This window comes from Eucyclogobius newberryi, unplaced genomic scaffold (genome assembly GCF_026437365.1).
Source record: "Eucyclogobius newberryi isolate DKJ021-1_F unplaced genomic scaffold, fEucNew1.0.hap1 SCAF_2, whole genome shotgun sequence".
Classification (NCBI taxonomy): domain Eukaryota; kingdom Metazoa; phylum Chordata; class Actinopteri; order Gobiiformes; family Gobiidae; genus Eucyclogobius; species Eucyclogobius newberryi.
Genome location: NW_027315834.1, coordinates 41,005,481 through 41,057,682, shown reverse-complemented (window position 1 = coordinate 41,057,682; position 52,202 = coordinate 41,005,481). Strand labels below are relative to the sequence as shown.

Sequence of the window (52,202 nt, the reverse complement as noted above, 5' to 3'; positions counted from 1 at the left end):
ACAATTTTCATGTCAGGAACATAAGAACATGAGGTGTTTTCAAAGTCAAGTCCAATCCAGGTCAGGAGTTCAAAGTCAAGAAGCGTAACAAAGATGCAGTGTTCTGTTTTTTCCTCAATTGTTAGCAGTCAGTGTGCGCACACTCAGGCGTCATAGATGGTTATCAGAAGAGTTCTAGACCTTTCAGTGTCCAGCTGCATCATAGATTCACTTACATTGTCAAGAAATTACACATGAATCAATGCTATTACTTAACTGTCAGAGAACATAATTCAACTTAGAATATTAAACGACACAGAAACATCAGTCTTTTGTGTGGCTTGCAAGGGAGAGGAAGGCTTAGCCGAGTCAAGATGTTGTAAGCAACCTGAACGACTTTCCAAAATCACTCTCAGCGTTCCTCCCTCTTACAAGTCATTTTATTAAAATCACACATAAAAAGGCGGGTCACATTTCTCATTGGTCAGCTTCACATCAAGGCACTTGTCTTTTACGACCCTTTGGTATTATCTTTAGAGATAAAAACCTTGGTGAATGTTCTACCCATCTGGTCCCCAGGATGGGAGGAACATTCCTCACGGCTGCTTCTACAACATCTTCACACATGTTATTAGAAAAACATGCCTTTCCCTCCCCCCAGGCTAATGATGCAGATAACTTTTAACACACAAATATAATCATATATTTACATTTTATCACATACATACAAGGCCACCATCAAAAAGCAATTAGAAGAGAATACAATGTTGAAAGTAGATAGTTTAAAACCACCACAGTGGCAATAATTAAATGGATATAATTAACAAATCAATCAATCAATAAAAAAAATCCAGTGATTTCAGTATTTTCTACATGAGCGCAGCAAGGTTTGGAAACTCTTACTTCTGACGCAGACATGCAGCCTTCACACGTGTGTGTGTGCGTCTGATAACACAATCTCCTCAAATTCAAAAGCCTTTAACAGCTATGACACACATGGTGTCCCCCAGGGGAGGAGCCTGTAGCTGCAACTAAAACAGAAAAACACCCAGATGCCCTTTAAAATAAGGACATGTTTTGAGGGATGTACAAGCACTAGTAAAGCCCAGCTCTCATTAGGACAAGGACAAGGCCAAGAGGTTGCTCGCGATGGCCACAGTGGACATTGACGTCAGTGTGTCTCCTGAGGAGCACAGGACCAAAAGGATCTACCAGCAAAAGTAAGTCCCTAAGGCCTTAGACCAACAAGTTTATCATCTTTCATAAACAGTGTAAATGTTGTCAGGACGTTTGCTGTGTTTTTTCATCTCTCTTGTGCCAGTTTAATCGATCAATAGGACAAATCCTAAAAGTGCTTCTGTTTACAGTGTAGTAAAGTTTATGTCTTTTTGTCATAAAAAACCTAGAGGAATCATTTATATTATTACTCAACTGTACATAGTAACACCAATGACACTGACGTGCAGTAAACCAGCACAAGACAACAGCTTTTAAAAAGTAATAACAGCCTCTGTGAAAGTGGCGCTGGAGAGCGCTGGAGGCTAGAGGCGTGATAACATCTTAGCCTCCACCCAAGCACACTTCCAGACAACACAGAAGAGAAACTACTGCTAAAAGTCAACATTTCAAAATTCAAGTCTAAATCTTAAGACCATTACCTTCAAAAGTAAAAAAAAATCATAGTCCATATTCTTTTTCCTATTGCTGATGCATGACTATGGACTCAAAGTATTTCAGATGCTGCAGATTTATTCAACAGTGTGCACGAATAACTATTATTAGACCATATAAAACTATTTACGTTTTAGTCGGACAGACCTCTGGGACCTTTTACTTAGCACATGGGTTATTTACAACCATTTAACTGTTTTGGTCTTTTTCTCTCAGAGTGATTTAGCAAATAAAAATGTTCCAGTCGTTTTCGTCCCGGTCGTGGAACACTGGACCAGCTCTATACCCTCAATCGGGTGCTCGAGGGTTCATGGGAGTTTGCCCAACCAGTCCACATGTGCTTTGTGGATCTGGAGAAGGCCCTCAGGGTGTCCTTTGGGGGGTGCTCCGGGAGTACCGGGTCCGGGGCCCTTTGCTCAGGGCTGTCCGGTCCCTGTATGACCGGAGCAGGAGCTGTGTTCGCATTGCCGGCAGTAAGTCAGACCTGTTCCCAGTGCATGTTGGACTCCGCCAGGGCTGCCCTTTGTCACCGGTTCTGTTCATTGTGTTTATGGACAGAATTTCTAGGCTCAGTCAGGGGTCGGAGGGTGTCCGGTTTGGGGACCACAGGATCTCATCTCTGCTGTTTGCAGACGATGTTGTCCTGATGGCTCCATCAAACCCGGACCTGCAACATGCACTGAGACGATTTTCAGCCGAGTGTGAAGCGGCTGGGATGAGAATCAGCACCTTCAAATCCGAGGTTGTGGTTCTCGATCGGAAAAAGGCGGCTTGCCCTCTCCGGGTGGATCCTTGCCCCAAGTGGAGGAGTTCAAGTATCTCAGGGTTTTGTTCACGAGTGAGGGAAGGATGGAGTGTGAGATTGACAGTCAGATTTGTGCAGCGTCTGCAGTGATGCAGTCGCTGCATTGGACCGTTGTGGTGAAGAAGGAGCTGAGCCGAAAGGCAAAGCTCTCTATTTACCGGTCAATCTACGTTCCTGACCTCACCTATGGTCCTGACCTTTGGGTAATGACCAAAAGGACAAGATCGCAGATACAAGCGGTTGAAATGAGTTTCCTCCGCCGGGTGGCTGGGCGCTCCCTTAGAGATAGGGTGAGGAGCTCAGTCACACGGGGGAGCTCGGTGTAGAGCCGCTGCTCCTCCACATTGAGAGGAGCCAGCTGAGGTGGCTCGGGCATCTGTTCTGGATGCCTCCTGGGCGCCCCCCTCGGTCTCCCCGAGGTGTTTCAGGCATGTCCCACTGGGAAGAGGCCCTGTGGAAGACCCAGGACACGCTGGAGGGACTATGTCTCTCGGCTGGCCTGGGAACGCCTCGGGATCCCCCCGGAGGAGTTGGAAGAAGTGTCTGGGGAGAGGGAAGTTTGGGAGTCCCTGCTTAGACTGCTGCCCCCGCGACCCGGCCCCGGATAAGCAGAAGAAGATGGATGGATGGAAACTTTAAAAATGAATACTGATACTCTTACTGCAATCGGTCTCAGCTGGTCAGTCTTCACAAAGGCTTATGAAACTCAACAATTCTGCCACTCTCAAAAACTATTTTTGTGACTGCCTCACAGAAAGTACCACAAAGACGTTTAAAGGCTATAGTCACACCAGGTTTGGGAGGATTGTATATAAAAAATCAGCAAATTAACCTGTTTTATGCTTAAAGTGTATGGTAAACAATAACCTTGGAACAGTAGAGAATGCTACTAAAACACCAAGTGAAAACTGGATGAAAAAATATATAAAAAATAATATGTGTAATTTTCCCAAGTGTTAAACACTGTAAATGCATGTTGTGTGTGATTTGGCACAGGATCTTTGTGAACAGAAGTTTGACACTAGAAAACATCAAATGCTATGGTTTTGACATGGACTACACATTGGCAAGTAAGTACATTAAGTAAACCACTGTACGTGAATAACTTGTGCCACATGGATTATAATAGATGATTTTTGCCTCAGTTTACAAGTCACCTGACTTTGAAAACATGGGGTTTGAGATGATCAGAGACAGACTGGTGTCCATGGGTTACCCTCACGAGCTGCTGCGCTACACCTACGACCCCAGCTTCCCCACACGGTACTCTGCACTCGCACACAACACTAGAAATAAATAAGTAAATAAATAAACAAAAGTAACTGGAAGCGGTGGTTTGGCAAATGAAAACCACTCAGATGTGAGTGATATCAGAGCCTGGTCTAAATATATATAACAAATATTTTAGTTTACATTATTTGTTCATTCGTTAGATGTTATGACAGACACTTTGCATTTTTGATGAAGGCAAAAGTCAAATGTTTAGGTTTTATTGGACAAATACCACAAATATTACAACAAATATTTTTTTTTTTGTGTTTACTACTTTTTGTGATTCTCAAATACAATTAGGAGGTTGGATTTTTTTTTTATTTCCCCACCTTTTATAATGGAAAAGAAAACTAACTGAATCTTTCTGGAGAGATTCAGAAAAAAACCCCAAAAGAAGCATTTAGCAAGCTTATCACATGGTTTATTAGGAGCTCAGACCTCGGCAGAAGATGTTGTGACTATGGGCGTGCCATAATAGAATTGTATTAGATGTTTCCCCCTGGGCCTGGAGACTGGTGGTGGAAGACATGAGGAAGAGGGTAAAGAGGTTGATGAGGACGATGTAAGGGATGCAGAGGAGGAGGAGATGGGGAGTCGCAGCACAGAGGGTTTGGGACAGACTGTGGGCTGATTGGGAGCAGAGGAGGTGCAACGGGGAGGAGTAACCATGGATCTATTATGGGAGTGACTCGGGCGTGTTGACTGAGGCTGGGAGCAGGAGCCCTGGTGCAGCAGTGGATGGAGGTTGGGTGAAGTTAGGTCTTCGAGGCTGAATTTACGCTCTTAATTTCCACCCTAGAATCATCTCTGAAAATGTTTTATGGTTTATTTCATTTTTCCTCCAGTCGCCTCCATTGATCTGTACAACATCTAATTACTTAGGTCTCAAAAGTATTATGTTTGTTTTTTTCCATCAGAGGTTTGGTGATTGACAAGACTTATGGCAATCTCCTGAAAGTGGATTCAAATGGGAATATTTTGGTCTGCTCTCATGGCTTCTACTTTCTAAAAGGGTAAAGAGGATGCATTGTACTTTTATATTTGCACTGTTCTCATGTCTGTTGCTCTTGTTGTTGTCAAATGTTTTCTAGGTATAGCATTATAAAATATTATCCCAACAAGTTTATTCAGAGGCATGACACTGACCGCTTCTACAATCTCAACACTCTCTTCAATCTGTCGGGTAAAACTGATATTTCATCATTTTATTTTCTTTACAAATCTGTCAAAAGTCTGCTATTTGTTCTTTGTCTTACTGTTTTCCAGAGCAAAACTTTATATTTACAAAATATAATAGCCCACTAGTTCATTTTGATCGAATATATTGTCCTATTAAATATGCACATAAGCAAATCAATTTCAATATTGGCATCATTCTTTTTCCATTACATTAAGTTTAAACTGAAATTGTTAGACATTTGATCATTTGAACATTGAGAATTTATAAACGACCAAACATGAGCAGCAAATTAATGAGCTTTTAGTTTTATCTTAAACTTGTGGCTTTTTGATGGTAAAATACTCCTCATGTGCAGAGCAGTAAGTGTTATAACTTTATAAAAGGGTGTTGGTGGAGGTGGGCGTGTCTTAAAGGGGTGTTGGTGGAGGTGAACCTGTCTTAAAGGTGTGTTGGTGGAGGTGGGCGTGTCTTAAAGGTGTGTTGTGGAGGTGGGCGTGTCTTAAACGGGTGCTGGTGGAGGTGGGCGTGTCTTAAAGGTGTGTTGGTGGAGGTAGGCGTGTCTTAAAGGGGTGTTGGTGGAGGTGGGCGTGTCTTAAAGGGGTGCTGGTGGAGGTGGGCGTGTCTTAAAGGTGTGTTGGTGGAGGTAGGCGTGTCTTAAAGGGGTGCTGGTGGAGGTGGGCGTGTCTTAAAGGGGTGTTGGTGGAGGTGGGCGTGTCTTAAAGGGGTGCTGGTGGAGGTGGGCGTGTCTTAAAGGTGTGTTGGTGGAGGTAGGCGTGTCTTAAAGGGTGCTGGTGGAGGTAGGCGTGTCTTAAAGGGGTGCTGGTGGAGGTGGGCGTGTCTTAAAGGTGTGTTGGTGGAGGTAGGCGTGTCTTAAAGGGTGCTGGTGGAGGTGGGCGTGTCTTAAAGGGGTGCTGGTGGAGGTAGGCGTGTCTTAAAGGTGTGTTGGTGGAGGTGGGCGTGTCTTAAAGGGGTGCTGGTGGAGGTGGGCGTGTCTTAAAGGGGTGCTGGTGGAGGTAGGCGTGTCTTAAAGGTGTGTTGGTGGAGGTGGGCGTGTCTTAAAGGGGTGCTGGTGGAGGTGGGCGTGTCTTAAAGGGGTGCTGGTGGAGGTAGGCGTGTCTTAAAGGTGTGTTGGTGGAGGTAGGCGTGTCTTAAAGGTGTGCTGGTGGAGGTAGGCGTGTCTTAAAGGGGTGCTGGTGGAGGTGGGCGTGTCTTAAAGGTGTGTTGGTGGAGGTGGGTGTGTCTTAAAGGGTGCTGGTGGAGGTAGGCGTGTCTTAAAGGTGTGTTGGTGGAGGTAGGCGTGTCTTAAAGGTGTGCTGGTGGAGGTAGGCGTGTCTTAAAGGTGTGTTGGTGGAGGTGGGCGTGTCTTAAAGGGTGCTGGTGGAGGTAGGCGTGTCTTAAAGGTGTGTTGGTGGAGGTGGGCGTGTCTTAAAGGGTGCTGGTGGAGTTTTTTCCAAGTCTGTATTAAAATGCTACAAAAACCTGACTTTAACTTCTCTGATAGCTCTCAATTTTAAAACTTTTTTAAAACCATAACTATAATGTTAATACTTACTGAATAAAATTGTCATTGGAATCTTGAGTACATCCATAAATGAGCGCTGTCTTTACCTCTACAGAGACGTACATCTACTCCTGCCTCGTGGACTATTTCACAAGAAGCACCAGATATGTAAAGTCAGTGAGCCGCTTTTATCTTTGCCCATTTCCAACAACTTTTACTGTGTAAAGGTTTTTTGACTGGTGTGAACTTCAGCCAAACCACAGGTTTCAAACATGGCGACCTGATGATGACCTTCAGAAGCATGTTTCAGGATATACGAGATGCTATGGACTACATCCATGACAAAGTCATTTTGTTTTCTTTAATTTGGAAAAAACATTTTACGTAATAATAATGATATTATATATTATATTAAATAACTGAATTTCAGGGTGTCCTTAAGGAGCAAACTATGAAGAATTTGGAGAAGTACGTAGAAAAAAATGTGAGTAAATTGTTAAATTATTGTATATTATCGCTTGGAAATATTTTTTGAATTTTTTTATTTTTTTAAGCAAAATCTTCCATATTTGTTGACAAGAATTAAAGCAGTGGCCAAAGTGTTTTTGGCAACAAACAGTGACTACAGTTACACAGAAGTGAGTTTTCTTTACAGTAATGAAATCCATTCTAATTCCACGTCTAACATCCCGTGTTTGTGCAGGCTATTATGAAATACCTCTTAGAGACTACAATTGAGGTGAGACAATTACAATAACATGTGTTTGATGATGAGTCAGCTGTATAGTTTTATATTTATCTTAGCCTGGCAGTCCCAGAAAACCTTGGCGTTCCTACTTTGATCTTATTGTTGTGGACACGAGGAAGCCACAGTTCTTTGGAGAGGGGACAGTTCTGAGACAAGTGGACACGGTGTGAATACAGTTATTATGATCAGAAATATGTTCATATCTAGACAATATATAAGCAGAAATATGACGGTGCTTGTGTTCACACAGGACACAGGAAAACTGCGCATTGGGACCTACACAGGGGATCTTCATCACGGGACAGTGTACTCCGGAGGTAGTAACATGATAAGATGTTGACTAGGTTTAAAAGTAACTTTGTGTAATGTAAAAGTGAATCACACTGAGAACAGTTGGACTTGTGATTACTTAGATTCTTGTTCAGATTGCGTGTCTGTGTCTTCAGGTTCCTCAGACATTATCTGTGATCTGCTAAATGTCCAGGGGAGGGACATCCTTTATGTTGGAGACCATATCTTTGGTGATATCCTCAAATCCAAGAAGCGACAGGGCTGGAAGACCTTTCTGGTGGTACCTGAGCTCAGTAAAGAGCTAGAGGTGTGGGAAAAGAAGAGAGGTAAGAAGGGATTTAAACTAAAGGTCACAATATTCCCAACTGTAACATCTGTGTGTGTTAGGTCTGTTTGATGAGCTCAAGCGTCTGGACGTCTTCTTAGCAGAGCTTCACAAGTGAGATCATGAACACTCATGTTAATAACCCACCACATTCAATTGAGTATGTGGTATGATTGGAAGCCTTAAATTGTATAACACAGTATTTATAATACAGTATTTGCCACAGAAGAATGCAAAATATGATGACACAAAACGACTAATGTCATATTTTTTCATGGAAAGAAACGTGGACAGCACAGATCCAGAGATTCTTGCCATTCAGTACCGAATGAAGGTGTGTTTTTATCCTGAACACACAAATATGAAATATATTTATATTAAGGATTATGTCAAGGCCATTGTTAGATCACGTGACCATGTTTAACACTATGAAGCTGATTTTACTCTTGGTCTCAGGTGCTGACCTATAGAATGGACGTAGCCTACAGTCAGATGGGCAGCCTGCTGCGCAGTGGAGCCAGACAAACCCTCTTTGCCAGTCAGCTAATTAGATATGCTGATTTATACTCCACCACCTGTATCAACCTACTGTTCTACCCACGCAACTACCTATTCCTGGCCCCTCCAGTCCTGGTGAGTTTCCCCTGTAGCACAAACCAGTTCAACTAGAATACTTTGAATCACAGTTCATCTTCTCTATCAGATGGCCCATGAAACGACTTCGACAGAAAACGCCCCAGGCTTTTTCCAGCTTTTCTGAACACAACATCAACAAAACCGCCTATTTTTGTATCACATGAAGCTGAAAAATGCAATCAACTTTCCTTAATCCTTCTAAGGCTTATGCTAGTTCTTCACAGCAAATAGCTCCCTCTGCTGGACACAGGCCTTTAACAAACAGAAGTATGTTTGTTCGTTTTTAATATACAATTGCCCATTCGCATTTGCATTGAACAATATATTGGCAAAATGTGCTTGCTAAATTGATCTACGAGAATCGATAATGATATTCACATATTTATACAAGAACGTTTGTTAATTTGTGTGTTAAACTGTCCTCTGTTGTATTCTATTTTTATTTTATATATTTATTAATAATTTGACTCTTGTTTTTATTATGATATACAGTTGTATCCTATTTCATGGTTTTATTTAACTTGTGCAGCACTTTGGAAAAGGCTTTGTTTGTGAAACGTGCTCTAGAAATAAAGTGGACTGGATTCTAAACGTGTCCATACACTGCAGTCTGCTTCTTCCCCAGCAGGTGGCAGTGTGCCCCGTCAGCCCAGTGTTCTGTGCTCCAACGTGAAACGAATGCGCAAGTATTTATTATTGAGAATGGGTCGAATACATTTGTATAAAACATGCCCTGTGTTGAACCGTGTCTCCGTGTTGTCTGTAGCTGGAGTGTGGGACAGACAGACACCTGCTGCTATCTGCTGAGCTGCTCCATCAGACTAAACTTTACCAGGACACGGTGTTCAGGAATTTGCTGTTTCTAAATCTCCCCCGGCATTTTTTTTTTTTTTTTTTTTTCAATAAGAACATGAGTACAAGCACAGACCAGCAGGGCAGAATATCAACTGTTATTCTCACGGTCTGAGACAGATAGAGCCACGGTGTAAATGGTGATAGGCTGCATCATTCATAGTGACGTTTGGATGAAAGATGAAAGAGTAATTAAGCACATGTTGTGTGTGAATACATAGTGCTCTTTGAGGTTGTTGGATGAATACAGGTCAAGCCGGGAGGATGCACCCCTTGCACACACTGCCACCTCCTCCGGTTTCCAGGATGATTTCATTTCCTCAGGGCTATTTCAGCTCTTCACTCATCACTGTGTTCTTCACCTGGATAAACTGTTGCTTGAGGCTCAGCAGTATTAGTTTTGCAGAGTGGCTCAGGCTTACGGACTAAGTTTATCTCCCTGGACCATAGTCTCAGTGAAAAGCTGAGGCACTCACTTTGTTTTATCAGCTGCCTTGATAATTTCAGGCACACAGGAAGGTCTTCATTTCTCTGAACTCCGACCTTGTACTCAAACTGCACCTGCATCAATCTTTCAAAACAGGGTAATCCCTTTTTCCAAACTATTCTAAAATGTGGTCCTGTTGTTATCAAATCAAACGCTTTTTTGGTTTGGTTTCTTTTATTAATGTATACTTTTCAAACATACACGTTTTAAAGCTGTTCCTCTGATCAACACAACCAGATCTGTAGAAGCATCTGCAAATCAAGTGTACTTCATATTTAACAAGTCAACTTTGCACAGGCCCAGGCTTAACTTTTCAAGCTGGAAATCATAAATCATTCTATAAAAGTGGCTTTATTCATGGAACCATGTTGTCGTAGTCTATGTTATAATCACATTATTATTATTTTGATGGTGGAGGATGTTCATTTTCTAAGTCTGATCAGTTTGCAATCATTTGTCATTTTTCAATGTACAAGTCAAAGGCACAAGTGTACAAACAAGCTTTTTCTCTCATTTCTTTATTTATTGAAAATGAAAATAAGACATAATGGTTACAGTAGTTGAGGTCCGGGCTGTTGGTTTGCCTGAGGTGTGCTCCTGAGGCCACAGTGGAGCTGTAATGCACTGCAGATGTCACTATGCATCCCTCACATGAAACACTGGTGTGAGGCACCGCTGACATGTTGGCTCTGCACTACTCTCTGTGCTCAGATAACCGGCCCCCATTCCACACATTCCACCATTTCCCAGCAAGCATTGCAAGCAAGCCTAAACAAGTCACGTTCTTTACCCGGGCTGAATTTCACACAAGTCAAGTGACTGTGTTCCTTCCAAAACCTCTGTGAAGTCAACTTTTACACACTTTGAAAAACCTTTATTAGAGCCAGGCAGGAGTCAAACCACCTGGACAGCTGCAAGGAGTCCACTTTACTTCCTGTCCTGTTTTTTAATAATTTCTTAAGTGTAACTGCAGTCGGACTTTGGTTAAACATTTCACCAACAAGCTTAACTAGAGCCCATACAAAGAAATAGGGGGGTTAGTTGAGGGTTGACACCTAAAGATGGGAAAAGATGGGAAGAAAGCAGAGGCCTGCTCCTGCATTCCTTGCTAAGGTCCCTTCCCCCCTTGACCTGCTGCAGCCTTGAGGATGCTCGCCCCCCACAGCCCCCGCCCACTGGTCAGTTTGATGACAAAACACACACAGGTGAAGACACACACAAGAATGCACTGACAAAGTCCACAGAAGAGACTTACAGGGCCGTCAAGTTTGAGGACTTTGTGTGTCAATCATTAAGAAAGTTCTCTACTGACTTGACCATTGCACATGAAAGTGAAGTACTGCAGATTCTACTGATTTATATATAAATATATAGTAACTTAACTGTTGAATGCCTTTTATACACATTTAGTCTCACCACACTTTATTAGCTACTCGAGTCCTAAAACTAATCTTAATAAGTTATTACTTACATTTTTATTTCGAAGAAAAGCAAAGGGAAACAGCCCTGGACAATACATTTAAAATTGTAACTTGAGACACACAGGATGTGGTCTTGTTTTTACTTTTTCTATTCTTGGTGTGTGCCGGAGGCCTTGAGGCGATGTAGGTTGAAAAATGTCAGCAATGTGGTATGTTGCTCATAAAGGTGCATGCACTTTTAAATTAGAGTGAGCAAAGTGGACAGTGTCTTCTGTAAATAAAAGCTAAGCAAACAGTGCAGGGGGCTCTGCTGTGTGCCACCAGCTGCTGTCAGCCATCAGTCACAGGCTGGAGTTCATTACAAAACTTCTCATCTTTGATACAATTAGTACAGTATGAGCTCAGGCCAAATGCTATGACAATACTATTGCACTGCTAGAATGGATGGTACAGTAGTGCAACATTGTCAAAGCAGCTGACCTCAGCATGTGTCAGCACGTGGACGCAGGGACCGCCATTCCTTACTGGCAAAGTCAAATTACACAGAAATGAGCCACAATTTGTGTCTCAAAATGTGTAATTGGGCCTTACTAAATGCGTTGTATTACCAGTTGTTGTTAATAAAACCGTAATGTGACATTTCGATGGAAAAACTCTAACAGGTTTGATGAGATGGTGATGGGTTCAAGGCAGTCATTAAGTCTCTGTTTGATCAGCCAATGCCCTTTTAATATTGCACTGCTCACCCCAATGTTCAGTAGTGCAACAGAAAAAGGGCGCTGGACAACAACATCTCCACTGCCTCTGCAACCAATGGAAGTAGTCATCTTTTTCCACAAGAGTACTTTTCTAAGAAGTCCTTTAGCTGGAAGTCAGAGAACCTATTTTACAAAGACTTGACAAATGCCACTGTCCTGCCTACTGGAGTCAAATAAACTTCCTACATTAAACAGTGTTGGTTACTCTCACCCTGGGAGAATGGGAATTTCCCAGCATGTGGGCCCATACCATTCTCTACAGTGAATGACATGCATTCTAATTTGGGGGGAAATGGGAGGCTGGGCGTAGGGAGGGGGGTTGAGGGAGCCAAAGGCTGTCCACACCTAAAGCAGCCATACCACTAAAGAATAAACCACATCATTCTCCTTATACAACGATTTTCTTGCACCAAACTTTAGAAAAGTTACTTTAGTGCCGATGAGCCACGGTTAAATGTTGAAAAAAGACGTTTGAAGCAGTGTTCGCGTGCAAGTTTGCACAGTTACTGCGCTGTTACACAACCTACACAATCTATACCATTAGAGCGAGGGAAAAAACGCAGCAGGCTAAGGTTTCCGGAGCCCTCTTTACTTGTTTTTCTGAACCAATTATACGCACTAGACCCCGAAAATAGCACCAATGCGACACATAATGTACACAATGTACCTGTTCTTCACATTTATCTACCTTATATACGTTATTGACAGGCCTCTAGGCCTTTTACGTTCTGCTCTTCCAGCGCACTCTTCACTGACGACTTGTTAGATTGCACAACAGCGCATGAGACCAACATGTAACCTATTCACAGTGAGATTCACTAATGCACGGTGCAAACGAGAACATACACAAGATAAGAGGCAATGGTGCGTAAGGTGTCCACAAAGCACGCACCGCGTCCACGTGAGTTTTGTAGCGAGCTTCCAACCTCAACTCTCGTTTGTGGAAATAAGCTCTCGATCCTGGTGCAACTTCCAAGTTTGCGTGTGGCAGCGGAGCCTGAGCAGGCTACAAGTGGAGCGGGCAGACCTCTCTCTCCAGCACGCATAGTATGTGGCCATGGGAGGGACGATCCGTTACAAGCACAAGAGCAGAAGGAAAAAGTTGTCCATAAAACAAAGAAAAGCTGCGTTACACACAAACCGCACTGGGCGCAGCGCTGCTTCTCGGCTCCTCGGCGCCTCAGCTCCGAGAACGCGTTCCAATCGGAGCTGAAAGGCGCCGCAGCCTGAATAGCTCGGAGAAGGCTTGCAATGCTCCACACGGCCTCCAGATCCGGACTCCATCTTTGACTACTTGACATTCAGAGGCTGCCGGAGCGGATTCCTCGTTTGCATGCCTCCCGCTGATTGGCCTCTCCCTGCGCTAGTCTTTGCTGTTTGTCCATCCATTGGTTTGTGCGCGGCGTGTTGGACGTGCGCTGCGCCGCGCTGATTGGCTGGACGCGAGCGGCGCGTCACTGCGCGCAGCAAATACCTGTTTAACTGTGTCCCATTCACAAATTTCTCTGAACTCGGACCCTGTAACAAACTAATGATTAGACTGGACAGTGCCGAGTCACTGCTGGGGCAGATTGAAATGCAGCAGAAGGAACAATTGTAACAAAAGCGTGAACGATCTGGTTCTAATAGTCAAAGATAAAGTCAATACAATCGACCAGCTGTTCCGTTTAAGATCACCTTTCATTTAAGGCTAGGGCCACTAAGGGTGCTAAGGGTGCTTTCACAATAGCATATTCAATGTTTTTTGGGGGCAAAAAAAATAAAAAAAATAAAAAGAGTAACTGTCGCAAATCTGTTCAGATCTAAAAGTGTTTCGTTACAGAGGATAGAAGAGTGTCACAGCCTGGTTCCAAGGGTTTAGGTCAGGAAAAACTGGATTATTAGTCACTTAATTTCAGTAAATAGGCCTATACTTAGAAGGATTTTGTGTGTTTTTAAGTTCTTGCTAAGATTCTTGTTTTTCAGCCTGTTTAATTCCAAGTTAATACATCTGAGTTTTAAAAAGACATTTAGGAGTTGTACTTAAAGAACATACTACAGGTTTTCATGTTTTTCAAATTATTGCTTTGTTTGGTGGATTAAAACCTGTGATAAATATGCATCATAGTTTTACAGTAGTTCAATGTAGATTTATGGGGAAAAAATAAATAAATAAAGAAAAACGTTTGAAAATACTGTCACATTGAGTTCTAAAATTAATCCAAAGTGCAGGGAGTACATATTAGTCTTTATTTGTAAATAATAATTATTGTGTAAATTAGAGCTGTGTATACAGTACGGGTAACAGTGACAGTACTACATCAGAATCCACAGAAATGAATTACTCAACAATATAAAAAACTATTTAAAAAGGTTGTAATGATGACAGTGGTTGCTTAAACTCCAGTAGAAGTGTTTTTATATTATCTATTTGCTTGCATCGAAAAAAGTATGAGCTGCCAGTATTTTTTAAAGTGAGAGGAGAAGGAGAACCAATTAGAACTGTTAAATATTTGCAATATATAATATATGCATTTAAAACATGATTGTACAGCAACAACCTAAAAATGAAATAATCACAAAAATGTGCATAAACCTTTTGTATAATCTTAAATATAATTATGACTATATTTGAGTAAATAGTATAGCCTGTCAAATTAACTTTAAAAGTACTGGACAAGTTTTTACATCTTGAAAACTTGAAAACCAACTTTTATGACTAAATTCCTATTGTCATGTGCCAAATGATGATCTGATCAAATGCATGAAGTCCTTCACAGTTTCTCTATCTTCTTAACCTCCTGGTTTATACTGGGTGAGGTCCTGAAGGTCTGAGAGGTGCTGCACCCTCGGGTGATGGCCCTTGGTCCAGAGCACGCCTCGGAGCTTTGATTGACACCGAGGAGAATGTAGTGGCCTGTGAAATCTGGCATTCCTGGTCAGAGGAGCTGAAGTAATGGCATTATCCAGTGGGACAGGGCCCACCACTCCCCACTCTGAAGGATCTGATTGTGCAGCCAGTCGCAAAGAAAGCTGTTTGATGTGGGGGCGGGGTCTGCACGTCCCGTTTGGGACACGACAGAGTTTCACACACAGTTCACCTCCGAGATCAGAGACATTTACTAATCTAATTATACAGTGTCATCATCCGTTCCAGACTGTATTGCACACCTTCTGTCCAGGAGTCCTGTCCCAGTCCAACGACAGTAGAAGCTGCACGTAATATGCCTTCACATCAAACGACACTCAAGCTTAAGAGATTTCACAGTTTAAATGTTTAACTATTGATAAATGAACATGTAAAATCATATTTATGTAACATCAAGAAAACTCTTGACTGGCAAACATATAAAGACATCAAGAAATGCAGGCCTACTGTATATATATATATATATAATATATATATAATATATATATATATATATATATATATATATATATATATATATATATATATATATATATATATATATATATATATATATATATATATATATATATATATATATATGGCGTTACGTTTTGTGTTCGTTTGTGTAAGTTACAGATTTGGTAATTAAAAACCCATAATTCGTTTAACTTCATCCATTCATTTAAAATTGTTTTGAACTATGAAAACGTTTTGTTCCATTTTTATTTTGGAGATGCTTGAATTAACAAATATACACTTTTCTATAATGGCATCTCAGTAATTAGTTCAAAATTTGGATGGGCGAGAAAGTAAATAATAAAAAGTTAGAATGTTTCTGGTAAACATCTGAGCCTGTGGATAGACCCTTTTGCAGTGTCAGTGGAGAACAGCCGAGGTGTTGGGCAGGAGTCAGACTCTTGATACTATTTGTGGTGTTTGTGTGAGTGAGGGGTCCCACATGGCCCAGGCTCAGAGCAGGGGCCCTCTGCTGCCGGTGCCTATGGGACGTCCCGGGGGCTCCTCCAAAAAGGCTTTTAAACATGGGCCGTATTGTTCCTTCACCTCTCTCTTTTTTTTCCTACAAACCTCCCATCCTCCGAAAACGTACCTCCTTTCTTCCTGTGGCCTTTAACCTCTCCCCCAACCCCCATCGCTCCTTCTGGCATCTATATGTGCACACGGCCCCCCTCGCCTCCACCCGTTTGAACAGTCACACACACAGGACGGCCCGCCACGCATACAACGGCCCACTATCAATGACAATATCAACTTATGCTTTGTCATTTTGCTCACTTTCTGTTCACGCGGACAACGATGCAGCCATGGTTTTAGCGAGGGACCCCACGGGGAGCAGGGAAAGAGCCCCAGTCCAATGTCTCCTGCCCCTCCCCCCGCGGCCCTCTCTTGAAACAGACTCTATGGATCGCATGCATGACATTCCAGCTGTGTGGGTGGCACGGCTCTCTTTTTTTTACAGCTCTGTCTCCAAAGGCACACACACAACTATCCTGCAGCACAGACGGCAGAGGAGCCTCACCTTTGCGTTCATCATCTCGTCCTGCAGCAGGTCCAGGTCAAACCTCTGATCCGGCCCAAGTCTGTGGCACAAGACAATCAGGTTAATGAGAAGACAGGGACGCCTCTTACCACTGTTGTGTCACTTCAAATACAGTCCTCACTTTGCAGAGAGTAATCCCTAAGTATCATTTCAATAAGTGATGTCCAGGTCTTAAGTTCCTATGAAACAAACATGCAACAGTTTATAAGAAATAGATGTTTTTTTAAAAAAATAGATGTATCGATATGTGATTACTGCGAGGAGTTGGCCACTGTCCAGGATGTACCCCGCCTAAGGCCCGAAGTCACTGGGAATGGCTCCAGTCACCCGCGACCCCGAAAGGGAACAAGCGGTAGAAAATGGATGGATGGATTTGTGATTATTTTCATACATTTCCAAAATAACCAATATACTTTTAAGGACAACTTATATGATTTCAACAACAAACATAGTGCTGCTATAAATCATTCCAAAAAGGAGTCATGAGTTTAGATTTCCTTTGATCTGTGCAATAGGCTACACTTCCTCACATAGTTCAGGTCAAATATTTGTTAAAAAAAAAAAAAAAAAAGAAAGAAAAAAAGTATTTCCTAACTACAAAGTTTCACCTTTATTTATTGCAACAGACCAATCAAGTTCAATCAACCAATCATTCAAGTTACACATCAGGGGTAAAGAAAACATCACTTTATTTATTTTTTTAATTAAAAAATAAAATAAAAAAATCATACAAAAGGTGAGCTTTAACTACAGGTGTAGTATGTGGAGTATTTTTAAACACCATGCTTCATATTTTTTATCATTTGATTTGTATTAATTTTGGAGACTAAAACAAGTTCCTTTATTGTGTCCATTGTGATCAGCTACAAGATTTGGTTTTCATTCTTTAATTATAAAAAAAATACATATTTAGCATTATTGTAAGCCCTACGGTAATTCTGGGAGTGCAAATTATGTCATTTCTTCAATCATTGACATGGCAGATCATCTTAATTATTCACGTTTTTCTCCCGTTTGACGGATTTTTCTATTCATATGTATCAGTGACATAGTAATAAACCAATTGATACATAAGGTGTGGGTAAATAAACCCCTGACCGTGACACGTGACCGTGTATACGTAAGAAAAAACACCTAGACTGTCTCTGAAGGCTGCCCGCTCCCTGCCTGTTTGCAAAGGTGAGATGGACCCCACGCCGCGCAGTCAAAAACACACCATATTTCGCGTATCAAACATGTTCAAATCACTTCGCGCTTCCCTCGTGCGTCTGGGTTTCATTACGCATCCAGCAGAAGTGTAGCCTCCTAACTCCACTTCCTCCACCTCTTCCACACGGCCACCGCTTCACATCCGCCATTAAATCAATTAGTCACGACCCCAGAGGATTAGTGAAGGAGGCAATTGAAGCCGCGCGCCCTCGTCCTCCTCCGCGAGACATCGATTTTTTTTTGAACAAACCGGGCACGAAACAACCAACAGTAGCAGCGCGTACGGTGACTTTCCTACGATCAAACAGACTCAGAGAGGATGGAAAAGGGGGGAAAAGCACACACAAAAAACCCCGCACGCCCATTACGTGAAGTTCAGAAGAATTCCTCACTTTACATACGGAATGCACAAAGGGTCAAAGGGCGCAGGGCCAGAGGGGATCCACCCGCGCCCAGGCAGGACAGGCCCCACTTAAACAAGCCCGGGACGCCTGGTTGGCTGCGGCACAGAGGAGCAGAGCAAGGGGGGGAAAGAGAACCGCTATTAACACGAGAATGGGCCAATAAATACCAGCACTTTCCAAATGACCCGCGCCACCGGACGGCTCCGCGCGCGCGCTCTTTGCGCCGCGGCGCCGGGGCCAGTGCTGCTGGAGGAAGGGCGCAGGTAAAAGAGAACAGGGCCGTTACATAAATTTAACACATGCAAGGTCCCTAGGAAAAAAAAAAAAAAAAAAAATCTGAGGTCAATACATGATTAAAGGAAGAGAGGGAGACGATCAATCATGGCCCAGTCACTCACAGGCGCTTTTAATGTAAAGACTTGAGCCAGCCCCAAATGTAAGGGCGGGTTTGATGGACACGTCCAAGTAGTTCACATGTGGGGGAAAAAGACATAAAAAACTAAAAAATTGGTAGATTTTTGGAAGGGCGAATAAGAAATGGCAGAAAAGTTCATTGTTCATTTTGTAAATTAGCTGGAAATAATGTTGTTGTTTTTTAATCCATGGGTTTCAGACTGGTGAGTAATAAGGGCCGTTGCCTTAAGAAATATTACATCTTTTTAAAGGGATAAAAGTCCTCAAAATGTTGCATGAAGCAGGAAGCTGAAACTTATAGGGAGAAATGCACAGGAACTCTTTCAGAAATCACCACACATTGAGTTTGCTGTTGCAATATTTCAGACTTCGACTTATTCGCTACTTATAGGACAGTCTATCAGTGCTAACATTATAATCAGTGTACTACGAAATGGCTCCAAAGTTTTTAACTATAGCGAAAACCTTCCGTGTAATGCAGCATCAGTTATTCCAAAAGTCCATCCTCTGGTTTGGTCCTTGTGTTAATCAACTATACTAATGCTACTATTAAATATATCTGCCTTATGACATTCCCCTGTCATGTTAATGTGCTTTTGTGTGCGCCATTCATGCTTTATTTGGCAGGAAAGCTGTGAAACGGGGAGAGAGAGGACAGAGACATTCAGCAAACAATCAAGGCCGGGAATCAAACCCACGACACAGCGGTGCAAGGCCTCAAACCACTACTGTCGGCAAGCACTATGATGAGTTTTCTTTGGGACATTTTGTGGACCTAATGCGGTATTAAAAGATAACGCAGCAGACATTAGAGTGACGCGTTTGTAAAGGTGCTGGGACTGTGATGAGACACAGACAGAAGCAACAAAACTGCAACATTTATGGAAGAAACTTTGGACACATGAGCGATGGAAGTAAATTTGCCCTGTAAATGTGCTGCAGCCCAGTCGCCGAGCCACAGGACAAGCACAGCAACGAGGAAAAGACACACAACCAAATTGTGAGTAACATAATTCATACATTTCTCTAATTGTTTTCGCTGGCAGCTAGAAGAAAAAAAGGCAGATGTTTACAAAAATGGTGACGCTTTATCACAAATTATTTTAAAAGGAATTTTGTATTAATTATGTACCGTTTGAGTGTAACACCATTGTAATTGTCATAATTTATTGTTACGCATTTGTGTTTTGTAGCTGTCACGATACAAAATGTTAGTGTTGCGATTATTGTGAGAAAAACATATTGCGATTATTCACTTTCTGAAAGACAAAATAAAGTCAAACATGACAAAAACAGTCGGATAAAAACGTTCTTGACATTGAAGTCTATTTTAGGACTATAGATTGAACTAAAAAGACTTCATTTTGCTTCTAAAATTGTCACGATTATTATTTTTTGGTTCTGACTATTATCTTTCGACCTGAACAATCTTGACATCCCTAGTGTTGTGTTTTATGTTTAACTTTCATGTGTATTTGGCTCTATTTGAGGATGGATGCGAGCACGACTCCAGCACTGATCCACGTCCTCCTCCACACTCAGCCCTAACATGGCTCCTTGCCGTCTCGAGGGTCACCGGAGGCTGCCCTGTCACCTGCCTGTCTGTAATCTCACTACCAGCCCACACTGGACATCAACACAAACGCCCGCATTCCCGGTAACGACCAGCACAGCCAGCCCTCTCCATCTTCTTTTTTTTTAGGACCGTCTCGCCAAAACCGTCTTCCAAACGACGTGCTACAATCCCCATGTCCCTGGTGGAATCCGTGCACCTCTGGGCTTCAAAGCGGCGAGCGGCTCATCAGCGCCGGCGACCAATAGGTGGCGAGGGGCGGGCGCTGGTTGCCTTGACCCCTGCGACCTGTCACAACCCCCTTCCACCCACTGCATCACCAGCAGCAGCAGCAGCAGCAGAAGACCACCAAGTCAACGTCCAGCCCCCCCTCGTCCTCCTCTCGTTGCAGTCAGTATAAGTCAGGTTATCTGCTCATGTGGACTTCAAACAAAGCTTCAGAACACACACACAAATACTAAAACCTCACAAAGTATCAGGGCCGCTTTAGAACCTTTGCTTTTCGATCGATCGGCCCCTGGTGTTTTAGTCGAGCGAAATGATTGTTGGTCGATTAATCGTTTTATTGAGACACGGAGCGAGCTTGTTTATTCTGCATTTTCTTTTTTTTTACATGTTAATACACAGTTTTCAAGTATGTTTTTGTAAATAGTCGTTGATTGCAGTTGTTTGAGCTCAGATACTTCAGGTCCAGTGTTCGGAAGTAACCGAAAGGTACATAAAAGTTACTGCACTCAGGTACCGGTTACTCTCTCCTTTGGCGGTGTTCAGAGTGCAGTTACTTTTCCTCAAATCAAAATAATACATTGTGGTATTTGAACTTTGAACTGCACTGAATTAGTGGGAAAAATAGAAATCGCAGCTCTAAAAAAGTGAGAGAATGTGTGTTTTTTCCCTTATAAATAAACAACAAACAAGAAACAGAATACATTTTAATGCAGATATTCAGTGTTCTTAGTTTACGCTGTCTTTTCTTACACTGTTTCCAAGTAGTTTTTTGTAAATAGTTGCTCTTTGCGTGAGCCGTTAGAGAAGTGAGTGCAGTTTAAGGTCAGATATTTGGCAGATCATGGAGATACTTTAAAAGCTTTTGTCCCTTTTAGTCGACTAATCGTCCAGCACTGCAGGGAATGTCTTCAGTCGACTACAGCCCTCGGCACTATGTAAATAAACTGAGATGATTTGCAAATCTTGGGTCATACATTCAATTCAATATCAATAAAACAAACAGCTCCTTCTGCGTTTGGTGGCAGCATCTAGAAACTAAACACGTTTACAGGTTTTAACTTACCTAAATAAAACAAAGAAAAGTGTTTTGTGGCTAGGATTCAGCTTAATTTGACGTAATTTAATTGGAGATGATTAAATGGCAAAAACAATTGACAAAAATGGTTCAAACAACTGTATACCAGAATGGAAAACACACAATAAAAAAGATCTGGGCTCCAACCAAACCCTGAGGCTCCTCTGCTTGGTAAACACTGCTCTTCTACAGGTAATGCACACATTTAGTCACATGGCGGTTCACTCTGTGCATGGATCTGTTAGTGAGGAGCTGCAGGGAGACAAAAAGCCTTGACACTGTGGCCAGAATGCAGTGTTTCTCCACGGTTTCCTCTGCCGGGCTGCGGTCTCTCACTAAATTCTTGACTCAGCGCCTTTGCTCTGTCATTGAGGCGGCCATTTTCCCATGAAGCACTTCTCTCCTGCAGGAGCCAATTAGCTTCCACTTTGATGAGCGCACGCATCGGTCTCGTTCCTCCCTGCAAACTGCCCGATCAAACCATTTGTCATTTCTTATCCCCCCCCCTCCTTCTTATTATTGATGCGATTGTGAAATGGCGCATTCACATGATCGAAAATCCGGCGGTTGATTTCAATTTCAATCCAGCGTTTTGGATTTCAAAAAAAAACTGGATTGTTTCGCGTGACTCCTGAAAAGCCTGAATATGTCCTTATATTGTGTCTGGTTTTCAGCCGGGAAAGATAGAAAGACACATAGCAGAGGGTTCTCATTTTGAAAACCAGAAACCACACCAGGGGCCCCACATCAGATTTCCGTCGTGTTGCTGGAAACGTGTCATCGGTCGCCACCTGCTGGTAAGAGGTAAAAACACACCCAGATGCCATAAAACACAGATTGATTTGAAGTCTGTTTTTGTTACTTTTTTCAGTGACTAACTAACGCTGAAAGACATGAATAATTTACAGTTTATGGTCATGTGTTATAACCAGGAGGGAGGTGGACTGGCTGGTGTCCTGGTGCAGCGGTAACAACCTGGAGTTCAACGCCCAGAAGACAGTGGAGATGATCGTGGACTTCAGGAAAGTCACAGCCCCCCAGCTCCTCCTCACCATCTCAGACTCCCCCATCATCACCGTAGACTCCCTCCGCTTCCTCGGCACCACCATCACCCAGGACTTCAAGTGGGGGCCCACCATCAGCTCCCTCATCAAGAAGGCCCAGCAGAGGATGTACTTTCTGCAGCAGCTGAGGAAAGCCAAGCTGCCAACAGAGATGATGGTGCAGTTCTACACGGCCATTATTGAGTCCATCCTCACCTCCTCCATCACTGTGTGGTACACTGGAGCCACAGCCAGGGACAAACAGAGACTACAGCGCATTGTGTGCTCTGCTGAGAAGATGATCAGCTGCAGACTTCCATCTCTGCAGGACCTGTACGTCTCCAGGGCTCTGGGACGAACACAGCCGACCCTTCTGACGCTGGACATGGACTATTTGAGCCACTCCTATTTTTCCTTATTGTTCATTGTATGTTGCACCAAATCAAGTTCCTAGCCTGTGAATTTTGTTCACTGACCATGGCAATAAACTTTTTCAGATACTGATTTATTTTAATATTTTCTGCCCTGTGTACACAGCAGATGCTTCAATTGTCACCATTAGACACAAAGTACGCAGACCCAGAAGTACAGTTAAGAGTCATGTTTATTTACAGCAGAATCCTGAACAAGGATAAAGAGGACAGGGCACAGGGAGACGGTGTTTGAGATCAAGCTCTTCAGGATTCATGTTTCACTACACAGTTCTTAATTTATTTAGTCACCATTTGTCTGTACAGAATCCACTCAGCCATAATATCAATGCATCAAAAGAGTAAGGGCTTCTGCTGGATGGGGATAATAAAAAAACTAAAGCACTAATGAGGAAAAAGCTTTACAAACAATGGGGTGAAAACAAATTTTCTCTATAAAAAAACAAAACTCAATTTATTTGTATCACCATATCATATACAGTGTATAAACGTATTTATGCACATATACACTTCATACAGTATATATGTGTATACATACATATAAATCCAAGTCATTTCAGTCCAAGAAGGGGAGTGTTGGGTGTTGTGGGTCCATGATGTTTAGTTTGGGCTCGTCCCAACACTATGTTCAGTTCATCACACTGAGCCTTGAGATCAGCGCTGACCAGAGCAGCCCTTCTGACCTCAAGTCTTAGTGGTGATGTGACGCGCTGCTGTAGCCCTGTAGAGGCAGTCTGAGAAATCATACACTGTACACTTATCATGCACGGTCTGATTAAAAAAGTTAAAAAAAAAAGAGAAACAAATCATTGTCCATACATCATTGACTTCCTGCACCACTTTTCCAGTATGTATCAGCGATCGCTTTCCAAGCACCACAAAACAGACTTCTGATGGATGACAGTCAAATACATCCAACTGGTTTGCACAGGACAGAACAATGTCATGGTTTAGATGACCAAGTAACTGTCTCCACCTTTCTACAGACTTGGTGAATGTCATTTGATCAGGCACACAAAACACACACACAAACGCGGACACACGCGCACACACTCACTCAGGGAACACAATTTGTAACTTTGAACCTAACCACAGTAAACTGTATGTGAATCCAAAAACCCACAATAGTCAGGCCTTCATCAGCCGAGGTGAAACACTGACATTTTCAAAGTTCAGATAAGATACACTGAGCCGTCCATTGTTGAAAAATGGGTTTGATCTTATTGCACACAATTTGTAATAAGCCTTGAAGATTACAGGCTTTTAGTATTTATTATCGTTCGTGCAGTAAAACAGTACAAAACTTGTTTGATGAAATGTGACATACAAAACCTTAAAACGAACATTTATTTATTTCCAAAAAACACTGTTTATAAGTCCATCCATCCAGAAAAAGACTGGTATAAAACTGGCCATTAAAAGTGTAATTATTGGGTTAGGACATTTGGCATGTCACATGTTTAACTACATACTCAGGTGTATGGAAACCTGACTATTGTCACTTTTTCAAGAAAGGTCGCAATTTTAAATTAAAACCATTTAAAAGAACCATCTTCTCACCTGCACATCTCTCAAACTCAAGCACACTTCAACACAAGAGCAGGAAACTGTATCAACCAGTGTAGATTTTCTCCAAAAAAGGGCAGCGACTGATTTAGGAAATACAGATTGTTTTCAGTCAAAATGTAGCAGGATTGATCTGCTGGCTGGCATTAGTTTCCTGTCCAAATCGTCATGCACCCGATCACAAAAACTCAAAAAAAATAAAATAAAAAAAAATAAGGTATTGCAAATACATGTGTACAGATATATACAAATAGATGCAGCCCCTGCAACACTGGGGGCTGCTTAACAATTTATAATGCATCATTTCTGTATATGCCAAGAATAAAACTTTTCTAAATAAAATACATAGTTATTTGTGAGGGCTGGGAATGGGGCAGCAGATGAAAGGTGAGTGCTCAGCGCAGTGTTGTCTGATGAAACACGGGGCAGAGGACACACCTGAGGGGCCACTTCACCCCTGCACTGTCCTGTACAACAGCAACACGCTGCTGTGCGTCTCTATAAATTGTTCCATAATATTAATAATAAGGACAATGACAATGCAAAAAATATAGAAACCCCAGTCTGGTCTCACATCTAAGTCCACGAAAACGGGGCAGGACCGTAGAGGTTGTCTGAGTGGTTAACTGATGCAGAGAATATTTAAAAAATTGAGAACGAGGCCTATTAAATGAGATGAGATGTGATAGAAAGCTGCAAACAAGATAAATCCTGTACAACAAAATGCTTTTGACCAAGGTGGGAGCTACAAACAAAATGAGGACGAAGCCACAATGAGGCAAAGTCTGGGTCCGAGTTGTGGTCCACACTGGTGTTCTTCAGTGGGTTTCACAGAAGACTGGCAGAAAGCATGAGTGATGACGACATGGCCTCATTGCGGGCCCTTTCCCTCCAGACTGAAGAAGAGTCCGCACGCCGCAGTCGTCCCCGCACTCGTCTCTGCTCCCAGAGAGCATCATACCTCCAGAAAACGTGAGGTGGTGTTCTTTGTGTGGAAAGGCTCTGACCACATGCGCCGCAGGTCACCCTGTAAAAGTGGACGAAAACATCCCTTTGACACACAGCAAGGAAGATAAGCATGTGCAGAAATGAACATGATGCATGAACAATGGACCATTCACATTGGGAGAAGAGAGAAAAGTCACGGCCTCACAAGAAGACGGATAAGAAACGCAATAGTCACCGAGGTTCACCATATTTTACCTTTATCTAGTTATAGAACTAATCTCAATGTACAATAGAATTAATCATTTGACTAAATCGACTAAATGAAAAAATAATTGCCGACTAGTGGACAACTAAAATAATGTGAATGTCAGCTCTAGTTAAAACATTAACAGTATTGTCTACTTACTGAAGGCGCTTCATTTTCACCGTGGTGTACGGAATCAAAAAATGCAATAATGGAACTTTGGGAGACAGAACATGTTCATGTCATTCTCATTCATTTTGTGTATAATGTACTGCATTCGTTGCCCGAGCCCGCCCCAAACTCCATGTACCAAGACTCAAGAATCCAGACTAACATTCTTTTCCACCTGGACTGAACATTTTTAGTGTGCCACCTCCTTATGTGTGTGCGTTTGTGAGTCGGGTGCGTGACAGCAGGGATAGGAGGACAGGAGCATAAAAAAGGCAATATGGCGTCAATAACAGTGAGTTTTAGTCTAAAAAGTAAAAGACTAAACGCTCAGGCACAGCGTTTAGTGCAGAATCAGATGTGATGAAGCCTGAACTCTGCTCAGGGTCTGTGTGATTAGAGGTGCCGTGACGTGAAAGAAGCCAAATATACTGCTGGAATTATTTAAAATGAATAGTGCATTGTAGGTAAAAAATAATTAATAAGTAATACAAATTTAGGATTTTATAACATTGGGCCTCATTTGGCTTTTGTGTGCATTTTTGGCCCCTGCATTCAAAATGGAAGCGGGAGGGATTGCACCGGATTGGGACGGGACAGGAGTGAATATTCCCTCCCGTGTCAGTCTGTATACTGTCGATTTGACGGTTGTTGTTGTTTTTATTGTTTTCTACACTTGTTACAATGAATGTAACTTTTTTTCTAAATAAATAACATAAGATAGATGCCTAACTAAACGAGCATCTGTAAAATTATCCGTCTTGAAGATGGTTGATAAATCATTATGATGTTAACTGGATAAGAACTGTCTAAGTTTCTCTCATTGGCCCATCTTGTAGATTCACTTTACAGAGCAATTGAAGAACACTGTATTTTCTACTTTTCTTAATATGATCATCGTAAAGCAGAGGAAACACTGAGCCTTATGCTAACAAATTAGCTCTATAGCTTCACTTTTATCACTTTTATTGCTCACGTTACAAAACGTCAGCAATACATTTTTTTGAATTATGTGGGAAACGAGCGGAATAGCACAACGTTGTGCGCGTCTTTTTATTATGACAATATGACTCAAATATGTGAGAGGAGAAGAATGAAAGTGTGTGGCTAATATAGAAGAGGAGCAAATACCCTGAAGAAAAGAGCAAGGGAGAGTCAATGTGGGACAATAGACACTGGCTTCTGACACCAGAGATACGCCGGTAGAACACTGACGCATTAAAACACATGAAACCCTATCAGAATGTGCTAATTCTGCCCCTCTGTACTCAGAATATTCTCATCTGGGCTTATTCCCTGGCACTTACCTTCAGGTAGGCCATGGTGAGCAGAGGCAGCAGGGTGAAGGGCACCAGGTAGAGCAGAGCGGGCTGTGCAGCGCGGTGAATCCTAGAGGCCACAGTGGCTGTCAGCAGACCTACAATGACCACACAACCGTTCAATATTAGTTAAGTCTCAACAGTTACATGGGATTGATAATACATGGTTCTATAGTTTCTGTCACTACTTACCCACAAAGTAACCAATGAGAGTACAGTGGAAATAGGAGACTCGCTGCATCCTTCCTGACGTGTTGGTAGTCCCTGGCACCTCGCAGTTCGCTTGTTTCTTGTAGTTGTCATAACGCAGGACGAAACACAGGAGAAGTCCTGGCATCACAATGTCCCCAATCCCCAGCATTGAGAAGTGACTTCCTGTGGAACTGTGCGACACAATACATTCAGCCTGTTAGTGTCACTCATAAAACCAAATTATCTTATTTCTGTTGCATGTTTGTGAGTAGCTCTGGGGTATTTAGCCTCCACTTTATTAATTCATGAAAATTTGGGGAAACAGAAAAGACAGAAGAAATCAAAATGAGACAAAAGTGATCGACAGTGACTTTATAATTCTACATTGGCCCAATCCCAATTCTAGCACACTGACCTTCATTTTGAGAGAGAGCAGTGAGGAAGTGAGAGGCTGAGCCTAGTCCAAGGTTGGAGGAGTTTCAGAAAAACATGAACATGCAGCGGAGAAATAAACTCTAATCTGACCTCTCAACCAGCCATGTTTTTATGTCGAACACGGGATTTGAACACTGAAATTAAAATTAGAGGTTGAGCATTCTACTAACTGAGCTTGGATGAGAGACCGCTGGGGATACCAGGTGCCGTTGTTGTGTCTTTGGGCAAGACACTTGGCCTCCCTCTCCTCCAGTGTTCATGTACATGTGTGTGAATGAGAGTGTGAGAGCGAATGGCGTGTGGAGCGCAGAGAACTAGATCTGACATCATGAGGACTAGTGTGGATATTCTACCTCGGGAGTGAACACACCCAAAGTATTGTAAGGAGTATCAGCTCTGGTGCTTCATGGGCCTTACCTGGGAAAGACCAGTTTTCCAGGTAAAGATAGACGAGGGACATCCCGGCCCATCCCTGGCCCCAAATGAAGCTTCCGGGACAAGACATCTATGGGATTTTCAGCAGGCTGAGTGGCCACTTTAACCATCACGTTACTATTGAAGATGTAGGCAGAGAAGAACACCTGGAGCACAAACAAGAAGGGAAATCAGTCTCAGCAAAAATAAACATTTATTACAGTCACTAAATGAGTGAAAGTAATTTAATTAGGGCTGAAACAAGTTAATTGATGAATCACAACTAGAGATGCCACTATAGAAATGTCGTGTCACAAAATCACGATTTTTGATTCACATTGTCCAATAGATCACTTTTTCTCTAGTATGTGAGCAGCTTCATGAAATTAAAGTTTCCCAATGATAAAGTCAAATTAATGTGACAAACTCTACTTTTCAGGCACTGAACTTTTTGTTCCTCGTACGATTCACACGATTATAATTCTTTAGGCCTTACAATTTCATTGTGACCTGAATAATGACGATTATTGATTAACCAAATAATCTTGACATCCCTAATCACAACCAACTGATTATTGAGTCAATAGTCAACTCATATAGAAATCAAATGATAATTGTTATCTGGACCAGAGACAAAACATGCCATGTGCCGAGAGAACAGAAAAGCAAGATTTACATCAAAATGTAGAGGAAGGAAATGTCTCCATTTGGCATTTTTGATGAATAATATTTTTACTGTCAATTTCCTCCATCGAGCAGCATCACTTGAGCTTCATCCGAGTGGAATTTAGTAAAACTCTAATTTCCTAGCCTTTTGCAAGCCGAACAACTTATCCATTATTCAAAAGAATAATTGCAAGATTTATCAGTTAGCAAAATTATTGTTAATTGCAGTCATAAATTAAATGTATGGTTAACACATTGACTTAAGCAAATATCAGAACATTTCACAACTCCCTCCATTTTAGCACAAGACATAGGAGGTTTGTCAATTGTGTGTTTACTATATTCATTCTAAAACCTTTTGGACTCTTCTTGTGTATCACCATATCAACACCATGTGCATATCTAAATGCAAATGGTAATTAGAGAGTCTACACTACATGTCCCGTTGAGTGAGTGCGTCATACCCAGAACACGTCATAGATGAGCAGCCCCGACAGCAGCAGACAGGAAACCTTCAGACTGGGCAGTCGCACAAAGGCAATCATGGCAACACACAAACCCATGGCCAAAGCTGATGGGAACACAGACAGAGCATGGTTATTTGATCCAATTTAAAGTATAGCATCACCTATACTATTCCAAATAGAAAAGATTGTAACCTCATCTAAAGCAATTGTGTTTAGTTCAATCTCCCTCTTCCGAGCTCACAATGCCTCCCTTTCCTTCCTTTTCCGTCAGGCAAGTCCCTCTCATTACAGTAAGCTCCTTGTCTTTTTGAAGTTCAGAGATCCTCACCAAAAAAGATATATTTTATGAATCTTTCATGATAAAATTAATTCTCTGCATTTGACCCATTCTTCAACCCAGAGCTTCAGACAAAAAAATGTAGACGCACAGGCAAAAGAGTTAAGGGCACATGTGGTATATTAATAACAAATGTGTTTTAGTTAATAGACAATAATATGCTTCATTAATGTTTAAATGTAATGTAATGAAGCCAGTTAATGTGTGTTGAATGCAGACAGAGTTAGGCTTATTTAGGAGTGGAATGTTTGAAAAGAACTACCAGTAACCAAAAGGCATCTGTAAAAATCTGTCTTGAAGATGGTTAAAAAATCATTATGAATACATTTAATGTTAACTGGCTAAGGGTTGTTCAAGTTTCTCTCATGGCCACCTCTTATCATTCATATAAAGCTTGACTTTACATAGACGAGAAGAGAATACACTGTTACTTATAGGCTTTCATATTGAGGATCATTTAATCGCAGAAGAATGTTGAATAAAGCACTGCAGCACAGCACATGCGGTCAGTGCCTCATGCTAACACATTAGCTCCTTAGCTTCACTTTTAGCATTGAAACTACAGTCCCTGACCCTGTTCTCTGTGGGAACACAGTGTGCATTTACAAAGGTTACTGTGCTGTATCAAGCTCATCTTCGGGTATGTTACAAAACTTTAGCTATCAAAAAAAGTGACGTGGGAAAAAAGGGGGTCAAGAGCAATGCCTTGTTTGTGCAATTTTTTACAAGATCATAAAGTGATCTTGAAGCCGCAGACGAGCCCTGGACAGATACTAGAGATGTTCGAGGGTCACACACTGCACTGACCGCTTGTACAGGCAAACAGACACAGCCTGAGCTCAGCCCGTGTTTGCTGTTGCTGTGACAGAAGAGGGAGGCGGAGCAGAGACGTTTGTCTGAGAAGTTTATTCAAATAAATACATTTAATACAAACACTGAGCAGTTCTGACTGAGAAAATTATTAGAGTTGGTGTGTGAGTGCTTGAAAAAAGAAAAGGGGGGTAAGCCACTCATTTACGGAAAAGGCAGCAGTGCGGCATAAGATAAGATATTAAGATATTCCTTTATTGTGCCACATAGGGAAATTTCATTGTTGCAACGCAGGTAGGTACAGAGGTAGATACAGAGGAAAAGAACAGATCACTTATAGGAAGTTTGAAAAACACTTTCAGTAGAAGATCTCCTATAAACAAAAACTCCCATAGACAAAACCTCCCATTACCCAACAAGGGATGGAGGGGGAAAATAATAAAGATAAATATAAATAAATAAATACCATTGCATGTGATCACAACAGTAATTGCACATGAATATGTGTCACGACAGTAATTGCACATGACAATAATTGCACATGGTTAGGTCAGTATTGCGAGTGTTCAGGACTAACAGTGTTCGTTGTAGAGTCTGACAGCAGCAGGAAGAAAAGATCTGTGAAACCTTTCCTTCACACAGCGAGGGTGGATCAGTCTCTCACTGAAGCTGCTCTCCAGAGCGGACAGTGTCCTGCAGGGGGCGACACTCATGGTCCAGCATAGATGTGAATCTAGCCAGGACCCTCCTGTCCCCCACCTCCTGCACAGAGTCCAGAGGACAGCCCAGGACGGAGCTGGACTTCTTGATGACTTTGTCCAGCCTCTTCCTCTCCCTCTCTGTGATGCTGCTGCTCCAGCAGGCCACACCTACAGGAGGTGATGCCACCACAGAGTCATAGAAGGTCTTCAGGAGTGGCCCTGTCACTCCAAAAGACCCGAGTCTCCTCAGGGAGGTAGAGCCGACTTTGGCTCTTCTTGTACAGTGCGTCTGTGTTATGAGTCCAGTCCAGTTTCTGCGGAAGTCCACCACCATATCCTTGGTCTTTCCCGTGTTGATGAGGAGGTGGTTCCGCTGACACCAGTCCACAAAGTCCTGCGCCAGTCACCTGTACTCCGAATCATCGTCGTCCGTGATGAGTCCGATGATGGTAGAGTCGTCAGAGAACTTCTGCAGGACACAGCTGTCCGTGTCGTGTCTGAGGTTTGCAGTGTAAAGGGTGAAGAGAAAGGGCGCGAGGATGGTGCCCTGGGGCGCCCCCACACTGCAGGTCCGAGTGTCAGACACACAGTCCCAGGCTCTCACAAACTGGGGTCGGTCTGTGAGGTAGTCCAGGATCCACTCTGCCAGGTCATACTCCACACCAGCAGTCTCCAGCTTGTCCCTCAGGAGCAGCGGCTGGATGGTGTTGAAGGCGCTGGAGAGATCGAAGAACAGGATCCTCACAGAGCTGCCAGGCTTCTCCAGGTGAGAGAGAGAGCGGTGCACCATTGCATGTGTTTAGCGAGTTCCTTCAGTGTACAGTAAAAAAATGACGACAGAGAAAGACTGAGTTCGAGCTCAGAAGAGACGAGAGATGCGATGATATCTGTCGCGCTAATAAACAAACGCACGTGTAGCGAGGCCGTTGCTTGCTCACGCACGAGGTTTGATGGTAGGCGGCCTCTTGGAAAGAACAGGAGGGTGAGGGGGCAGTGTAAGCATTTAAATCAAATCGGAGAAAAATCCTCCAATATTCCTTTAAGTCTTATTAAAATGTAAAATACCACGGTATCTTGAGCCCTTTCGCAGTTTTAGTGATCATAGTCCAGCATTGCAATATTGCGGTTACTGCGACAGCCCTAATGATGAGATTATTTGATAAAAGTGGCAAAAACGCAGCAAAGTTCTGGACCTAGGCTTGTGGACATTTTTTTTCTAAACTGGACCTCGGTGAAAGTTAATTAGTGGCCCGAGACCTTTTAAGGGCAGTATTACATACCATCCATGAGAAGCCAGTGTCCAGTCAGCACCCAAATGAGCACCAACAACACAGAAAGGGAGAAGGACAGCAGCTCTGCGAGTGTGAAGCGCCCACAGCAGCCAAAGGAAATCCTGGAGGAAACACAGGTGATATTAAACCCTGACTTAGAGTGACACAAATATAACTACACAAGGAAAGTGGAACAAAATCAAGGCCAACTCTTTTTACTCAAAGCGGCTTTGTAACATATGTCGGAAAGCTCTGCGGCCACAATAGAAGACAATATTTTACTGTGGTTAGTGTTTAACTGAGAGATACATAAGATAAGATAAGATATTCCTTTATTGTCCCACATGGGGAAATTTCATTGGTGCAACGCAGGTAGATACAGAGGTAGATACAGAAGAACAGATCACTTATAGGAAGTCTGAAAAACACTTTCAGTAGAAGACCTCCTATAAATAAATAAAAACTCCCATAGACAAATAAATAAATAAATACCATTGCATGTGATCCCGACGGTAATTGCACATGAATATGTGTCACGACAGCACATAGATTGCACATGAATTTCACAGTAATTGCACATAAGACAGAATTGCACATCAGTATCAGGTTAGGTCAGTATTGCGACGGGATAACGTGACGATCTCCGGGTAAGACGACTGTTCTCCGCAGTTTCATGAGTTCCTCCTTTGTGGAAACGCGGTACGGCGCCGGCCGGGGGGCGGGGCCGGAGCCGGGGGGCGGGGCCGGAGCCGGGGGACTCAGAGCCAAGACACATCGCCACGACACGACGAAAACACTCAATCCAGCCGAATAAAGTCAAAACAAGTTAATTTAAAGCGATTCCAGTGCGTGTCCCGATCGTTCGTGAAGTTCCTCTTTCATATAAACGTGTATATAAACGTGTACCGACGACACGCCGTACTTTAGCGCGGCCGGAGGGCGCGGGGGGGGGGGCTGGTGGGCTCGCTCGGAGCTAGCTCACGTCACAACAACACAACGAACGCAACGAAAAACGCTCAAATCCAGCCGAAAAAAGTCAAAAACAGTTGAATTAAAAAACTATTCCAGCGCGTGTCCCTATCGTACAGTAAAATAGAAAAAATATACTAACTATATTTACAAAATATAGGAGATAAAGCACAATAAGTGTGAGAAAGAAGAGAGAGCGTTTACACCGGGCTGCCAGCTGTACCAGCGCCTTATGACGTAATAAGCCACATTAAATAGACTTACAGTGGTCTGATAATATGACCTGGTGCTTCAGTTCAATTACCTTTAAAAATCTGGCATTCTGCAAGTATTGGAATGTAATTGAAGTACGAGTGCTTCGCTGGTGGTGCTGTGGTTAAACGTTGCACATGTGTGGCTGCTGCTACTGTGGCATCATGGGTTTGAGTCCAGCCCTTGACATTTTAAACTATCTCTACCCCCTCTCTCCCCCTTTCACGCAACGACTGTCCTGTCAAATAAAGCCTTCAGGCTAAAACAAAAAAATATAAAAAGAAAATAAATAAAAATAAAGAGCCGATTTTCCTGGCACATGCTGTTCTAACATTAGAACAGCATGTGTATCATGTTCATTCATCGTTGCGTTCGTTGTGTTGTTGTGACGTGAGCTAGCTCCGAGTGAGCCCACCAGCCCCCCCCCCGCGCCCTCCGGCCGCGCTAAAGTACGGCGTGTCGTCGGTACACGTTTATATACACGTTTATATGAAAGAGGAACTTCACGAACGATCGGGACACGCACTGGAATCGCTTTAAATTAACTTGTTTTGACTTTATTCGGCTGGATTGAGTGTTTTCGTCGTGTCGTTGCGATGTGTTTTGGCTCTGAGTCCCCCGGCTCCGGCCCCGCCCCCCGGCCCCGCCTCCCGGCCGGCGCCGTACCGCGTTTCCACAAAGGAGGAACTCATGAAACTGTGGAGAACAGTCGTCTTACCCGGAGATCGTCACGTTATCCCGTCGCAATACTGACCTAACCTAATACTGATGTGCAATTCTGTCGTATGTGCAATTGCTGTTGGAATTCATGTGCAATTCATGTGCTGTCCTGACACATATTCATGTGCAATTACTGTCGGGATCACATGCAATGGTATTTATGTATTTATGTATTTATTTGTCTATGGGAGTTTTTATTTATTTATAGGAGATCTTCTACTGAAAGTGTTTTTCAGACTTCCTATAAGTGATCTGTTCTTCTGTATCTACCTCTGTATCTACCTGCGTTGCACCAATGAAATTTCCCCATGTGGGACAATAAAGGATTATCTTATCTTATCTTATCTTCAATAACCCAAACAAAAAAAGGTGTGTGTGCACAAGCTGAAACTTGTGATTAAAGTGTTTCTTCGTTCTTGGCCACAAAGCTAAAATAATCTTGACAGTTAACCTGGTTTGTACCCGAGTGCTTGTTACTACGGCAACTCCGAGCAAACTCTGGTAAGACATGTTAGTGGAATGGAAATTAGGATTTAATGAGCCTGGATTGCCCAAATAAACCAGGCTTTAACTTAATCTCTTAATCCACCATCTGAGATGATCACATCTTCAAAGTATAGAACGTGAACACAACCTATTGAATTCATTGTGTATGAAGGACTTTGCGTAAGCAGCAACTTTTTTCAGAGGTATTTGGGTTTGAGAACAACAACAACAGAGGGGGCAATGAAGTGCAATACATATAATATAATATTAAATGGAAATCCAACAGACACAAAGGTTTACTTGTCAGACTTACTTGTTTTGTGGAGAGCAGGGTCTCGTCACATACTGGCACATTGGCAACAGGAGGAATGCAAATGCAATTGTTGCAAGAACTGGGGACAAGCACAAAGAACACTAATAATACATTTCCGTTGCTTGTACCATTTAGGGGGATCAAGCTAATGGCTTTTACAAAGGAATATGAAATCACTTGTCCCAGTGTGGAGCCGGTTTACAGACATGTGCAGCTCATAACACTAAATTGGCTTCTGTAATGGCTGACATCAGTATTTACCTGCAGTGCAGATGGTGAACACCACCTGTACGGAGTCAAAGAAGAAGAACATAACTAGCAGAGACACAGACGCTCCGATCGGCAGGAACAGGGCCTGTGTTGAGTCTATGGTCTGAATACCTGTGAAGAGATACCAAGAGGCCCAAGGTTAATACCAAACTCCACAACAAGGTTCATTTAAGTGGGGACGTGGCAGCATTAGTGTTGCCAGATTATTACAATTTCACACCTTCTTGGCCCATTAAATAACAAATTAAACACACATTTCAATCAAAGTTTGATAGTATATAGTAATTACTTCCAGAAGTAACGAAGTTTATAATACCATAGCGGCACACAGCCTTGTACTGATGCAAATGTTCCAACCCATTGATTTTAATTTAAGAAGGATTTTATAGTTTGTAGACTGCACCAGCACAGACAAATGGCTATGGTTTACAGGTTTGCTACATTTGCTGTGCTTGACTGAAAACACAAATTTAATTGCCAAAACCTTTAGTTCAGAAAAGGTTTATATGAACAGAATTCAGACATAGGAACTTGCTGTGGTGATTCGGTGCAACATGAACAATGAACAATGATAAAAACAACCTATACAAGCCGTAAAGAAAAACTATTTAAATCTGCTATAGGATAAAAATAAAAATAGGCAACAAGATAAAAAGAAAAAAAAGAAAAGGCTCACTTATGTATGTACACACAAGTTCATAAAATCAGATTTTTTGAATAATGTTTGATTGAAAAAAATAGTCCAAGTTTCTCATAGTTTGGACGGACACTAGTGAAGATGGGACGGATCTGCCAGACACCACGCTGGAGTTTTTCACTACCTATACTTGTATGTATGGTGTATGGTTTGTTTCTCCATCTCGTTCATAATGGTAGCAGCTTTTAGAACGCACGTATTCTGTGTATAATAGCATAGTCAAAAACGAGTTAGAGAATCAATTCTACCCCAAATCATGATATGATATAGTTTTTATAAAGCAGGTCACACAATACATGTCAAAGCATTTTTACAGTGAGACTTATATTAGACTTACACTAAGTAAATGGGAGTGGTTTTTGTTTCATAATAATCCAAACACCCACATTTGACATTGTGAGATCCCTATTTGAGAGGCAGTGGAGTGCAGCCAAAATAAAAACAGTCTAATTGATGAGAAGTAGCTTTTCCGAGCATAAAACTCACTGTTATTTGTGTTGTTGCTGAACGATGCGGCTGTAGGATTCCCATCTTTATCCTTCTCCTGGTTCTCACAGTCCATGTTTAATGATCTGATTAAAGGAACAAGAGCAAGACACTTCAGTGATCGAGATCAGAAATACAATCATAAGATTGAGGAGTAAAGAGCCTTTTACAACATGGAAGTATAATGAGATCTGAAAGAAATCAAAGATGATGGTTGTATTGTTTCAGTGGCTTGTGTTCTGTGGCACATGAGGCTGACAGTTTTCCCTCATCGCTTGACCAGCGTCATCCACCATGTGACAACAGAAAAGCTGCGTGATCAGTTCTGACTCACACGATTGCTGCTAAATCTTACAGAGCTACCTTTTAGGATTTCTTAATTTGAAACAATTCCCAGTGCTCTCCCCAGGATTTTTTATGCCTCATACGGGGTTGCATTTTCCTCCAAGGATGGTTTAACGTGCCTTCGTTAATTCCACGCACTCTAAACATACGATTACATGGTGTATAGGCCTCATGTGCAATACCGTCATATTCATGTGCAATTACTGTCGTACTCACACGCAATATCATATTCATGTGCATATAAGATTGTGTGAGTGTTTACTTTACCATTATTATTAGTATTATTTTGTCTTATGCTAGCTATTTTTATTTTATTTATTCTTTATTCTTTATTTTTTCCCTCCATTCTCTATTAAGATATGAGAGGTTCTGTCTACAGGAGTTTTGTTTATAAGAGTTCTTCTATTAAGAGTGTTTTTAAAAAAAACTTCCTATAAGTTATCTGTCCTTTCCCCCTGTATCTACCTGTGTTGCAACATCGAAATTTCCCATGTGTGGACAATAAAGGCATAACTTATCTTAAAAGTGTGGGATTGACAAGCTGTATGTTTTTATATCACCAACAACGTGCCCTGGTCTGTTGTGGAATGGCTTTGGAGCTGGAGCGTCGCTGCTTCAGGTGCCGTAATGTGGAACATAAACCATACCGTTTCAACATTATCACCACTGTCACAAAAAGCTTGCGTGGCCGTGCTGTCTGTTACCCCATGGGGTTGTTTAGTACAACAGCGGCTTGGCGATTGTGTCAGTTTAGGATCAGACAGAGACGTGTGGTTAAACTTCAGGACACGCCGCCTCAGTCCTGTGGTATTAATAAATGATAAAACCAGCGCTGTCCCTTGGCACTGGTGATAGACAGGGTTAACCATAGAGTGAAAGCTCTTTGCTATTAAGATGTGTACAAGTCCATTTGCAATTTCTGAAAACTAAATTCATGAATATTGGTTAAATGGGGAAAAAAATGTATCATTAAAGAACTGAAAATGCTGCTGCAAAGATATATTTACATCAAGGGGAGGAAAAATATTCAGGGCCTAAATCTTTGAGTCTTCTTTTTTATATGTTTAATTATATCCTCCTAAATGATAACATCTTCTCTATATTCTGCATTATAAATTGGTACATTAGATTAGGACAATTAGTCCAGGTAAAGTCACAAGTGAATATAAAACACACCTGAAGCTGCCATAGACGATGAGAAGAATGGAGATGAGGAAGGTAGACACCTGGCTGGAGTCCACCAGGGAATACGCCCTGAAAACACAAAACACAAGCAAGTTCATTCATATCGGCCTTGCACTGATGAACTCTCCCTTTAATACAATGTTATTATTATTATTAATATAATTAAGTGTTAGCCAAAAATTAAGTTCTTGTCATGATTGTGAATGTATTTTAATATTTTAATTTATTTGTAGTATATGTCGGTGTAATCCCTCATTCGTCCAGGCGGGAAGGCTCCTCCCAATGGGCGGGTCTTACCACAGAACAGTATTAATATCGGAGTTCTCGACCTAAATTCTGTTATTGACAATGACTCTTGGATGAGAGTCGAAACGTCTATTTTTTCAAACTGAGTCCAGATGACTACAACTGAAGCTTTTTCTACTATTTGTAGTATAGTATAATTAAAACAAGAAAACAAGTTGTAGACATTCAAAAAACAAACCAAATTGAATTACCCAAGTAGCTCCTATTATGCGTATAAATATAACATTCTCATTATTCTCGCTGTGCTACTTTGGTCATTTGCGAGAATAACCGTTTACCTCACTCCAGGGTAATGTTTGTAACAAAATGAAGAGGCTACGACACAAATCTTTTTAATTAAACATCCTCAAACAAACCTTGATGTGAGTTTCTTTGGCAGAATGATGACACATTTCACTCGACATTTAGGATTATTTTGTATTGTGCGCCAGTGGTTTACAACCTTTTTAGTCTGGAGTCCCCATAAGCTTTGGCTCACACTCCCCCAAACTCGGGTTGATACAATACAATGGGGCTGCTCAATTATAGAAAATATAATAATCACGATTATTTTTGTCATAATTGTAATCACGATTATTCAAACGCGTATTCACTTTAAAAAGTGATTTTCTTCAGTCCCCATAGGCAATTAAAAAAATAATATCTCCACTTTCTGCTTATCGACAAATCAAAATGAGTATTTCTCATTAGATTGGCCCACTTGGATTAGGGTTATAAGTTATGTGCATACAATGTGGGCTTCTTTACTGAACTAACCCGTTACCTCTAGTTAAAGACATTCCATTTGTCTGTGACTGCAGCTATACGGACATTGAGGATTTTTATTTGTGTGCAGTGTTTTTATGTGAATGTGATATGTATGTATGTTTAGGTTTAAAGCAGGTTGAACAACAGTAGCATATCAGCTGTATGTTAGCATTGCTTCATGCTAGTAGCTCCAGGACAAACTTAAGAAAAAGCCCACAGCCTCTGTCCTCTGCGTGGATACAGCGTCGAGTTAGTTTAGGAGAGTTTTAGAGCAGTTTGCACCAAATCTGCCAGTCAAACGATCAACAAAAAGCACTCTGCAGAGGACTGTGTCCATTGACTATATTCAGATCTCACTTTTCCTGAAAACCGATTTCCCTTGTACATCGCCGTTATGTTTGTAAGTGATTATTATGTTTTAATCATTCAGTTATAGGGGCGTTGTTGACTGTACAGCCCAATAGAGAGAGGCAAATGTGAGGCTGTGCAGTGGCATCTCTTATTCCACTGACACTGAAGTGAATGAGTGTAAAAATTCCAGTAAACTTTCTAAAACTTTCCCCCAAGACCCTGATGTTTTTGCTCACAACCACAATCAAGACAATGCAAGATAGTGCCCTCAAATCTAGTGATTTGACTGTTTATTAGCTATAGTTTATACGCTCCACTGGTAGAATTGCTCCAGTCGCAGTATTGTGTCCTGCCTGCCGCGCGGCTACCGCAGCTGGATGCGACGTCATTGCGATTGCTCGTATTGACCTTATTCCCAGCCCACTTTTTCCTCTTTTTTCCCACTTTTGCACTTCCGGTCAAAAGGGAACTCTGTTGCCGTAAGTGGACAATGAGGGAAAAGTCTTGCCGCCACGCTAGGCAGCCCTACGTTAACTAATATAACCGGAAGAAGGATAACGTTATATGGCAGCACTAAGACGGGCTTCTGGAATAAGGTGAATAGAAGTTCCCATTATTTTAAAATATGAAACCATTGAAAGTTGTCACGTATCCTCCAGGTTCCCGTACCAAGGGAAGGCAATATTAACCAAAGTATAATTTTTTTGCATTATCTTGTGACTTGTGACTTTAAATGCCTATGTTGGGGTTCAATTATTGTACAAAACATGAATATATCATTTTGTAAATCTCTAAAAACAACAATTGCCATATTATGGATTTTATGCACATCTCTCACCGCTACCCGTTCCCCCGGTTGGGAAACACAGCTGTACGCTGCATTGGTTAAAAATCTCCTCAACTTTACTGGCAAAACGTTGCATGTTGTCACAAAAATGTCTTTGCCTTTCCTAATCACCAAACTTCCACCGGGCATTCAAACAAACATCATGTGTGGGTGGTTCCTCTGAAAAGGTGAACCAAAACTGAAAACCACAAAGGCTTTTGGACATTTACAGACAATTGTCCCTCTAAATAGACAATTGTTAGATGTGAATACAGAGGTGAAAGTCATTGTTTAGTAGCCTGAAATTATTATCCTCGAGTTGTAGTTCACAGTGTGAGACCGCTAGTGTTCAAATGAGACATTCATTTCTTCCATCTACGAGTAGCGAGCAGGCTTCGGATGTTCTAATATTAATCTTATTCCGCCCAGCGCACTTTTGCTTCTGACGGCAACGTATCCGCACCTCTTTCTTTTGTCATTTCCGGCAGTTCACTTAAGTGGAGAACGAGGTGTGGCAAATGCATCAGGACTAGGGCTGCACAATACATCGTAAAAGTTTCAATATTGCATTATCTAATAATCCTATCACAATAATACAAATACCAAGAAATGTATTGGGATTTTTTAAAAAGTTTTTTTAGTTATGATTTTCCTTATTAAATATTTGATTACCCTTGATTTAGTGTTGGATTTGTCTCCGTTGTTCAATTTTAACAGTTTGTAGGGCACACATATTTTTGTTTAAATATAGCTGAAATTGTTGTGTATGTTAAATACCGCCCTTTATATAGTAAGGCCAAGAAGAAAAAAAATTGTGTGTGGTAACCCGACCGAGCTGGATAAAAAAAATAAAAATAATAAACCCCGACCTTAAACATTTTATCTCATATTTACAGGCCGTACGTTTCGAGAAAGTCACATTTTGAGAGAGAATCCAAAAGCAGCGGAAAAAAAAATCATCAGTGGGGATCATAAGATATGAAAATTGCTGCACTTTTGATAGGTTTTGTTTTACCTAAGCGTGCAGACCGGCTGGGTCGGCACTAGATCATACACTCCAAACTTACGGAAGTCAGATTCAGTTAGGAGTGTATGATCTAGTGCCTGGTAGGCACGCCCAGGGCAGCGGCGGCGAAGATATTTTGTGTCACGGTCAAAAAGTGCTCACATCACGTAGTGACAATAAGAAAAATGGTGCGGCGCCGACACTGCAAAGCCTGTCACGGGTTCGTTCGCCACTTTCAAAGTTTAGCACGGCGCGGAGGCACCGCTGCTCTGTTTGTCTTGTCTTGTCTGTCTGCTAATGGCTCTTTTCCTGTGGTTGGACTAGTATAGATGTAGAGAACTATTTTATTCAATATTTGCATACCAATAAGGCTTCAATGCAAAGCGCTCATTTCTGAGAAAAGAAAATTGTCTGCAAAACCTGTGCGAGGATTTTAAAATATATTTAAAAAAAAAGAAAATAAAATCCGACCTACCGACTTGAATGACGGCAATCAGCCAAAATCTGGTTGATATGGCTGATATTTCATAGGCGCGTTAGACACTCTAGAGTACAACCATTTCATCCAATTTACACACAAATGAATCCAATATTTACTGCAGCACCATTTATCGGTGTAATAATTTGTGTGTCTAAGACGTCGTAGAGCAGCTGAATGACGCTCTTGTGCGCGCTCTGACCATTCATGGCAGCGCTGGATTTAAATACTCTGAACTCAGCTACTAACTCAAGAATAATAGTTCAACATCAGCAAAAAATGTTACACCAGTGACAACATAGGACTTATTCGTTTAATTTAAGTGCCAGTGGAGTAGTTAGAGGGCTGTCACCATAGACAGTGCACATTTATATTCACTTCAGACAATTGTATGAAGTCAAGATTAAAATAAATGTATTTGTAAAGAGTTGTCAAAGAAACAACTCTTTACAAATATTTTTTTTTGTAAAGAATTGTTTCTTTGGTTCACTTTTGTTAGCGCTTAGCATATGAAGTGCTACAACATTGTAAACATTGCCTCTGTAAAGTGACTGTGGCTGTATCGGTGTTTACTGAACCCACATTGACATGAAAATTAGTCGTGAAAAGAGGGGTTAATGGTCGGTTTCTGCATATTAATTACTGCGATGGACTGTACATGCATCTTTCGGCTCACCGCAGGCTCATAATTCACTTCAATGGTAGAAGTTATGCAAACATACTGTTAAAAGGCAGAATAACAGTAAATGTCTCTTTAATAAACCCAATTTACCTCATTTTATATCGGTCCTCAAAAATACATATTGGTCAAGACCCACTTCATAGCCATTTTGTTATCATTTTCAATATTGTGAAGCGATAATCAGGACTCAAACAGCCTAATATAGTACCTTCTGTGTTTTCACATGTTAAAAAAGGTGAAGAGTCTGCCCAACTGCTCCAGGCGTAAAAAACCCTGACCTTGTTCTCAGTACACACACAGTTGCTAATGATGTCAGAGCCACTGTCAACTGCACAGGCCAAGGGATAGACGGGCTGCTTCAACCCGCCGCCTGCCACACAGCTAATTCATATTCTCCAACCGAACGGGTTAGTCAGAATGCTCTGCACAGAAGCCTGGAGAACATGGGTGCTATAGATGAATGGAACATTTAAAAACAAAATACAATCCCGGACTGTTGAGGCCTGGATGGCAGCCCAAAGTGCCATAAGACGCCCTTGTTTGCCGACAGACTTGGGTCTCAATAACACAATTCCAATGGCGACCTCCATTATCCAGTCGAATGAAAGACGTGACCACTAAGACTCAGGTCACCAAGAAACAATAAGGACCTCTCATTACTGCTATGGAAGATTGCATGACAGAAATAACATCTCACTCCAGTCTTTCCTAACACACTTGGAGAGAAATTGTGACTCACAGGCTTTGATCATTGGTGCTTGTATTTACAGCAGCTTACAGTAGGCACTGGGTGGGCACCTCCGCCTGGGAATTAACTTTTATCTGCCTCCACTTTCTGATCCAATTATGTATGTAGAGCCATGGACTGCATCATGACCAAGGACAGCATCTGCAATCAGACCCTGTGGTGTTTATGAATGCAGCCAAAGAACAAAAAGCTTGAATTTGTAACTCTATATTTAGTAGGATTTACAGTCAGTAAAATAATGGGGGGAAAAGCTACGCCCCTACCTGGTGTAATCTTTTGTCAACTCTGTGGGTTTAGGTTTCAAAAATAGTTAGGAATTACTTATGCCAACGCATCAAAGTTTTTACACAAACGTTAACAGCTATGCTCATCCCTCCCCCCCAAAAAAGTACAACTCAAAATCAACTATAGGCCAATAAGATCACAGGCTTATCTTAAGTGATGGCTTTTCTCTGGGCATGAGCAACAGGTGCCTCAGTAATCCATCAGATTGAAACGGCTCAATGATGCTCTAAAGCAGCTGAAGCAAGCGTAGGGCCATGGTTATCCTTAAGTTCAAAAAATACACAAAGTAGTTAGAAAGCACTTCATTTGTACAGAAAATTGTCTTTAAGAATTTAAATCTAGATGGGAAAAAAGACAACCTAAAGATATAATTTCCCAACAGTCAGGGTCAGTTTTGCATGTCATTTTCTTCGGAATATTCTTTCTTTTTCCATTTCCAAATTCCACTGCCAGTAATCTCAATATAGAATAAGTTTTCTGACTTTTGCACCTTGAAGGTTATCAACAAAAGCTGTCATATCTGCATGAATTAATTACAATTTTCAGGCACTATGTAAAGCGCTCCATTGCAACCACAAACTTACATAATATGAACTTTTACAAGCGGCTAGTAAAGTTCAAGAAAGGAAGAAACTAGGAGAGGACAAGTCCCCTGACATGACAAACGGATGGTGACATACAGCCACCAATCACAGCAGAGAAACCAGAGACAATCCAAACTGTATATTCAGAGCGTAGACGTCACGCTCAAACAGAATTACTCTATGGGATCAAAAGTTTCAACAGAAAAACAAAGCACAGGATGAGGAGTAAAATTCAGCTTTAAACCAACATATTTAGCCCCAAATTGACACTGGCAGAGCATCTCAGGTATCATTCCTTTATTTTGGTAACTCCAAAAGTCTTAAGATAAAAAGGCAGATTTTGTTATTACAAGAATACGTTGCTCTTTCACAAAATGTTAAATCGGTACCAATTTTTAAAGCTTTAAAATATAAATTTTCTTTTACAATTTTATGCATTGCTCATTCACTCCAAGTGTGTTTGTTGGGTGAAGTGTCCTTGTGTTTGAAACACATTCGGGTATGTGTCGGATGCTCTAAACATTGAGCTCCCCACACTGGTCTTACTGAAAACAAACTTGAATCTTAATAATAGTATCACCTAATTTGTTAGCAGTGTCAATAAACTGTTTTTTCTATAAAGGTTATACCCCATGTGGCTTTTTTTGAGGTATTAAAATATCCATGTTCAGAATAGTGTCAAACTGGGAAAACATCTGGTACTATGTGGACCTCTGTGTGACTTCAGACACTGCTTAAATGGCTCATCTGTTCTTCTCATTAATTAATATTATTAATACTAAAAAATAATAACATACCCCACAATTTCACATCACTGTGTGATTGTCGCATTTCCTATCCACCTGTAACCGGGTGCCATTTATGGAAATTGAGCCCTAAATGTCAACTAGCCATGATGCAGGAAAAAGGATGGACAATTCCATCATCTATAATTAGTTTCACCTAAAATATATTACACCTAATTGTAAGCTGTGTTTTTGTGTGTGTTGCGGGTAAATGAGAATCGCTACCTCGGGCTGCTATGTCATACAACACGAAAATGTGTTACTTTGTCTGCACAAACCGTCTGTGCAACCTACATTCACGCCATTTCTCCTTTACTCAACCTCTTCTGCGTGTTTAGGACGCGCGTGCCAGCCCCAAAGTGACATAAATGCATATTAGCATTATTATCCCGTTAGCATGTTAACTAGCTCCATAGCATCTTTGCCACAAAAGCACCATTTCATTAGAGCTGGATAACGTTAGCATCAGCTGTTGCGTCTGATTAGCCTCTGCTAGCCTAAGCTGTTAGCATTACAAAAGCTGCAGGAAATCTAACTTAATTCGGATGTCATTTACTTTGACGATGAACACAACAATACAGCAAACATTCTGGGCCTCATCTCGGCACCGTAGCTCCTCGCGCGCGGTTATAATCTCGCTGTCAACGGCGCGCCGACACTAGTCGCCGCAGCTAACGCCGCGCGGCTACAGCAGTCCCAGCCCCGTGCGCACTCACCAAGACGAGTAGCCCTGCTCCGCCATGGCGCCGAGAACAGTTGGCTCCGCGGCCGTGGCTAACGCGGATCCAGTCCCCGTGACAGCCCGCTGGGATCAAGGGAACGTTTCTGCTTTTCCGTCACACTCCCGTCTTTCCTAGCAGCGGGCACGTTTAGGTGGTGACATGATTATACATCCCGGCTGCAGCTAGTAGTGGTCACTAGCTGAATGCGCTGCGATTGAAACGGGAACGGCGGCTTGCTATGGGTAGGTGGTATAAGACAAAGCACCCCGAGAGGAGGAGGAGAAAAAACACTGGTGTTATTTTCGTCGGTTCACTAATGTCCCGTTGTCACCGCGGCCGAGAGGACTTGGGTTTCCAACAATGCTACGCCTGCAGTAAATCCATATTCAGCGTTTGATGGGCAGGATAAACGTCGCGTAGTCCTCAGTCTGCAGCGCTCGCTATTATGGAAGGCGTTCAGCTTTGTTTTCTATGGCGAGCGCGTAACGGGAGCGCGCACAGTCGCCCTGCTGTAGGTTCACAAGTAGGACGCGGGTTGTGCACTGGAAACGCTCGCATTTGAAAGAAGAAGAAAAAGAAAACAAACAAAAAAGACTTTAATCGTAGTAGGCTGTAAACAATTTTAAAACACCCATCATCAGATCCGAATCGCAAAAGTTTTATTGCCTTTGTCGGTGAACACAATTTCCAAACTTGGAACTTGCTTCGACGGTACGGACGGTGCAACATTGAATCATAATATTAAGACTGTGATGAAATAAGGGCATGGAAAATATGTGTAAGAATTAAAAAAAAAAGAAAAGTACCATACACATGTGAAAATGTGAAGGTCGTAAATCAGATGATGCTTTATTTTCCACAAGCTTTGGATTTAAAAAGGGCAATATAGAGACCTCCAGCTATTTTTCCTTCCACTTGTGTTGCTGATTTCTAAGACATAACAGACTTTTTTTTTTGTTTAAATATGGGCAATTATAGCCTTATTCCACTTTTTTTTTTATCAAAAGGATTGTTGTTGTTGTGATTTTCGGCATTACAAAATTAAATTGAAATTAAATGGAATTTTATCTATTATTCAAAACATTTAGGCATATTAAAAGTCACAATATTAAACAAACCTGACCGAAGAAATGTGAAATATATGGCCTACAAGAACCATGCTCTTCTCAGGGGGGAACTGGGGTTTAAAAGGCTGGTGGGATTTCCACCAGTATTAATTAATTCAATTTATTTTCACCCAAAATCTCAACAGCAGTTGCCTTGAAGGGGGACAGTGAAAAACGGATTAAACTAAATGTTCATAAGAAATTATCGAATGTCCCAACATCCCCTGTCCTTAGACCCCCCTTCTCTGCTCCCTCAGACGGACAGACTGATGCAGATGGACTGTGGACCTCCGAGAAAAAGACTCCCACTCTTATTGATCAAGACATGGTCGTTAAGCTAAGTGCCTTTCCTCCGACACACCTGTCGCCCAGTCACGTGTGCAGAGTCTGTCCAAAATGAGATCCAGAACCACTCAGGAGTCCAGAGGGTGGCTCATCTAACAAGACAGTTCATCCCGGCAGATGAAGAGCCATTCATCTAGAGTAGAGGGCATCCCTCCAGGCAGTTGAGGAGCATCTGGATCTACAGGTCATGGGCAGTGTCAGGAACAGTACCACTGACTGAGAGTGGAAGAAGGAAAAGAAGATGTTAACAGCAATGAACAGACTACAGGTGAACAAAAATATTTAATATTGTTGATAGAAAAAGTAGTCAAAAGCAGAGCATAGTGCTCAAGCTGTCATGCTTCCCCCTCCATAGTTGCTACTAGGGCAGCGTAACTGGTAAACTGTGGGTTTTTATTTCTGTTCCTAACTGGCCTGACCATAAGCGATTTCAAATTGGAACGTTTTAAGCCTGGTCTTAAATGAAGAGACTGTGTCGGCCACTTTAACATGGACAGGAGCTGATTCCATAACACAGGAGCTTGGGAGCTAAACGCTCTACCTCCTACTGCGCTATTAGAGACCCTGAGGCCACCAGAAGGCCAGCATTTTGAGAACGAAGAGCTCTGTTTGGATGATATGGTACAATAGCATTTTTGAGGTAGGGCGGGGCCATGTCATTTGGCTTTGTAAGTCAGGAGGAGGATTTTAAATTTGTTTCTAAACTCTACAGGAGCCAGTGAAGAGACTCCAGCACGTGTAATGTGCTTTATTCCTTTAGTTACTGTTTGTAATTTTGTTGCTGTGTTATGAACCGGTTGAAAGCTTTTTATAGAGCTTTTAGGACATGCTGCGAGCAGGGAGTTACAGTAGTCTAATCTAGATGGTACAAATGCATCGCTTTTAGACCACATCTTTCTGATTTTAGCAATATTATGCAAATTAAAGTAGGCTGTTTTACAGGCTTGATTTATATGCACTTTGAAAGAGAGCTCTTGGTCAAATAAGACCCCAAGGTTTATTACTGTAGAACTGGAGGCTACACTGACACAGTGTACAGTGTGACTATCTGCTCAGATAAAGCGTCTCGTAGACGTTTAGGGCCTAGTACGATGACCTCGTTTTTTTCAGGGTTAAGAAGCAAGTGTACTCTATGTCTTTATGTCCTACATACAAGCACTAAGTCTGTCTACTTGATCGGTCTGATCAGGTTTAAATTGATAATTAAAGCCGCGGCAGAGGCGATGATGGCTCTTGCCTCCCGCGGGACCGCCTTTCCGCCTGTCCAGAGGCAGGAAAATAAAGAGGAGGAACTAAAAAAATGGAGTGAGACTACAAAATGACCCGGGCTACAGAGTGGAAACGCGTCAAAATTCCTACAATCTCCCTCCCTCTCCCTCTCGAGTTGTGGCAGAAAGAATAAAGTCTAAAGAATAAAGTCTAAAGAATAATAATTCTAATGCGGCATGAGAGGAAATGTCCCATCAAAATAAAAGCGGAAGAGGAAGTGAAGGCATTCATTGCGCCTCTGCTGGCCAATTGTGAAAATACACAATATCTGCAATGCACTTTTTTCATGGCGTCTCGAGGAGAATATAAACCATGAGTTTCAAACAAATCAGACAATGTTGAGTTTTTCACACAATGGGTAGGGGGCGCTATAGAGTCAATTTGTTACATAAAAACGCATTAGTGAGTGAAATATGAGCTTCGTAGATCATTTCCATTAGGCGTGACTTGTCCTTGAAAACACTGAAAATTAAGCCTTTTTTGAGGGCGTGTTACGCAGAGACCGTAAAGAATATCAACATTATTTTGAATATTTATTACATTTCAATGTCTTTAGATGCAAAAGGTGTTGTTTTGAGCTCGATTGGACAAAAAACCTAGGACAAGTACGATTTTGAAAAAAAAAAAGTCAAGCGTGGCGGCGCCACTTTGATTCGACATGGCTGACTTTCTGTTTATCATAGAGCGATGCTGCCAGGTGCGTTTTACTCGTCAAAGGTCAGAGGTCAAAGGTAGCTCTATCACTGTCCCAAGTCTCATGTGCCTAGGCCAAAGATTAAGAGTTTCATGTTTTTTTCTTTTTTGAACTAGTCGGCACTGTTGCGACGGGCGTTCTCGCAACCTCCATTTTATTGGAGTTCGGGCCGAGCCGATCGCGTCTATGTCCCCATGTGACCTATGACCCCATGTGGGACATTCATCAATGTTCAGGGGGTCAAAAATGCCCGAGTTGTGGCAAAATTTTACCATGCAAAACTATAATAATAATAATAAAAAAACATGGCAAGAACAAAGACTCGTCACATTCCATTCCATGCATAGCAGTGCCATGTTTTTTTTTTATTGCCATGCTTTATGATAATGTTACCTAACGGCAGCATATAAAGAGAAAACGGAATCGGTCCGAATACTGAACCCTGAAGCACACCGTAAGTAACTTTAGAACAAGGTGAGGAGCTCTAGTTTGCATTAACAAACTGATACCTATCCAATAAATTTGATTTAAACCGGCTGTCACACCTAAATCACATTCTAACCTTTGCAGTAGAATGTTGTGGTCGATGGTGTCAAATGCTGAGGTTCAACAGAACCAGGATTGAGACCAGTCCATCATCTGCAGCTAATTACAACTCATTTGTGACTTTAACTAGTGCGGTTTCAGCGCTGTAGCGACCTCTGAACCCTGACTGAAAAACTTTAGATAAATCATTGTCCTGCAGATGGCGACAAAGCTGTTTTTGGAGACAAAGGGAAGATTTTAAACAGGTTTACTGACAGGTCAGGATCAAGGTGAGGCTTTTTAAAAAGTTGTTTAATGACATGACTGCATGCTTCAAACATGCAGTGCAATGAGGTATTTATGGTATTAAGAATAGACTATTATGAGAGTGTGTTGAGATTAAAAAACTCTGCAATGAGCACACACTCATTCAAACACAACAGCCGAACCAAAGCAATGAAATGAGCAAAACGGGATTCAGATCAGCTACAAATGTGAAGTTGTGCTGTTGTCATACATGACACGGAAGAATTGACCTTTTAAAAATATAACAGGGCCACTTATTGGGCCACTTCAGCCTGAAGTGTTGACAGAGCCTTGAACTGTCTGATGAGGGACAGACACTATTGTCAATTGCTGTGTGTAATTATTATACATAAATTGTATTACACATGTAAATAGTATTACACAACAAAGCAGTTGATAGGCAGACACTTCCAAAAACCAGTAACTCATACACTCAGTTTGAGTGCTCAAAAAGGTGTGAACAAGCAACACTGAATAAATAGCAAAATATTAAGTGGTGATCAGATGGTGGTCATCAGGGGTGGATTTTAACAGTTGCTTTGTTCATTCTTAAACAAATTATTTTGCTTTAAAATATATGGATCTACATAGGCAAAAAAATAAAAGAGAAATCCATAGACTGCAGTCCATTTAGCATCAAACCATTGAGTTCCTTAATGTTTTAATACAAAAAAGGCCCTGGTTTGAAGTGTTCTACTACTAACACAATTAAGATAAGATAAGATATTCCTTTATTGTCCCACATGGGGAAATTTCAATTATTAATATATAATAATTAAATTAGCACGTTAAGTTCTGGAACCAAGTGTGAAACAATTATGAATGGACACATGCGTTATTATTATCATTAGTAGTATAGTAGTAGTTTACTTTTTGGGGACAGTGCATGTTAATGAACATACATGATACACATGCTGTTAACACATTGTAGCCATGGGCTGATTTCCATCTGTTGTTCCACATTCACTCTCACAAGCACTCTCTTTCATCCACCAGCATACATGTACACTGGAGGCAATGCGGATAACGTGTCTTGTCCTATGACAAAACAACAATATGCACTACTGCCCTCCTGTGGCACCTGGCATTCCAGTGGTCTTCCATCCAAGTACTAACCAGGTACATCCCTGCTTTGCTTCTGAGATTGACAAATTGCTATGGCCACTAAGTAACTGTAATTCCTTTATGTAATCACTAGATGGCAGTCCATCCTTGTGTTATTTATCTGGCAAGCTATATAAAGCTTCATCCATCATTGTGATTCCAACTTGCTCTTACAGTTTAACTGATAAGTAACAGGGCTTTAAATACAAACAGTATATGGTGCTGTGTAAAGCTACATATGCATATTTTTTAAGGATAACCAACAAAACATCACAAATAGTTTTCAGAGCAAATTACAATTTATAGACTTTTTAGTGGTTTATCAAAAACTATACACTAGAATCAAAATGATCACGTTTCGGCCTATAAAGTAGGATCATCTCTGATTAGTCAGTGTGCTTACACACACGCGCACACGCACGCGCACGCGCACGCGCACACGCACACACAGACAGACAGACAGACAGACAGACAGACACACACACACGCACACACACACACACACGCACACACACGCGCACAGTTATTAACTCTCAAGCTCCTTTACCAATGTATGAAGAAAATTAGGATCCAAAATAAACATTCTAGCTACTGATTATATTTATTAAACAATTATGAAATAACTGATTAGCATAGCCCCCTTTCCTGTCCCTCTCATGCAGAGTCAGGGGTATATGCCAGTTTGAAGCCTTCCCCTGGGCACCAGGATTCTGTGGGATCCGGGTGTGCTGACACTGTTAGCTCGCACTGATATGAGAGGCTGATCAAAGCGAGCGCAATCTGCTTGACTGATTTCCACAGGATTAGGGATTAAGGAGACAGGAAACTGGAGAGGCACAGAGACAATCGCAGAAAGACAAAAAAAATGTGAGACATATGCGATGAAGAAGGACTGGGACACAGCCATGAGAAACTGTTTTAAATGTCTAACGAGACAAATCAGATACCAGTAAACCACAATTATAATCTGCTAAAACAGGTGAAAAAAGATCCGTTTGGTTGGTGTGAGGACTGACTGGTGGAGGCGAGCTTTTTCTATGCTGCCCCTGCAGCTTGGAACTCCCTTCAGATGGAGTTGAGATTGCATGAAATGGTCTCAATTAGGTTTCTTTTAAATGTGTAATGTTTTAAAATGTGTGTGCTGTTATATCTTTACTTTGCTCCAGGTCACCCTTGGGAAAAGAGTTTTCGATGGGTTCTTACTTGGTTAAATAAAGGTAAAAAATAATAATATTAAAACAAATCAACATTTCACCCATAGTCAAACTAATTAATACCAACGCCAATCAAGGCCCATTTATATAATTGTACACGTTGGTAT

At 41.7% G+C, this 52,202-nt stretch overlaps 2 protein-coding genes across 2 annotated transcripts; one reads left to right on the top strand and one right to left on the bottom strand.

Moving 5' to 3' along the window:
- The first annotated feature begins 993 nt into the window (after positions 1-993).
- nt5c2l1 (5'-nucleotidase, cytosolic II, like 1) lies at positions 994-9,151 on the top strand. The gene is made up of 17 exons (XM_072455371.1): positions 994-1,199; positions 3,452-3,525; positions 3,601-3,718; positions 4,645-4,740; positions 4,819-4,910; positions 6,524-6,581; positions 6,661-6,754; positions 6,839-6,892; positions 6,963-7,046; positions 7,112-7,147; positions 7,213-7,320; positions 7,407-7,473; positions 7,603-7,773; positions 7,835-7,886; positions 8,055-8,106; positions 8,229-8,405; positions 8,476-9,151. The coding sequence occupies exons 1-17, from the start codon at positions 1,129-1,131 to the stop codon at positions 8,530-8,532; spliced, it is 1,461 nt and encodes a 486-aa protein (XP_072311472.1). The 5' UTR covers positions 994-1,128; the 3' UTR covers positions 8,533-9,151.
- Positions 9,152-22,906: 13,755 nt separating this feature from the next.
- sppl3 (signal peptide peptidase 3) lies at positions 22,907-46,002 on the bottom strand. Its single transcript, XM_072455370.1, has 11 exons — positions 45,527-46,002; positions 38,004-38,081; positions 36,483-36,568; positions 35,291-35,410; positions 35,030-35,108; positions 32,299-32,411; positions 29,168-29,274; positions 28,041-28,204; positions 27,189-27,379; positions 26,985-27,094; positions 22,907-25,344 (listed from the first exon to the last, which is right to left on the bottom strand). Exons 1-11 carry the CDS (start codon positions 45,550-45,552, stop codon positions 25,273-25,275), a joined length of 1,146 nt encoding a protein of 381 aa, XP_072311471.1. The 5' UTR covers positions 45,553-46,002; the 3' UTR covers positions 22,907-25,272.
- Positions 46,003-52,202: the final 6,200 nt, after the last annotated feature.

What these genes read in the sequence shown, in the direction of transcription:
- sppl3 (XM_072455370.1), bottom strand. Translation starts at nt 45,552, where the DNA reads ATGGCGGAGCAGGGCTACTCGTCTTG. An exon ending in TCATCTATGACGTGTTCTGG is followed by an intron (nt 28,205 to 29,167) that starts GTATGACGCACT and finishes TTTGTGCTCCAG; the next exon opens with GTGTTCTTCTCTGCCTACAT. An exon ending in TCACCATGGCCTACCTGAAG is followed by an intron (nt 25,345 to 26,984) that starts GTAAGTGCCAGG and finishes CCACTTTTACAG; the next exon opens with GGTGACCTGCGGCGCATGTG.
- nt5c2l1 (XM_072455371.1), top strand. Translation starts at nt 1,129, where the DNA reads ATGGCCACAGTGGACATTGACGTCAGTGTGTCTCCTGAGGAGCACAGG. An exon ending in TTCTGAGACAAGTGGACACG is followed by an intron (nt 7,321 to 7,406) that starts GTGTGAATACAG and finishes GTGTTCACACAG; the next exon opens with GACACAGGAAAACTGCGCAT. An exon ending in TCCTGGCCCCTCCAGTCCTG is followed by an intron (nt 8,406 to 8,475) that starts GTGAGTTTCCCC and finishes CTTCTCTATCAG; the next exon opens with ATGGCCCATGAAACGACTTC.